General features: G+C 41.8%; 1 protein-coding gene across 1 annotated transcript; it reads right to left on the bottom strand.

Annotated features, from left to right (window-relative positions):
* Nucleotides 1-35049: 35049 nt before the first annotated feature.
* On the bottom strand, nt 35050-68213 carry MINDY4B (MINDY family member 4B). Its single transcript, XM_069473080.1, has 12 exons — nt 68101-68213; nt 67845-67872; nt 66058-66225; nt 58247-58366; nt 57461-57552; nt 55156-55318; nt 54526-54591; nt 49848-49918; nt 48170-48242; nt 47421-47582; nt 37126-37306; nt 35050-35192 (listed from the first exon to the last, which is right to left on the bottom strand). The coding sequence occupies exons 1-12, from the start codon at nt 68211-68213 to the stop codon at nt 35050-35052; spliced, it is 1380 nt and encodes a 459-aa protein (XP_069329181.1).
* Nucleotides 68214-72089: the final 3876 nt, after the last annotated feature.

Here is a 72089-nt window from a genome sequence, read left to right as displayed (position 1 = left end):
AAGTATGGTTTAAGAACGTGTGTGGGTGTCAAGCTGACAAGCGGTAGACTGTTGAGGCTTTGAAATGTGTCAGATTGGCTAGGCTGAAATACGTTGCCTAGACTTCCCTTTGTTTCTGGTTAGGGTGCACCGCAAGGGAGAGCCGTGGGGGACGTGGAGGCTGGAAGTGAAGTGGCAGCCATCTCGTAGTTCACGCGGGTTGTCTTTTATCTGCGGCTCACCTCCTTGGCAAGAGACAGCAGCTGGATCTGCCATTGCTGCACCTTTCCCCAGTTCCTTTAGTTTTTCTCACTCCTGGGCCTGCGCGCGTGTTTAGCTACGTGAAAAAAAGGCCCTGGCTTCTGCACGATACTCAGACTATTAAGGTCAGAGGCAACAAGAACTGACCTAGGCTTATGCTTGTGGGTTCCAGCTTGTTCTTGTTGTCCCCCACCTTACGTGCATCCGCCTTCCCTTCCCCGTTGCCCGTCCAGCATCAAATTGGAAAACGAGAGCCTTGCAGAGACTGACGATCGCTTCCCACAACGGCGGGAGGTCCAACTCCTGTAACGAATCCCATCTTGGTGATCCGGCTTGGAGAGATACCTGACTGATACAGTGAGTTATTAAAAATGAATAGAAATTAATATGCTGTTTTAAAAAATTTATAATAATGCAGTGCAATTTGTAGCTAACATTTTTAGTTATTTTATTGTGGAAGCTAGTTTTTTGATAAATGCGTAGTAGTCCTCCTATAACTGAATGTGGGAACACATAGGAACCCTGGTGTTCTGTCGTGAAGAATAATATATTAGAATTTAGCATAATAATCTGAAATACTTTTTGGACAATATAATTGAACTTTTTCAATTTAATAAAAGAGAAAAGTAAATATGGCTAAAAACTAATTGGTCCAATAGCTAGCATATAATTTTTTTTATTAATAGATAATGGAAAATATTAAATATCTTATAAGATTTTTCTCTAAAATGTTTCATGATAAAATATGTTTTGACTAGACTATTAACAACATACACTAAATCTGAGACTATGTTATGCATAGGTTAATTCCAGTATGTCTTGAAAATCTCATTGATCAATCTGGAAAATATTCTTGTCACATTTAAAAGAATTGGTATCACTAACCTCTATTGCTATGGCTGCTCAAGTTTGCTTTTCTTTCCAGCTAATGACAAATTCTAGGGATAAGTATTGAGAATAGCAGAAAATATTTGCTTGTGTCTAAATACAGGAAGGAAATGTTATTTTTAGCATTCAGAATTTCTAATTGGTGTTCTCTTTGCTATTATGAGATTTTCCCTTGGATAATTCATCCTTTGAAAATAAATGGGTTGATTAAAAAAATGAACAAGAGATATGAACAAAGAGTTCACAGAAAAGGAATTGCAAATAGCTTATAATCATAAAGAAAATGTCTAGTTTCATTCAAAATACGATGAATGCAAGGTAAAACTATGCTGAGAGAAGCTGAACTTGGGGAGAAGTAGGAGGAGAGACCTGGGGTTTGCGAAGGGTTGGTAGGTGCTGCAGACTGATTACACCTGAGCTTCTGAGCCAAGCCAGGGATTGGCGTGGGGGTGGGGGACAATGGCCTCAAAGTGGCTATGAACATTAAAAAGGACTCCAAGCATTAGTGATGTGGGAGATAAAACAGCCACTCCTCTAAGGTGGCTAAAAATAAAACTCAAGTCAAGAAAAAATAAATAAATAAAAACTACTCAGATATAAAACTGACAAAATTTCAATAGTTTGATAACTCTGTTTTCAAGACTGTGGGGAAACTGAAACTCTCTTCCATTACTGGTGGGAATGCAAAATAGTACAACCCCTATGGAGGAGATTTGACAAAGATCTAGCAATATTACACATATATTTACCTACTACCTGGCCAGGCCAAAGCATAGGACGGCAATTGATGCCCTTTTCAAAGGAACCAGAGTGCAGAGGGAGGAGGAAATCCAGTCCCAGGCTCACCAAGCCTAGCAGCCTGGCAAGCAGGGGGCCTCGTGAAACTTATATGCTGGGGGAGTTTTCTGCAATTTGTCTATAGGCCCCATATGTGCTCCTGGAGGCCCTGGCCCCAGGTGTCCTTGCCTAGCATTCTTCCGCCCATCATCTTCCCAGTATCAGGGCTTTTGGCCTCTGCTGATAGGAACCCAGACTCATCTGCAGTTTTGGGCCCCACGGGCTTTGGATGATTGTGGAAGTGGGAAGTCTTCTCATACAGACTATTCAGTCATGTTCAGAAGGCAGTGAATCTTGGAGTCTCAGGGAAACACAGAAAGTAATATAATTTTCATCTTATTCTCTTTTTTCTTCTTTAAATTCTTAAGCCCTCCCTGGCAAACTTAGATGTTTTAGCATCTTGGAAATTATACATAGATCCATTTAACAATTTAGATATAAAACCTTGTTTTAGAAATATTTTCCTGACTTTAAAAATAACACATGGCTGGGCGAAGTGGCTCACACCTGTAATCCTAGCACTTTGGGAGGCGGAGGCAGGAGGATCACTTGAGGTCAGGAGTTTGAGACCAACCTCAGCAAGAGTGAGACCCTGTCTGTACTAAAAATAGAAAGAAATTAGCCAGGCAAGTGAAATTAGAAAAAATTAGCCGTGCATGGTGGCACATGCCTATAATGCCAGCTACTCAGGAGGCTGAGGCAGGAGGATTGCTTGAGCCCAGGAGTTTGAGGTTGCTGTGAGCTAGGCTGATGCCACGGCACTGTAGCCCTAGCAACAGAGTGAAACTCTGTCTCAAAAAAAAAAAAAAAAAAAAATGTTCATTATAAGAAAAGAACTTCGAAATTTTGTGAATACAGACAAAATAATTCTACCACTCAGAATAAGTTTCATTAACACTTTAGTGTTTTCTGTCTATCTGTTTGTATGCGTAGATATCTATGTAACTATATTTGACAATTGGGGTCACAATCTGTACTGACAGTTTTTCTTTTTGTCATTAAATCTTTGAAAACATTTTTTGTTTTTTAAATGGTTGAAGAGTGCCATTCAATTAAAGTTTTGACAATAATAGGAAAGGCACTGTGTTAGGCTTTGGACGTACAGTGTGTGTATGTGTGTTTGTGTGTGTGTGTGTGTGTGTGTGTGTGAGACTTGGTGTATGCATGATTATATTTGCCAGCTTGTTCCTAGAGGTAAAGAGACAATAGATATTGTCTCTGCCCTCTCAGACTTTCCAATCTAGTGGAAGAGATAATTCATGTACATAATTAACTTCAATATGGTGGCAATGTGTAATAAATCATGAATTCCTTGGAGATAACTCTGAGATGGAATGAATCTCCATGCATATTCAGGGCATTTTCCTGTGCTAGTAGCTGACACTGAAGAACTATAATAATAATCTTGAAGCTTCCCCCAATGTGCAAATGAACAATTTCTACTTTTCAAATGCAGAAATCATTGAAAGGTTTGGTAAGCTCATGACAAAGCAATATTGAAATCAATCGAATTTGTCTCATTTTCACTGTTCCCCACCTCTGAAAGGTCACACTGCCAATGCTCTGTTTTGTCAGAGGCAATTAGAGTCCTGGGTAGCTAGGCTCCCGGGCTCTGGAATGTTCTGAGGGTGAGGAATAGATGAGATGTTCAAAGAAGAGGTTTTGCTTCTCCCTTCTTGGTGTGCCATGGGAAAACACTAATTTAGAATAATTAGAGCTAAGTAATGGAGAAGTGGTAATGGGACGTTAGCCATCCATGTGACACAACAGGAGATTGCCCCTGTTAATGAGGAGACGAAGACCCAGTCTCTAGTAATTCAGAAACTTAACTGTGAATCCCCATATGAAAAGTTACACTTTCAGATAGGATGGGACTGGGAGTTTGGAAATGAACCTGCAGTGGGTAAATGTACCCTCTTTGGAGGGCAGAGAATTCCCAGGTTGTGTGTGTCTCCTGGTGTATTTCGTGTAATTTTCTTCTTCTGTGCCTGATCATCCTTATTTTTAAAAGGTATAATCCAAAGAGAATTTGGGGCAGATGGGTGCATTTTTATTGAATGTCCACATAGTAAGAAGGCTTCTTGCCATTCAGTATCATGTGGTTATGGCTCCATTTTTCAGTAGATAGCACTGTTCCTCCACTAGCCTGAGCATCAAAGCCTCTTTCCTTTAGGTTCCTCACTATGCCTGAATGCTGGTGTCCCTCCAAAAGTCATATGTTGGAATTTAACCCTCAAGGTGATAGAATTAAGAGATGGGGCCTTTGGGAGGTGATTAGCTCATGAATGGGATTTGTGCCCTTACTTTTTGTAAGGCCTTTTTGGCCTGAGAAAGTGAGTTCATCCCCTTTTTTTCCTTCTGCCACGTGAGGACAGAGTTCACTCCTTTCTGCCATGTGGGGATGCAGGGAGAAGGTGTCATCTTAGAAGCAGAAAGTGAGCCCCAACCAGACACCACATCTATTCTCACCTTGATCTTGGAATTTCTTACCTTCAAAACTGTGACAAATACATTTCTATTATTTACAAATTACCCAGTCTAAGGTATTTTGTTACAGCAGCAGGAATAGACTGAAACAGTCCTGCAGAGAGATTTAGATTGAGTGGGTGAGATCTCTGCTTCTACTTCTCCAGCCAATAATGTCAGATCCAAAGACTCATCAAGGCCCAGGCCTCCAAGGAGTAGATGAGGACTCCTGCTTGGTGCTAGGGCTTCTCTGCACAAGACAGGGATTTAAATTCAGGCCCTTATTGAGTACCCAAGGGTCTGCCACTAGAGATGAGCGGAAGGCTGTCTCTTTGAGGTCCTACTTAGAACTCCACAAAAGAAACCCAACTACATTCTCATCTCTGTCAAGATGCATCATTACATCACAATCCAGTATCTTTAGGGTTTATTCTTAGACCATTCTTACCTGACATCCAAATCCAGCCTTGTCTTCATGGCCAGCCCTCTTCTCCATTTCATCCTCCCAGATCCTGTTGGCTTCAGACAGCTTTGCTATATCTTCGGGGTACTTTCCTCTCTGGCCTCAGACATACCCTCTGCTGTGCAGGTCCCATGTCTTGCCCGTTGAATCAGAGTTCTTCAGAATGATTGCTGGTGTTTATTCTCCCTTTGACCACAGAGCTCCCTTAGGAGCTGGTGACCTTAGGAGAGTTTCCAGATCCAGATCCAGCCCCTTCCCAGCCCGTGGGCCCAGAATGTGGGAACAGCTAGAGGGGCTGCTTCCAACACTTCCCCATCCCTCCAGGGACTATATAATAGCTACTTATGATCTGCCATTCAATTAACAGGATGTACATTTTTGGATACTAAGAGACAAAGACAGGCCAAAAGGTTTCACATATCAAATATAATGTTTCAAGAATGTTCAGGTATGGCTGGGCACGGTGGCTCACGCCTGTAATCCTAGCACTCTGGGAGGCCGAGGCGGGTGGATTGTTTGAGTTCAGGAGTTTGAGACCAGCCTGAGCAAGAGCGAGACCCCATCTCTACTAAAAATAGAAAGAAATCATATGGACAGCTAAAAATATATATAGAAAAATGAGCCGGGCATGGTGGTGCATGCCTGTAGTCCCAGCTACTCGGGAGGCTGAGGCAGGAGGATCACTTGAGCCCAGGAGTTTGAGGTTGCTGTGCGCTAGGCTGACGCCACGGCACTCACTCTAGCCTGGGCAACAAAGCAAGACTCTGTCTCAAATAAAATTAAAAAAAAAAAAAAAAGAATGTTCGGGTATTACCAGCCCCGTTTCCAGTCCCTGCTTGAAGATGAGACTCTTCAATGGTCTGAAGGGGTGAGGCCATGAAGGCTGGTTTTGCTTTTCTGGTGATTGGGACAGAACATGACCAGGGGATTACATATGCCTTTGTAGCTGAGGCTCTGCAGACCTGACTGGTTGGTTACCTTTCCAGAAAATGGAGGTGGTATTCTTAGTGCTTTTTATTGTCTTTCCTAGAGGAGCTTTCAGAAATCTGGTGAGTTTGCTCATACTCGCTACCCATGGAGAAATCCCATTAACTCTAGGTTCATGGTGATTTTATTTTACTTTATTTGAAAAGGAAAGCCCTCCCCCCATCTTCCAGCAAGGATTTGTTCTCTATTCTCCGTCAGTGCAAATAGGCAGATATTTTACAATATCTTATTTGCAAACCTTATTTGGTATTATTTAAGAAAAAGGGTCACAATTGTATTGGTACACCCCCCACACTGTTTCTGAAAGAAGGAAAATTGTGACATGGTGAGGGCTGGTCAGGCTGCTCTCTCTTGCCTCACTGTCTATGCATATGTTGTTACTTCTTGCTTTTTACAACTGGTTGACTCCTTTACCTGGTTTAGAAATCGCCTCCTTCAGGGAGCCTTCCCTGAACTTCTCCCCTGTGTACTCCCATAGCACCTAGAGTTAATTCTGTCATAGCACTTGTCATACCCTAGTGTGTTTGTATAATTTTTTTATAGTCTCTCTCCTTGCCAGGCTAACACCTTCTTATAGGTAGGGGCTATATCTTGTATCTCTATATCCCTACCTTTGTTCGTAGGACATAGGAAATGCCTGGTATATAGTAAGACAGTCAATAAAATTTTTCTTGAATAGGCAATGAATGCATAATGTGTATCTTTTTCTCACCTAACAGTCTGGGCAGAAGCTGTCCAGCACTGAGACAGCAGCACCAGGGTGAAAGGCCCCAGGTTCCTTTTGTTTCTTTTTCTCACCATCCTGAAGGTGTTGTTCTTGTCCACATGGTTTTAGATGGACCGTCATCACAATGTCCAGCCACATTCAAGCCAGTGGGAAGGGAGAAAAGAACAAGGAGAGCACTCACCCTTCCCTGTAAGGACCCAACTTGGCGCTTGCACTACTCACTCTGCTCACATAACATTGGTCAGAACTGAGTTGCTTGGCAATACCTTGCTGCACGAGAGCCTGATAAATGTATTCTGGGAGCCCATGTGCCCAGTTAAAAACTTTCAGTACTACGATAGTACTATAGAAGATGGGAAATGAATATTTGGGCATAACTATCAATTTCTTCCGCAGTGAATGAGAATTTAAAAATCACTATAGAGTCTATCTTGGATTTGTGCTATGTCAAGTAAAATCAACATGTGGAGTGTTGAATATTGAGTTTATTAAGTAGTAATTTATTTTACGGAATTTAAAGACTTTATATTAAGAATTATCTGGCTGGAATAATCTGTCAGTGTGTGTTATTAAGTGAATCATTTTGGTGGAACAATGGGACAGTGGTTTGTCAGAGAAGGCTTCCTGGAAAAGGAGGCATTTGATCTGATTTTTTAAGTGTGTGTAGGAGTTAGCCAGAAATGGTGGACAGAGGCATGTCAGGAACATTTTAATTTCTTTGACTAAAGGAGAAAGAAAGGAGCAGAGTTTCAGAATGAGAGGTTTTTCCGCTGTGCAGAAGTTCCCAGGGACTAGGAAAGCAAGGGAAAGACAGGACTGAGGCAAGAGCCCTGGTATAAAGATGGTTCTGCAGTGTTCAGTGGGCAAATTGAAAAAGCTAGATGTGCAGGAAACTCCATTGAGGTCTAACCCTCCAGAGCCTGCAATACCCAGCATGCCCTGGGTTTGGGCACCATCTTGATTTCATAACACAAAAACTTTTTTCCCTCTAATGGATACATCTCCTATTTTATAGTGAATGTTTATGAGGAAAGGGGAGTTGTTTTGTAGCAACATTTCTGATGCTCATCTCTTCTGTGATACAAGGGAAATCTGTTTAGAGTTTGGTGAATTCTTGATTTTAATTTCAAGATTCTTCTACAGGTGTATATAATCTATTAATGTGTAAGTTTATTTCTAAATCAAAATGAAAAACAAAATTTGACTTTTAAAAACAGTTCAATTGCTTTTAAATGTTAAGCTAGATTAATTTCTCCTCTCAAATTCTTGTCTGTTGAATGACTTCTTTTATAACTGATGAAAAAAAGCAACACACTGAAAAGGAGAGTTTCATAATTATATAGATCATAAAATATAATTTTCCACTCCTGAGAGACTCCCTGATGAGCAAATCTATACCCAGAAATTACAAGTGGGAAAGTTTCATTAAATGTATTCCCAAGTATTTTTTAATTATAGCAAAAGGATTTTGGTTAGAATCCTTCTGTCTTGGAGCATGTGAAGGGTACAGAATATGAGAAAACACTGTGATGTTCATTGTGTTAAACTGTCTTGTGAATTTTAACTTCTCTTTCCAGAGAGTGCAAAAGAAGAGGGTAGAGATGAGGGAGGGGAGCATTAGGCAAAATCTAGAGATGGTAAACCGCTTGAGCCCAATTAGAAAACTATCTTGTTGCAAACATCTGTAGCAAATACATGCTCCTTATTTTCATGGTCAGTCTTGATTTCACAGTATGTTTCTCAATAAAGATTACACACGAAGGTTTGTTCTTAACCTCCACAGCATACTCAAGGATTATGACACTCCCATCAGTAACGTGGCTCATTGTGATGGTGAATCTGATTCAAGGCTCTGGAGAAACATGCTACAGAGGGATGAATGTCTATGGGGTACCTGTATAGCTGATCAAGTTTCAGGTGGTTTTGAATATAGCATTCCATGTGCCTCCCCAACTCGAACTGAAAATTACTGCACGTTCATAATTACTCTCTAGTAAAGAATGGCTACAAGGCTGGGCGCGGTGACTTATGCCTGTAATTCTAACACTCTGGGAGGCTGAGGCGGGCGGATCATTTGAGCTCAGGAATTCGGGACCAGCCTGAGCAAGAGTGAGAGCCCCATCTCTACTAAAAATAGAAGGAAATTAGCTGGACAACTAAAAATATATAGAAAAAATCAGCCGGGCATGGTGGCTCATGCCTGTAGTCCCAGCTACTTGGCAGGCTGAGGCAGGAGGATCGCTTGAGCCCAGGAGTTTGAGGTTGCTGTAAGCTAAGCTGACGCCACGGCACTCTAGCCCAGGCAACAGAGTGAGACTCTGTCTCAAAAAAAAAAAAAAAAAAAAAAAAAAAAGGCTACAAAAGAGTATGGTTTTTGTTTAGAAAAATAAAAACCCAGCATATACACATGTAAGAAGGCCTATAGTGCAAAATAATGATGATGTTTTTTCCTGGGTTCTGTGATTGTCAGAGTTTTTCTTCCTTTCTTCCCCCTCTCCCTCTTCTTCCTTCCTTCTTCCCTTTCTTTCTTCTTTTTTTCTTATTTGCATTTCTCATTTTCCTCTATGAAACAAACTAACATGACTTGTTTGTCTAATTTTTAAAAGTAAGGCAAGTTTAAAAACTCTCACGTATTATTTCTTTGTAAGAAATCCAATGTTCCTGATATTTCTTTCTCTGATCCACACATGCCCGTCACTTCTTAGTCTTCAAACTGTTGGTGAGTTTACATGCTATATCACTGGGAGTGTTTTCTCCCATCTCCTCTCAATAAAATCACGGGCTCTTATGTTGCTCAAGAAGTTTCCTCAGGAAACCTTCCCAGATGAATCCCGCGTACTATAATTTTTCTGTGCTTTCCTGATATGTTAATTGGCATGATTTGACTTTGTTTCTTGTGTCTAAACTATTTTCTGTGCATTTTCTGATCTCAACAGCTGGATAGCTGCAACTTTTCTGAGGTCAAGAACCACAACTTCTCTTTCCTTGGTTTCTGACCCTTCTTGCCATTATAATGCCCAACATTCAAACCCTATATAACTCTGATTGGGAAAGAGCAGGCCTAGCAAACTTGAGGGAGGTGGGGTCATTTCACACACCTGCTGTGGGTTAGATTTGCTTTGAGGTGGAAGCACCGGTACTGTTTCTGAATTTTAAAATGAATCCAGCTGGTAAGATCACAGAATCTTGACAAAGATGGCTGGGCTCATCCTTGAACCTTGTCAACATGGATGATATTTTTATATGATCATTATGCATTAAGTGATTATTGAGGTGACTCTGAGGTTGAACTGGTGTTTCCATGTGGCAATGGGATCTGGATCTTTGACTAGCCATGAATTTCTTCTTTTCGTGCACTCCTTCCTAAAGTGCTGAATGCCTGCATGTGGTTTGGAATGAATCCACTAACTCCTTGAATGTTGCCTTGCACAGTGGATCCCAATCATTTGTATGCCACCACGGTTCAGACATGGTTTTCTTAGTAATTACTAAGAATTCCCTCTTCACCAATCCTTACACCTCTCTGCTAATCTTATCTACCACTTACATTATTCTGTGACTATTTTGTGATCTCCCTCCAGCAGGTACCTTTTATGCCCCATTTCAGCCCCTGCCTCCAGTTCCAGGGGCTGCAGTGGTGACCAGCTACGCATGGGCCACAACCAACCTCACGCAGGCACCATCTGGCAGCGCCCTGCTTTCCGCCTGTGCCTCAGACCTCTCGCCTTCTATTCTGGGACTTCTCTGTTGATGCTGGGGCACAGGAAGCTGTGGAGCCTCGCTTGGGGCCCACACGTACACTCCTGGAACTATGGGGCAAGTAATACCCCGTGAAGTGGATCTTTATCTGGAGACGGGAGCTGGTGGATGACTTCTTCCCCCTTTCTCTCCTGGACGAATGGTCCTGAGGCGGATTGTAAATGGCTCCTCAGAGGAGGGCTCTGAGGTCAGTCAGGTGCACTCCAGCTGCTGCGCCCTCCTTCCATACCTCCCGCCCCCGTCCCTCACCGCTGCCCCATGGAGTGGCACTTTCTAATAAAGGGGAAATGTCTAAGCCTTTGCTCTCAGATTCCACTTTCTGGAGAATATCCTGTTTCCTCAAATCCCATTTCCCGTTCCATCAGCAACAGAATCCATTCTTTGCTGTGTTATCTCTGTGAAAAAGGTGAGGTAGGCAATAGCCTCCCACACGAGTACTTTTTTTTCCTTTCCCTGAAGTAGGTTTTAACTTCTGCACAGACTTAGAGGTGTAGGACATTCTCAGAAAGCCATTCAAGCGCACATTTCAATTTAGATCTCACTGATCCCATGTTAGCATGTAGAGTTATCGAAGTCTGTGTCTGAGTGGTTCCTGCCCTTGCCTCTGTCTCTCACGGAGGAGCCTGTTATTGGCCTGGGGGAGCCGCAGGCATCGGGCATTCCTCAGGGCTCTCAGGAGGTGGAGACATCTCTCTCTAGGGTCAAGCTGATGCGAGGAGAAAAGCCCCTCCCCCACCTCATCCACACCAAAAAATTCCCCTTGAGAGGCTCAGCAGGGAAAACCAGCACAAAAGTCACCTTGACTGTAGAGTGCCTACTCTAAATAATAATCAGAGGAAATCTTACCTATTACTTGTTTGACCAATCTTGATTTTGCTTTTTACTTTTTTAATTGTAAAAACAAAACATTAAAGAAATTTAAGAAAAAGATACAAGATCAGCTCCAGTCACACTCACCTAGAGTTCCAGGGACTTGCTGGGAGCAGCTGGTGTCAGTGACCTTCACGGTGCTGCCTGTGTCTAGCAGTTTGGGGTCTTGTCTGTGCCTGCACTTCTCTCCCTGTCCACTGAGCCCGGTGGCGTTCCGTCATCACCTTGCTGAGCCCCAGTGCTGTCTTCCACTGACCCTGGAGCACAGGTGAGGGGCTGCTCTGGGTTCGAGGGTCCACTCGCCTTAAAGGGGAAAGCCTCTGGGTGCAGGAGCAACTCCCTGCCTCGAGGAGGAACTTCAATGTTTTCGATATAATCTTAAGACACATGGGCTTAGGCTTTACTTTTCTTAAATAATTGTAGACAATAAAGCATAAAGAAGAAAATAAATGAGTGATGATGCGCACCGTCTGGGGGATGGACAGGCTTGAAGCTCTGACTGGGGGGGGGGGCCCAAGGGCAATATATGTAACCTAAACTTTTGTACCCCCATAATGTGCTGAAATAAAAAAAATAAAAGAAAATAATCCATAATACCACCATGTAGTGATAGTCATTCTTAACACTTGAATATTTTTTTGTCTATAAATACACATAAAGTGTGTGCATCTCCCTCTTGAATTCTGTTCTACTAGATGCCCCCACCACCTGCCTTATGAGTTGAAAACCTCCAGGGGCGTACTTGAGCTAGAGCAGTTTGACCCTGCTTTTAAACGCCAGGCAGGAGCAGCACCAGAAACTAAGGTGGCTCCTTTGCTGCCCACTGCTTCGTGCTGCATCACAGTGTTGCTCTTGAAGAGCGATTCTGTGCTATGAGCACATGACTTTGGTACCCTCTGGAATATTACTGAGGGGCTTCACACTTTAGCTTCAGGTTCACAGTCATGGATTCCCAAAGCAGGAAATGACTAAAGTAGGACCCAGCTGGGGCATGTAGAGTCCCCTTCCAAGTCCTCAGGGACTTCATTTTGCATCTGAGCTAGTCTAGGCCTCAGAGTGATTTTATATTGTGACCTTGTTGCCCTTTGCTAATACTTTATCTTGCTTGGGATGGAACCATGATTCTCTAACAAATCTCCCTAACTTGAACTTCAGCAGGGATGGGGCATTGCAGTATCTTCTACCCAAAAGGAGCTGGGGCGCTCTATGCTAATCAATCTCATCGCCCCCACAATCCTCCAGTCCCACATACCAGGGAGAGAGGGAGCTTTTACTAAACTTGACAAAAGATAGAGACCATTACACTCTTTTTCTCCAGGGCCATGGATGATCACTTCCCTACATTTCTATTATTAAAAGGACCCCTTAAGCAGTGGTGTGTTGGAAAATGTTTAACAATTGCTTCTCTGAAAAAAAAAATAAGCCCCGATTTACCAATTTCTGTGATCTAAATACTCTTACTTCCTTACTCTTATGGCCATTTTCAAGCTACCGATGTGATGTCACTGAACTGAGAGTTGGGAAGAGATGTGCACAGTTGGCACAACAGGCTCTTGTGAGTGGAACCAGCTCCCGGACACCACTGTCGCAAATGACTGGGCATGATGGAGATCTGCTTAGAGGGGATCTTAGGTCTTTGCCTACCAGGGAATTGCCAGAAGCATTTTCTAAGTAAGTGAATAAATAAAGTATCCCACACTATACACTTAAAAACTGGATCATACTGAAAAGTATATTCTCTGAACATTTCTGAAATAAAGCTTCTGATACCCAGGTTTTTGTACTTAACCAAACACCTTAGAGAACTGAATTAATTCTTTTTGTGTGTTTAAATATTAGGTGAAAAAAACTGTGCCCATCACTTGAGGCCCCTCCTTCCCAACCAACCCCATCATCGTCTCTGCCTGACCTACCTGTCTACCCTCTTCCCTCCCTCCCTTGTGCAGGCAGCACCAGAATCCACTCCCAGATCCCCAAGACTTCGATTTTATTCGTTGTTAAAAGCTATGCGATATTTCAGTGGAGAACCTCTTGTTATTTACTAAGCGTTTAGGTCAGCAGTTGTAATCAATATCTATAGCATTGGTTTCCTGTAGGGATCTCAGTTATATTTTGACACACATTTGCTTTAATATCAAAATTGAAAGTTTTTTCTCAAAAGATTATCTAGAGATTGATTTTTAAACAAAGAAGTACTAAGTTATACTATAATCAACCCCTCCCCCCCTTTCAGTGGCTATTTTGAAAGATGATTGTTGGTAGTGAGCTACTGTTCCCCACATCTCAGTAAGCCTCCTGGCACACAGAGAGCCCCCCTGGGGACCTCCCTGCCATCACCATGTTTCCCTTGTCTTCTGGAGGTTTTGCCCATGGCCTTGTTAACACACGTAATGAGATGTAATTTGGTCAAAACGGGAAACTTATAGGATCTGGGTATTTACTCAACATATTGTTATTCAGTGCTTACAGTGTGCCAGGCACTATGTTAAGTGCTAAGATTTATTAGAAAACAAAACAGACAAAATTCCTGCCCTCGTGGAGTTTATATCTGAGTTAGGAGGGGCAGAAAATGAAGAAACAAATAAATGAATGAGTGCGGCACAAATGAGGGCCCAGGGCCTGCTGTTGCAGCATTCAGTTTTTGCTTCAGGAAACAAAAGTGCCCCGGAGTCTTTCTGTTCTGCTCAGACTCTTGAAGGGTGCTGTTTGGGGCCAGGGAGGCGGCAGAACAGTGCTCAGCTTTGAGGTTACCCTTCCCATCTCCCCTCAAGACTGCCTGAGCGGTTTGGGGACGTTGGCAGGCACCATGGTCTGAGGAGTCTTGGGCGGGCTGGCCTCTTCCACCTCTGTCCTCCTCTCACCCTCCCACCCTGCTTTACCAGGTGAGCGGTTCACCTCGCGTTCATGTAGCATACACAGGTGACAGCGGAGGGAAAGGTGGAAGGAGCCCTGGGTGGAACCAGAATTGGCTTTGTAATTGACTGGACAATAAGACATCAGGCAGCTTGTTTACCTTCTCTGAATCTATTTCCTTACCTAGAAAATGGGCTACGAAATCCACCTTCAGGATCATAGTGATGCTTACAATAGCCGATACATGAGAAAGTGCTATTATATGCAATCTATTTATATTATTTTGATTATGAGCTAAAAATTATGGTGATAGAAGTGAGTCAGTCTGGAAATTTGTCATGTGCTTTCGTTGGGATTCTTTCTCCCCCTGGCTATGTAAACAGGATTTCCATTACAATATTAGATACTAATGCTACTTTCCAGTGGAGATTTAAATCTGTGATTAAAGAAGCATGTTATGTACCTGATGGAAGTATGATACTTTTGTTTAAGTCTTAATGTCCTTGCAGAAGGCTGTTGGGATTTGACCTAATAGTGAGATTGCAGTGGGTGCTTCCCTGTTCCTGGTTGCTGAAAGGAAGGGATGTGAGGCTCCCAGGATGTCATGGCTCAGGCTGAGGTGGGATGAGCAGATGACAGAATGTTCAGGTGCAAGAGCACTGGGAGAAAAACTGCCTCAGTCAATGTGGACAGTGGCCTTTCCACAAGTCTGAACCTCTCTGCCATCTTGCATTAAATTCCACTTTGTGGCATTTAAAAGGAAAGCCACTTCTTGCTGTTCTGAACTGCACTCACAAGATATACCTTGTTGTAACTTAATAGCAAACTTAATTTCTGGTGATTATTTGTCTGGTAACACAATTCTACCATTTCATAGGAAGCCTTTTTGGGTCACATTGAGAATATTTAGTAATGCTCTAAAACTTCAAATTTATGGCAAGGCATTTGCATGTATGAAATTGTCAGGTTTCGGTGTGAAATGTCGATTCTTAGTGCGCTCGTGGCTGAAGAGTGACCAGACACACCAAAGCAAGGCAAGCATGATAAATGAGGTTTATTGGGGCGAGAAAGATAGGATTATAGAGCAAGAGCAAGATATAGGTTTACAGAGCGAGGTACATATGCTATAGGTGATGACTGGACCCATTGTCGCAGCAGAGGGAGAGCGGAGAGCAAAAGGAAGGGTGCAAAAAGGGGTTGGTCATGGTCTCAGTCTTGTTTTATAGTGCCGGGACCAGGACTTCCCTATGGCTCAGACATCACCATGGAACCACTTTGATTGGACAGTTGGGAGTTGCATGGCTATGCATGTGGGCTGTTCTAGGTCAATTTCTGGACCCCATGGTACCTATGCTACTTGGCCTGTGGGCTAGAGAGTCCTCTGCATTCTTTTCCAGCTGGTGTGCTAAGTTGATTGACAGATTCATAGGGTGTTCCCTCCTCCCTCAGGTATGGCAGTTGCTTGGGAGAGGATTAGGGTGGAGCAGAACCAAGATGGGTGCCTGGGGCCCACCCTGTCCTTCTTCCCAGGTGGGGCAATTGCACCAAAGCCACAGCACCTACTTTTGTCCCTAGAATACCCAGAATCCCTTGCTCTCCACGTAACAAAATGATCATTTTTAAAATTTGGTAATTAAAAAATCTTTACAGCTGGGAAGGTGGGCTTGGGAAGGAGAGAGAGAGAGAGAGAGAGAGCAATTGGAAAAGTGTGGTCTAAACAGTTAGGAAATACTATCTGTACTCTTCAATACTGTCTTTAAAGTGTGTGGCCATATTATGTTTAAAAGTATTTGCCATATTCTTAATTATTAAATGTCAACTAAAGTTTAAAACACTTTTTCTTTCTTTAATGATTATTTCGCTATTGTCTGAAGGAGCCTAAAGTCTTGCTGTAGTCCTAATAGGTTTTGGAAATAGCTTGGGGGTTTGTATGAGAAAAGTGAAACACAGAGAAGAAATGTTATTTTCGTCTCATACAAAATGACAAGCCAGACTTAATACAAGAAGTCAGCCTTTCTGACTGAACAGGTATCTATTATGGCTTCCTAGAAAACGTGTGTACAATTAGTAGGCTGTACTCTCTTTCTTCTCAGTTTAGCTCTCTGGGCAGCTTGCCCCTTTCCAGTCTGTTTTGAGATACTTTGAGGGCTTTCTCTCTCTCTCTCTCTCTCTCTCTCTCTCCTCCATTAGCACCACCCTTGCTTTATTCCCTATTCTTTTCATCAAAAATGGAACAGTTTGATTAGATCATCAAATGATACCTTTCTATCAACACTGAAGTGACTCACAGGCAGTTTGTGAAAAGGAGGAACAGAGAAAAATGGCAGAGACTGGATAGTCTTCAGAGTTACTTAGGCAATGGCAGCCTCCATGTAAACAAAACTAACAAAACGTTCTCTGAGGATTTCCCAGGAGAACAGCTGGGAGAAAAACAAAAACAAAAAACAGCCTAGGTGTGGCCTGTAGGTTATCATGACTGTTTTTCATGCAGTTTCTTTGCTTTTTCCTGAAAGGGTTATCACTTGAGGGCAGAACAAGATTGTCATACCCTACATCCTTGGATCTATTAAGTTCTTGAATGACTATTTCATCCTTTCTCTTGTGCTAGCAGCCTCAACCTGAGTATGCAGGGCAAAGTGACCTGGGTCATTGCAAAGAGAAAATATTTTCTATGGTGTACCATTCCTTTTTCAAAATTGAAAACCTCACTCTATGGAAGAGATTCCAAATTGGCTTTTAATTTTACATGGAAATAGCTGGGGCAGCTACAACTTTAAGCAGGGATTACAGTCATGGGCACGTAACAGCTTTTTGTCTTTTCATTACCCTAGAAATTCAGGCTTTGGAGTGGAACACATCTGACGTTATCCTGACCTGGATTCACCATTCAGAAATGACTCAGAGCATGCACACTCGCACACACTCACCTGAGATCGGCATGGCTTGCATTTGGAGGCTGTCCTGTGCTCCACCACCCAGTGGGGAGGGCTGTTTTATTTTCTACAGTGACAGTTGAGTTCACTTAGCCAGCTCATTTGCACACCTCCTTCTTCCCTGTTGTTTTAAATTGCTTAGTTACTTGCTTTTAAGTAGCAGTCCAGCAGGTTGCTCACCTGCCACTTTTGTTTTGCCCATTAGAGTTCCCCGTCTTTCTGCCTGGTCAAGTCTGATTAGTTCTTGAACAATGCCGACTTTTTGGCTGCTGCTGAGGGGTAAACTGCATGCTCCCTGCAGCATATCTCCCGCCATGATGGCCAGCCATTGCAAGCACTAAGGAGGAGGAACGTGGAAGAGTACAGTGAACTTGAGAGTCCTCTGGGAGAGGAAGGGGCCAGCTGAATCTCTCCAGTGGAGTTACAACCTCATGCAGAACAAACACTAGTCAGAGGTGAAAGAACTTGGTCAGGTTGGGGAGTGTCTGATTCCAGGGTGTGAAACAGGCCAAGAACGAGTTTGTTTTTGGAACTGTGTTGGTTACGTTGAGTAGTAGAAATAAGTGATGAAATTTTCACCACCCCTTCCCCCTTCCATGACAGACACAGTTACACATCTCAAAACACACTGATTAGAGAAAGAGCCATTTTGTCTCTGCAAATCTATTATTGACATCACTCTCTGTCACCATTGTAAATGGACTTATTTGGTCTCAAATCCCACTGGGAAATAGCAGAGCAGTGGGTTTTGTAAGGTGGGAACAAGAAAATAGAACGATTTTTAAAAAACTTGATTGGTTAACATCAGGTTACTTTTTTGTAGAGGTTGGAGCAGAGGGGACTTCCTTATGCTGGAATCTCCTGTTTTCAGGGGGGAAAAAAAAAAAACTGGTCTCTTTTGGGATCTATCTGCATCCTTAAAATTTCAGTTTGATTATGTGGCACTTGGTGTGAATGACTCCATTTGGGTTTGGTCTGGTCTGCTGGGGCCTAGTACAGGGTCAGTCCTAAAACAACGGCCTGTCATAATTTTGTTTAACAATTCCCCACTTTTGGTCAGGCTCTCATCTAGGTGATGGTGTCACCAAAACTGAGGGCATTAGCAGTACTCTCAGTTACCATAATTTTGAGTTTCCAGTCTCAGCACACCATTCATAGGTGTGGTACCCTCACGATCACACTTTTTTTTTTTTTCAGTTTTTATCATTCTAGTCAAAGGCAGACCATTTGACATTCCACAAATGGCTGCATGTAAACATTTAAAACTTTTGAGAGAATACAGTGCACCAGGGACACTATTGTGACTATCAGGAGGATAATTTCAGGAGTTCGGAGTATGTTCCTTAGCCAGAGTCCTCATGAACCAAACCAATTAAAATTGAATAGGCCAAAGTGTGAGTCAGATGAGGAGTCTACCCGTTTAAACCAATCAGCCTGTTCATTAATCTCCTGCAACTCAGTCTCTATAATACCCAATGTATTCATCCATGTGCAAAAAGAAGTGTCAGCAACTGCATGGACTCCTCCCTATTCAGCCGCTAGGTAATCTAGAGAAATTCTATTATCCAGTACAATTTTAGCAACAGACTTTAAAGAAAGTCTACTGTGCAAACATGGCCTTTGCAGTAGAGTCTGCTATAAAGCCTATTTTGAGGGATAAATTTCTAATCATTGCCTCATTTACATTTACTCCAAGCCATGGAAAAAAGAAGCTAACAAATCATGTCCAATTTAGAATGGTTAATGCCTCCTGGTAATGTTCTTTATGACCTATGATGTAGGTTAAGATGAGTAGACCAATGTCCTGTTTTTGACTGATTGTGGAGCAACAAAGCTACTGTTAAAATTCCTATCCCACACTGGCCCTTCATCTTCCACCCATCAAGGCATGAGGTTGCGCGTGCGTAAGGTTGGTCAGGAAATTCTCCATAAATAAAAGTATAGCTCTTGGGCATACAAGGCCCCTTCTCCAGTTCTATTGTTCATGGATACATTATTTTTGGAATGGTGGAATTAGCAGTTTCTAGTCAAGGATCTGAGGCAGTGGTGTTACAGGTTTAACACATTAACTACCATGTGAGTTGTATTTAACTCACACTAGTTTTGAGCCTGGGGCCTCGTGAAGCATATGTAACTCACATGTCTCTCTACCTTGGGAGCTGTGTGGTACATAGGCAACTCATGGAGCCATCTTATAGCATACATGTTACATGATGGGTGGCCCCCTGGGCAAAACCCTGCAGTTGGTTGGTGAAAATCTTATTTGTTGATGTTCTTATTGTTATAATTAATATCAACAATCTAATTGCATATAACTCATGTACAGAAAACAATAAAAAATAACAAATTTTTCATTAAATTAGAAAGGATCATTTAGTTTTCATTGTTTTTATTCTATCATAATAAAACACTGTGACCCCAAGGAAAATTTTTTTTTCTAGTGTGGCAGTCAATGTGTTAAAGAGTGCTATAATACCCTGACATTATAAGTCAGTTTGTAAGAAACTTCTTTTGGGCTTTTGGTGCAAACCTGTCTTGTGATATACTTGTTGGTTCTGTGTTTTGTATCTCATTACTGGGTTAAATTAAAACAGAAAATGAGAACAAGTCAGTCTAGAAATCTTGCCACTAGTACAGTTTGAACAATAGTTATGTTAGGGGTGTTGCTAAAGTTGCCCACTGGGGGAATGGAAGGATCCCTTAGGTCATGTGCTTGGTGTGGCAGATCTAACACTCAGTCAAGTTACTCACAGAAGCTACTGATTGTGAAATTTTAATTAACAGCATTATCCTGCTGAGAAAAAGAGGTAGCCAAAAGCAAGGAAAAATTAAGAGAAGAGTTTCATGATGGCAGAGAAGTTTTCATCCTTAGTTTGGGAAAACTGTTCATGCCTAGGATGCCATCAGCTTCTGGAGAGAAACTTCCCTGGTTACTTTACCTTAAGGTCTCCAACGATGTACAGTTCCAAGAATCTGGAGGGGCCCTTCTGAGTTGTGAGGTTATGGACCCAAAGTTCAAGGTACCGAAGTTTTGCTGGAGTATGGATGGTAGGAAGAACTTCATAGGATCCCTTTCTACGAGGTTCAAGGGTAGTCTTTCTCTGATGCTGTTTCCAGAAGATGTAGTCTCCAGCTTCTAGACCAAAAGGGGTTTGATTGTCCTTAGTCAGTGGATCAACAGCTTCCTTTATCTGGTGAAAATATGCTTTTGGCATAAAGCTTTGTAGCATTTAGTCATATCAGATTTTAGGAGAGCCGAAGATACATGAGGTTTTATTATTAGGGACATAGGCCTTTCAGTGACTATTTCATGAGGAGTCAACTTATATTTTTAGCAGAAGTGCATCTGATTGCTATCAATCTGCAATATCTTTGACCAGGGCAATCCAATAGATTCAGTTAGCTTTGCCTAACGTTATTGTAACTGTAATACCTTATTTAACTGTTTCACAACTTGCCCAGTAAAACAAGTACCTCTATTACTGGAGATTTATTCAGGAATGCCCCATGAGGGAAACACATTTTCTAATAATCTTTCAGCTTCTGTTATAGCATCAGCCTCCCTGCATGGGAATGCTTCTATACAACCAGAAAACATACGTTGAAAATGGCAATTGAATGACATCTCTCTATAAAGGTTCAAGTGGGCCATCAGGTAGTAGAAACGTACCTGAAGTTTTGATTGTCTTCCCAGGCTTATGGGTTTAACAAACCAAACATTGGACATAAACTATTTTGGCAATTTTAGAGCAGTTACCATACCAATGTTCTTTATAATTTGGATAATTTTATCTCTTCTATGATAAGTCATGGAGTACAGAGCTTTTAATAATGGAAGCTTTAAGGACTCAGGAAGAACCAGGGGGCTCTGCGTGAGTCTACGCTTAACATTAGATTTACATCCTTTAAAATATCAATTTTGTTTTTCCAATTCAGGTGCATAGCCCTTTTTATTAAATCCATTATCATAGGTAATTTGACTTGGATCAATCTCATGGAGTTCATTCAAATTGCATATCTTAACAATTTCAGTAGTGGCTGACTTAGCATGAAAATCTGCAAAGTGACCATCAAAGATTTCAAAGGCAAATACAGAAGGTTACGTAGTTGAGAACAAAAAAACTTAGCTCTTTTAATATTAAGAAGTCTCAGTTTTCTTAGGTTAAACAAAGACATAATAGAAGATAACATGAAGCACAGGAAACTATCTTGGTAAAACATGCTATCTTTATTTCCTAGGCCAATTACCTAAAAGGTAAAGAAAAACTTTTCACTATTTCTTATTAAAAGCAGAGGCTAATATTTCAAGAAAACCTTGTTGTTTTAACAGAGAGGACCAAATTCCAGTTTGTGTTAGTGTACTTTTGATATATAGGCTCACTTAAAAAACAAAAACCTTATAATTCCCTTCCAATTTTAGTCATTTTGATCATATATAAAATTTATTTCATGAGATTCATCTTCCATAAACTTTCTATATTTTTATATCCCTTCAGTTATTTGTCCTGTATTTTTTCTCTTTCTCATTTTGGAACAACCAATTTTTCTATTTTTGTACAAAAATTACTCTCCTTTTTTTCCTTAACAAAAATATATTTTTCATGTAAGTTTCATTTACCAAAAAATCTTGCTTTCTTGTTTCCCTTATTATTTCTAGTTTTAATTACCATAATTGATTAGAATTTTTAACCCTTAGTAACCTTAATTTCTAGTGAAGATGTAGGAATTAAGCAATTTTGAGCTGTTTTATATCAGCATTTTTTATAATTTTTTAGAACATATTTTCTCATAACACAATTTTTATGCTTATCAACAGACTCAAATATATTTAGCTTCTCTATACTGAATAAAAACAAGATGCCAAAGTATATAAACTTATGCTTAATAGATGTTTTAGTATTTTAACTTAGAATGAGTCAGATATTTTATGAGTATCTATTACTAATTTATTATGACTTTAAGACTTTAAGTTACTGAAAAAGAATCTTGAAACTACAAATTCATCTGACAACTTTTATCCCATTCCAGCAAGAGGTTGAGTCAAGGACCCTTGCCTTTTCTGTACTGACCTGATCATTGCCCTGAGCAATTGTTAGCTTGGTTGCTTATTATAATTTCTGTCTCCTGAGTTTTAGAATTACTCCAAACTGGGGTAAATAGAGTAGACTGGTTTGGGGCCCTGTAATGTTGAGGGTCTTGCAGGGGTCCCTCTGGTCTGTTCAGCCTTTGGTAGATTTAGCCTTTGTTTTAACCTCACCACTATCTGCTTTACTTATCCCATTTTTAACAACCATCTAATTTTTTTTTAACATAAATTTGCATTTCCTAGGTAAAATAAGGTAGAAAATTTACATCGCAAAAGCACAGAGCTGAGACTTTAGGCCTAAATATTAGTACCATGATTTGCCCAAACCAAGGAAAGAGGGTGTAGGTAAAGGCCCAGTTAAGACAGGATGGCTAAGAAAAAACACCCTGAACAAAGGTAACGCTTGCTGTGCAGTTTGGGTTGTAACAGCATACCCTGCCTGATATTTTCTTTCTGAGTTTTTGGCATAAGCCCCATCAACAGAAAGTATTTACTGAGGATTATCCAGTGGAGTATCTTGTAAATCAACATGAAGGGCCACTGATTCTAATACCACACACACAGTTGTAGTCTTCATCATTGTCCAGCAGAGGTAGTAGAGCAGCAGGGTTAAGTAAGTTGCAGTGTTTTAAATTTGGTTTAGAAGAAGACAAAAATAATAATTTTATAAGATATGAGTCTACTTACTGAAAGATGCAGTTTGACTAAAATTTAATAGACTTTCCATAGCAGGTGGAACTTGCAAGATAAGTTAATTCCCTACTAACTTCCCCTTTTTTATTATCCTCAGAATGAAAAGGTAATTGGGCAAGAAGGTTAATAGACTCAGAATATTGAGTTAAAATGGATATAGAGAAAGAGCAGTTGGGGTTATTCAGTCAGGGTACAGTCCTCTTTCGTCACATCCTTAGCTGTTGTTTAAGCTTTTCTTCTGCCTTTTGCAAAGAATTTTTTAGGAAAGCAAATTTTGATCCATTTAATCCTTTAGATGCCTCACATACCAGTTAAAGAATGCATCCCGTTGTTTTCGTGGGGTTTTTGATGCCTTCTTTTCTGATGGGCCTTGCAAAGAAATAATTTTATCCAAATTAAAACTTTTCCATTGTGGCCATTTTAATTCTGAGTTGTTTCTAGAGAGGTTAACACCTTGTTCCAAAATGCACACATTCTGGGCTTATAATTTTAATACATAAAGTTAGCTGTAGTCCCAGAAGGTAGAATCCCGGACTTTTTGAATTGTGACAATCCAGTTTGATCCTGAACTCAATTTAGTTTCTGTCTAACCCAGTCAGATACTCGCTGAGGCCTCCTACCTGAGTCCAATTCAGTTAATTGTCAAATCCAGTCCAACTCAGGAGCCAGTCCAGTTTTTGCCAGTGATGCACCAGCCACCTCGAACCCCCCAAATTCACACGCCCTCTCACAACATAAAACACTTGATTCAAAAGCCAAAAAAGACTGGGGCTCAATGCAAACAGAGCAGTATCTGATCCAAGAGGAACCCATAACCCTCAGGGCTCTGTGAGGAAGACAGGGGACCTCAGAAGGGGTCAGTGGCACCTCTCTGCATTCCACAAGGGGTCTCAGAAGTCAGGTCCCATCTGCTTCACCAAAACTGTCAAAAGACAAAATTTACACCAAATTTAGTTTAAAGCTCTTAATTAGCTTTTATTCATGATTCTAGAATGAAGTTCTGAATTCAGTCTGAAGCAAAAATTTGCTCAAACAAAGTCAGATAGATGGAAACACACATCTGTGAGCGTCGGAATCTGAGAGAGAATTCACCCACGGTCTCCAGTTGTTGTGAGTGATCGGTGGACGCAGAGGGCCTGGTGGGTACCTCACTTGGTCACTCATTGTTCCTTGGGGTCATTGGAAGCTCTACTCGGGATCTCATTTCTGACACCAATCTGTTAAAGGAAACACTTTAGACAGATTAAATTGAACAGAGTTTAATTGAGCAAGGAACGAGTCACAAACTGGGAAGTCCCCAGAACGAAAATAGGTCAGAGTGATTCTAGGGCCACCGCACGGTCAGATGACATTTATAGACAGAAAAAGAAAAGTGATGTACAGAAACCAGAAGTGAGGTACAGAAACTGCTAGAGTGATTATGGTTCGGCCTTTGCCTTAGTTGAAGGTGATTTGAACAGTTGGCCGCTTGTGATTGGCTGAGACTCAGCCACTTGTTACTAGAGTAGGTTATAGTCTGTTTACACATCAAGTTAGGTTACAGTTCACCATGTATGAAGAAACTTTTAGGCCAAATTTACAATATCTGTGGAGGCAGCTTTAAGCTAAATGTAATTCAATTTAACACAATTCTCCTTTTGATTATAGCCATCCTCGTGGGAGTGAGTTGGTATCTCATGTGTTTTGATTTGCACTTTCCTAATGGCTAATGCTGGACAGTTCTCAGATAGCCTTGGCCAACCCAGCGTCTCCCTCCTCTTCTTGCTTGTAATTCTCAGAATAACTGTTGAATGCCCTGGAAATGCAACATCCTGAATTAGGGAGGAACTGCATGAAATCCCTAAGCTTTGTTCCTGTCCCCACTAGGGAATGTAACATCTTGGGATAGGGAGAAACTGCCTGGGACACTGGGGCCCTGGGCTCTTTTTGTCTCTCCCCTATGAACAGGATGCCCTTCAATGCTTTAGCCCAGTGATTCATATTTTCCTGAAGTATATAAGCCAGCACCCTCCGGCTGCCTTTCAGGGTCCCTCAGCTGTGACGCAAGAGGGACATGCATAATCAGGACTTCATCCACCCTGGGTAGCTTTCCTGAGCCTTGAGGGACTGGTTCTTGATGAATGCCAGGCTTCTTTTGTCCCTTGTTGCCTCTCTGTATATAATAGATCTACTTCATATAACTTGTTGCATCTGAGTGTGTTCTGTCTTACTGAACTTGGGAAAGTGGTAAAACTACAGCGCAGGATGCAGTAGGCAGAAGTGTTTGGACTTGGTTGGTTGGCATAGTGATGATCTCTGCTATCCTCCATGCAGTAGGATTCATCCCTTGGGATTGGTAATTAGTAACCTGTTTCATAGCTAATGATGTTGAAGATCTTTTCATGTACTTATTTAGCCACTTACATATCTTCTTTGGTAAAATGTTAATTCAAATCATTTGCACATTTTAAAATCAGGTTTTTTTAAATTACAGAGTTATGAGTTTTTCATATATTCTGTAAACAAATCTCTTATCATATACATGATTTACAAATATTTTCTGAGTCTGTAGATTGCCTTTTCTTTCTTTCTTTTTTTTTTTTTTTTTTTTTTTTTGAGACAGAGTCTCACTCTGTTGCCCAGGCTAGAGTGCTGTGGTGTCAGCCTAGCTCACAGCAACCTCAAACTCCTGGGCTCAAGCAATCCTCCTGCCTCAGCCTCCTGAATAGCTGGGATTACAGGCATGCACCACCATGCCCGGCTAATATTTTCTATATATATTTTTAGTTGTCCAACTAATTTATTTCTATATATTTTTTAGTAGAAATGGGGTCTCACTCTTGCTCAGGCTGGTCTCGAACTCCCGAGCTCAAACGATCCTCCCGCCTAGGCCTCCCATATTGCTAGGATTACAGGAGTGAGCCACCATGCCTGGCTGTGATTGCCTTTTCTTGATGGCAATTGCTTATGCTTTTGATATTGTATTTAAGAAATCATTGCCTAACTCCAAATCACTAAGATTTACTTTTATATTTTCTTCTAAGAGTTTTATAGTTTCAGCTTTTACATATAAGTCTATGATCCTCTTTGAGTTAAATTTTGTGTATGGTGTGAGGCAGAGGTCTAACTTTATTCTTTTGCATGTGAATATCCAGTTGTCCCAGCACCATCTGTTGAAAACACTATTCTTTCCCCAATTGAGTTATTTTGGCTTCTTTGTCAAAAATCGGCTGATTGTAAATTTTAGGGCTCATTTCTGAGCCCATAATGCCATTCTATCAATCCTCAAGTGCCCTACTTCGGAAAAATCTTTTTATTAACTATGATATACGTATAGAAAAGAGCATAAATTTTAAATGTATAATTTTGATGAATTTTGCAAAGTGAATGCAACTGTTTAGCCAGCACCCAGACTGAGAAATATGACATTACCAGCACCTCACACACCCCTTTATACCTCTCCTAGTCACTGCCCCCAATGGTAAACACCCTGCTAACCTTTATCACCACAAATTCGTTTCCCCTTTTTTTGAATCATATATAAATGGAACCATGTAGCATGTACTATTTCCTGTCTGGCCTTTTCCCCTTAACATTATGTTTGTGAGATCCATCCCTGTTGTTGCATGTAGCAATAGTCCATTCATTCTCACTGCTGTGTAGTATCCTACGGAATTCGAGTTTTTGTTTATCCATTCCACTGTTGATGGGCATTTGGGTTGCTTCAGGTTTTTGGCTTTTGAGAGTAGTGCTGTCATACATATACTTAAACTTGTCTCTTGGAGAGCATAAATATGTTTCAGCAAGGTATGTATACCTAGGAGTGAATTGCTAGGTCACACAGTCTGTGTATGTTCAGCTTTAGTAGATGCTGTCAAACAGTTTTTCACAGTGATTGTATAAATTTACATGTAAATAAGATGCCATTAACAGAGTGAAAAGTTCACAGAGTGAAAGAAGATATTTTCAATACATGTATTTAGATCAGAATAAGCAAAGAGCTCCTACAAATCACAGTGAAAAGCCAAGAGAGTCCAATAGAACAACAGGTACAGGAGCCAAGTAGACACTTTCACAAAGAAGAGAGCAAATGACCAGTAAACATATGAAAAGGTGTGCAACTTTATTAGTCACCAGAGAAATGTAAATTAAAGCCACAATGTGATATACACACCCACCAGCATGATGAAGATGTTAGCAAGAAGGTGGAGCAACTAGAAACTCTAATGCACTCTTTAGGTCGTTTAAATAGGCACCAATAGCCTTTTAAAACTTGCTGATTGATTGACTGATTGATTATAGAGACAGGGTCTTGCTACATTGCCCAGGGTGGTCTTGAACTCCTGGCCTCAAGCTGTCCTTCTTCCTCGGCCTCCCAAAGTGCTGGGATTACAGGCATGAGCCACTGCTCCTGGCCTAAAGTTTGCTAATTTATGACCGTAAGATTATTTTCTCTCTGATCACTATCACAAGATTGTGCAATCCTCCCACTCCCCTCCCCCCCCCACATCAAGTGTTTCATGACAAATATCAGAGTATTAAGTTGTATTCAGATCTAAAATTGTATCCATTTGGAAAATTTTGATGGATTAAGGAACTGGGATAGTGTGGTCACCTAGCCACCGCCTGGTGAGCATGCCCTTTTTCCTACTCTGCAATGCATTTCTTGGAAAATGACAGAGTCTGGTTTTAAGTCCCCAGGTTGTGGTCTTATTTTCCATAGTAGGGACAAGCAATCTTAAAGCAAGTGGGTGTGCAAGCCACTTGGGGCAGCATCACCAACCCAGACTTCAGTGCAGAGCTTCAGACAACTCCATGATTTCCACCTAGCTCTCTCTTTGCATGCACTCCTGTGACTCTGACAGCATTGTTTCTGGTTTGGGATTGGGGTCTCAGCTCCTATAATCAGGCTCTCACTTGCCTGCTGCCTGCTCTCGGCTCTGCCTTAGCTTTAGCTCTACCTAAGCTTCAGCTCTGCCTTGCCAGCATCATCATCATTTCATCATCATTTGTAGGTGACCCCAAAGTACTGGGCACAGGAAATCAAGGCGGGGACCAGGAGTGCTCACGTTGAGGTGTGAGTCAAATGTGTGGTGGGGTGAGAGAGCGGGGAGAGCTTAATCAGGGCATAGAGGTCAAGGCAGGTGACGTGGGGGGTGTCCATCTTGTTAGTAGCACTTGCCTTAGAAAGGAGACAAACTGCGCAGCAGAGAGACAGAAGAGGGACCGAGTTCCAATGACAATGTTGGAATTCCTCAGTCCATCCGTGCGGAAATCCAGGACTATCCCTAGCCTTGTCAATTATGGGAGTCAATAAATTTCCTTTTTATTTAAGCCAATTTGGTTTGGGTTTCTGCTGCCAAAATAAATCTAACCAATTCTATAGGCAAGGCTTGAAATGTCTCAGTGGTTTTCAGAATGATTTCTTGGGGCTTTAAGATTCAAGGAAAGTGCCTGAGACAGCACCATGAGTGGAAAAGGAGATTAGAATGGGCGGAAGCGTGGGCCCCAACTCTGCTGGGGCCACATCGGCTTTGTGTTTGTCAGGTTTGCATATTGGGATTCCACACAGAATTTCACGTGAAAACCAGATTTTTTATCCTAAAAATTTATAAACCACTGGGCGAGATAATTGAGGAACCACAAGAGGAACCACTGGAATGTGATTTTTTCTAGAATAGTCTATCTGATTTACTTGTCCTGTAACATACTTTAATGATAATTTTTCAATACTTAAAGACTTTTCTGATGATATTGGTGGTGATAGTAACTAATGTGATTTTTTGGATATTGTTTTATAAAATATAATATTTTAGTGATCTTTATCATTCAGTGAACCTGTATGACCAATTCATGGGAAAGAGTCATCAAAGTACAAGATACAACAATGAATTTTAATGTAACAGATTGGAAAAGTTCCTTGATATGGTTTTAGTTCTCACATTGCGACTAATCCTTAAGAAATTACCACTTGTGGAGTTTTGGTGTAGTATTAAAGAATAGCCTCAAAGCTATTACATTCCTCCTTCCTTTTTCAACTTGATATCTATGTGAGGCCAATTTTCCTTCATATATTTCAACCTAAACAAGGTATCATAACAGGCTGAGTGCAGAGGCAGATATGAGAATACAGCTATCTCATATTAAGCTGGCCATTAAACAGATCTACTGAAATGTAAAATAATGCCACTCTTTTTATGAATTTTTCTTTGGGAAAAATCATAGTTTTTCATAAAATACTATTTTAAGTTAATACATAATAGGTTTTATTATTTTAGATGAGTTAATAAATATTTAAACTTTTTTTCAGTTTTAATTCCTAATAGGATACATATTAATAGCTATAATTCAGATAATCAAAAGCTCTTTGAGGTCCTTGATAATGTTTAATTACATAAAGGGGTCCTGAGATCAAAAAGTTTGCAAACCACTGGTCTAGTGGGTAGTCAGGTACTCAACACATAAACGTACAAATAAGTATATAATTGTAGACCACGGAGAATGATATGAAGGAAAAGAGCAAGGAACTAAGAGGCATGAACCAGGAGACCTAGTGTAGATGGGGGATGGTGTCAGAGATGCCCCACGGAAGCAGTGGTTTTTAAGCTGAGATCTGAAGAAATAGAAAGGGGTGAAGATCATTGTGGGCAGCGGGAACAGCAGGAAAGAGCCCCTGAGATGGGGACAAGCCTGGGTTGGGGGGATCACGGTGGTGGGAAGGAGAGTGGCCTGAGGTGAGTCTGGCATGAGATGGTGAAGCGAGGGCTAAGTCCTACGGGCTCTTGTGGGCCACCTGAAGATTTTGGCATTTTTGTTCTAAATGCATAGAAATGACCATAATGTGAATTACTCTAATATAATCAGAATCGAGTTTTTAAAAGATAACTGATTGCTGTGTGGAAGAGGGATGGGAAGGGGACAGGGGGAAGGTGAGGAGCAGCTGGACAGCTACTGTACAGTCCCGGTGAGAGACGGTGGTGCCTGCATCGGGGAGGCGGCAGTGCCAGCGGAGCTCGGAGCGGACATTCCTGACGCTGCCCCAGTGGAGTGGAAGAGAGGGGATGACTCCTAGGTCAGAGCAGTCCTGCCCACCATGCAGAGTGACACCAATCCCAAGTTTCACAAAAGTTAAATATCCATTACATCAATTTTATAAATATTTAAGGTGTGTGTGTGTGCGTGCGTGGGCAATTAAATTGCCCACATTTACTTTGATAATTATGTTTGGTAATGAGATTGAAAAAGTCACTCTCATAGCACCACCTTGTGGACAGTAGTGAAAACGGTTTTTTTTTTTGTTTTGTTTTTGTTTTTTTTTTTTAAATTGGGTTCAATCACTGAAACAATTTTAAAAAGATAGAATGTTCTCCAGAAAGTTTACCAGTTACTAGCCACACCAAGTCCCCCTTGGAAGGAGATATGATATGAATACATTTAGTAGAGTTAGAGTTAAACTTGCTGTTCTGAAAATAACTGGTTAAATTCATTCAAACTTGATCCTCTCTGGTTGATTTTAACATAAAGAGTCATTGACTAAAAATACCTTTATTCAGATAGCCTCCGATAGCCAGTACAAATATTTTTGTTTTTATGCCAAAATATGATTCTTCAGTGCATTTACCATTTATTATAATGAGATCAGGGTAAGCATCTTTGTATCAATGAGAAGCCTGATAGAAATGGATTTAATTCTTCACTTAAGCTCCAAGCTCACCTAGAATTGCATGCTCTGAGATTGGGTTTTTCTGCCCTCATCTCGAGTCTAACCTGTTTTTTCCTGTTGTTCTTTCTTTCTTTCTGGTGTCATCTGTTGCCCTCACATTCTGCCCTTTATCTAGTCATTCTATCCCATTCTGTTGCTCTGGGCTTCTCAGGAGACCTCCTGCCATCCAAGACTGGCTTCTCCAGGTATTTTTCCCCAGGTGAAGCAGATTCCTCTCTGCCCGATGGCTGGTGTTAGAATTCCCCAGGGCTCAGTTGTAGGCCCAGTTCTCTTCTTGCTTCGTGCTCTCTTTAGGCAATTTTATCCCAGACCACCATGTTCCTTACCGTCAGTGACTCCCAGATGTATTTATTTCTCTGGTCCAAACCTCTCTTCTTATTTCCAGATCCTTATTTTTAATCCATTAGTCTACCTCTCCACTTGATTGTTGCATGTCCACGTCTGGAGTTGTGATTTCTTCCTCTCCAAATCTGGTGTTCTTTTAATGTTTCCAAATTCAGTGAAGGTACAACCTTCCATCCAGTTACCAAACTGGAAACCTAGGAGTCATTCTTGACTGTTCCTTCTCCCTCCCTGTGCCATGTATTTCAGCCTTCTCTATTTGGCCTACTGAGTGGTATCTCCTGAGAGGTCCATGTCAGTCTACTTTAATTGCCACTGCTCTGTTCTTACCATCGCTTGCCTACACCATTGTTATTGCCACCTAACTCGTCCCTGCATGCACTCTGGACTCTTTCCAATCCGTTTTCCACACTCAAACATTTTTTCCAAATGCAAATCTTACCAGGCCACTTAAAACCTTTGCAACATTTCTCATGCCCTGTGGTCCAGAATGCCTTTCCCTCACCTGTCCCTCCACTGCTCCTCAGCCTCTCTCCAGCCGAGCCCCGTGGGTTTCTCTGCTCCTCGAGTGCATTCACCACAGGGCTTCACACACCACAGGGCTCAACCTGGTTACCTCTGCTCAGCCTTCCCACCTCAGCTTAACCATCTCTTCCTCAGAGATACCTTTTCCTGTTCTTCCAGTCCTTGAAGACTGAAACACCAAAAATCCCTTCCCTCTGAACACTTACCTCAGTTTTCAAGTTTATATTCATTAGAGTGGTTTTTTGATTAATGCCGTCTCCTCAGAAGAGCCCACATTCCATGAGAGAAGAGGGATGCCATGTCTGATTTTGCTGTGTTTTTCCAGCACTCAGCATAGTGCCTGGCACATGGGGGATGTTGAAAAACATTAAATGAATGAGTGAATAAATGCGTGAATGAACGATTATGGCTCTGAGGCCCTGAAAGGGCAGTTACAACAGTCAATAGCAAATTGAGGTCCGGGCGTGACTGAGTATTGCCCATAACCTGGCTAGTGCAGTGTCGGTCCCAGCCAGCTGCTCTTCACGGTTATTTACACTGTGTGAAGTGAAGGGACCTAGTCCTACCTGGTCTTGTGACATTGGTGAGAACATACTAAAAAAAAAAGATTCATGCATCTCCTCTAAGAACAAATAATCATTTGGGGGGAGGTAACAGTCCAAGTCAATATTTGAAAAAGAAAAATATTTGGCATCTCCTCAAGGGCCCATTCCCATTAAAGACACAGTTAATTTAGGTAACTATTCAAAAAAATTAATATCTACATCTTCAAGCAAATAGCTTTCTCCTGCTTTATATTTGAGAAGCTGAAAGGACAATTAAGGTCATTTTTCTCAAAATACAGAAAGGTCAAAGGTAAACTGGTGGCCCTAGAAAATTTCTAGCTACACTTATTTTTTTTAATTTTAATTTCTTTTTTAGAGACAGAGTCTCACTCTGTCTCCCAGGCTGGAGTGCAATGGTGCAATCATAGTTCACTGCAACCTCGAACTCATGGACTTCAATGATCCTCCTGCCTCAACTTCCTGAGTGGCGGGGACTACAGGCATACACCACCACACATGGCTAATTTTCAAAATTTTTTGTAGAGATGGGGTCTCACTATGTTGCCCAGGCTAGTCTCAAACTACTGGCTTCAAACCATCCTCCTGCCTCAGCCTCCCAAAGTGTTGGATTTTGGTTATAAGCCACTGCACCTGGCTACTAGCTACTTTTAAATAACATATCTCCACCTGGAAAAAAAATATTACTGGGTGCCCTGTTTATTTTTATTTATTTATTTTTTTCAAGTCTCCACACATGCCATTGAAAATTAATTAATTAATTAGGGGCCGGGTGTGGTGGCTCATGCCTGTAATCCTAGCACTCTGGGAGGCCGAGGCGGGAGGATCGCTCGAGGTCAGGAGTTTGAGACCAGCCTGAGCAAGACGAGACCCTGTCTCTACTAAAAAAATAGAAAGAAATTATATGGACAGCTAAAATATATATATAGAAAAATTAGCCAGGCATGGTGGCACATTCCTGTAGTCCCAGCTACCTCGGGAGGCTGAGGCAGTAGGATTGCTTAAGCCCAGGAGTTTGAGGTTGCTGTGAGCTAGGCTGATGCCATGGCACTCTAGCCAGGGCAAAAGAGTGAGACTCTGTCTCAAAAAAAAAAAAAAAATTAATTAGAAATGGGGTCTAACTATGTTGCCCAAGCTGATCTTGAATTCCTGGCCTCAAGCAATCCTCCTGCTTGGCCTCTCAAAGTGTTAGGATTACAGGTGTGAGCCACTACACCTGGCCTGGGTGCCCTGTTTATAAGATAAAGTAAAAACTTATTTTCACTGAACATTGACATATAGAGTGATTAATACCTTTATATATCAAATTATTATAATTTTACATATAAAACATAGATAATCTTTCCTCCATTATTTTACTTATAGACTTGTTCTAGGAATAATTTAACACAGATAAATTATAACAACTACATATAAAATAATGGCAAACTAACAAATTATAAACAAATGAAAAATTCAAAGGAAAGATAGGAGTAGGAACAGAAAATGGATACAGGATTGAGGTCATTTTTAAAAATGCCTTTTGTAAAGACCAATACACTGCCAGGCATATACTGCTCATCGTTCACCCAACAGCCTACCTGCACATCTTTCTACAGAACCCTGATTTTGTTCCAATATCAAGTGTCCTGTTCTCAGTCATAGAGGATGAACCATGATTGATGTAAGAGTCATAGATCCCCAAGCTAGACAATTCTTGTTACAAGGAATGTCTTTATTGCTTGAAACTTTTAGTGAGATCTCTTACTTGCAGCTGAGCACTTCCTCATTAATGCACTTGGTATGGTTTCTAATTTGGCTCTAGGTCTTCTAACAGTCAACTCTAAAAGAGACATTTAGCAAGAAATAACTTGGTGTACATAAAACAAACAATCAAACACACAAAAAGGCCTGCACTTCAGGAAAAGCATAATGTGGCTAAGACCAAATAAGACCATGATCTTAGGAATCCACTCATTTGTCCAATGTATTTAAAATCCCAAATGAAAACACCAGTGATAAAGACACTATAATCAGCAGTCTAAGCCAAATTATCTTTTTCTTTTGACATAATTTATTATTCACCTTGTAGTTTCATTTCTACATGCTCCTTAAGTTAACACCTTATTCTTTGAGCCAAATGAAAATGCATTTAATAAATTAATTTGGACAATGAGTGCGGAAAAGTTGTTCTTTGGAAATTAACCTTTGGATTGTGAATATCTAAGCCCCGAGCCTGTGAGTTGTCAGACCAGTGGGGCGGGCAGGGAAAATGCCTAAGTGGTTCTCATATACTTCTTTTAGAAAGAATATGTGTCTACTCTGTGAATCTCTCCAGGAAAAATGTAGGCATTTAACAGGACAGGGAAAGATTATATTCTAAATAAAATTGTTCTCCCCTTTGAACAATGACATAAGAGAGTTTATTTTTATATATAATTTTATTTTATGTAGGAATTGGGCTTTTTCTCATTTTATCTGTTTGTGTATTTATATCCAGCTCATAACGAAAAGGAACAAACACAGCACGTGTAGAAAGAATGTCTCCTGCCTGCTCGCCTTGGCTGCTTGAACCCACATGTCAACTGCCGTAGCTGCCAGTCAACCAGGAATAGCCCCTGCTCCAAGCCCGGAGAAGCCCGCTTGCTATTTTAATGACAAGAACATGCTAACGTGGGCATGTGAAATGTATCCTTGGAAAGGAATGCTGTCCATACCAGGAAGTCTCTGAGAAGGCTTGAGTTCCTGCCATAACTAAAAATCTGCCGCTGCATTACCGATGACTTCATCCCCAAATGAACGCGAGCTGCCTGCTTCCGTAATCCTCATGGAAGGATTATGCCGCTTCCTAATCCTCACGCCAAGAAAAGACTGATTTGGCAAACATGCAGAAAAGAGACTTCATTTTCTGTTTTGAATACAATGAAGAAACCAGTCTATGTGATTGTAGAAAGCCACCAAACAACACTGATAGTAAAGGGTTTACCAGAGAAAAAATGAAAAAACTGCTAATGGTGTTTTTCAGTGTGGCTCACGAATGAGGAACGTAGCAAGGAAATGGTCTGCCCCGACGTTAGACTTTTGCGTCCTAGCAGTTCTGACACCTCAGACTTCATTGCACAGCCTAGTTTTTGCTTTAGAAAAAGGGAGCAGTCCCATTCCAGTTGATGGTAGCCTCTCTCCACTTGGTTCTGATCACCATCTCCACAGGAGAAAACCGTCTTCCTGCTCTGTGTTTATCTTCCTGTTGGGCTCTTTCCCAGTGATGGGCGTGAGTATCTGAGGAAGAAACAGCCGGCATTTAGACCCAAGCCTGCGGATACCGTTCTGGGGGAAGCCAGTCAAGGACAAAAGGGTAGGTGCAGGAGGTGGGCTCCGCGAGCTGTGTTCCCAGAACAGGGTAAGCAGGGGGGTTTGAGCAGATGGTACGTTGAAATGCTCCATACAGGATAAGTCAGTTGTAACCTGGATTGTTGTATATTTTGGGACATGAATGTTGATAAGTTGTGTAATGCACCTTCCAGCACCATCATGTGACACCTAGAACTAGGGGTAGATCATTGGAGGTTGTCAGAAAACGCAGGAAAAGGGAAAGCTCACCACTTCTCAGTGCTTCTAAGTGTACATTTGCATTTTGGGTAGAGGTGAGGCATTCTAGAGGGGTGTTCAAGAACTGGGTTCAGGGTGTGGGTTTGCCTCATACTAGCCAGGTGACATTTGAGAACGTATCTAACATAGGTCACCAAGCCTCATGTATTTAATTAGTAACTATTTATTGGGCACCTCAGTTTCTTCTCTATAAAAACAGAAATCACAGTTCCTGCCTCATATGACTATTGGGAATTTAGTGGGTTAATTAATGTACGTGAGGCTTTCACCACAGTGTCCACAACAGAATGTGTGTGATGTTTGTGTGCTGATAAAGAAATGAAAGAAAAAAGTTAAATAGAAATGACATATTTTAAGAAGCATGTTGTCAATGTCACACCAAATTAAATGAGCTAATATATGTTTCTCATAATTACTGAAAAGGATTAGGGGCTGCACAGATAATATAGTCACTAAGATTCTTTTCCACATGTAGTGATAACAGTGGGAGATTACTTAATGCCAGGTCTGGGATGCTAAATGCAAAGAGTTAGACATCAGCAAGGCCCCATAAATGGAGCCGGGACTACTGGATACAAACTCCCAGTCTGTCTATTTTTAATACCTGTCCAAGGGGCCAATGTTTAAAGACACCTTAAGGTTACTCTTTTTTTCTTCATGAGTTTAAAAAAGTATGGTTGGGGCTGGGTGTGGTGGCTCACACCTGTAATCTTAGCACTTTGGGAGGCCAAGGCAAGGGGATCACTTGAGGCCAGGAGTCGTGATCAGCCTAAGCAACACAAGACCCCATTTCTACAAAAAATACAAAAATTAGCTGGGCATGGTGGTGCACGCCATAGTCCTAGCTACTCAGGAGGCTGAGGCAGGAAGAAGCCTCGAGTCCAGGAGTTTGAGGTTGTAGTGAACGGTGATGACACCACTGCACCCTAGCCAGGTGATAAGAGCAAGACCCTGTCTTAAAACAAAACAAAACAAAACAAAACAAAACAAAACAAAACAAAACAGTATGTTTGTAATTAAAATGACCTGTTTGTTTTGCTGGGCTGGAGGTTTGCTGGGATGGTGCCTTATTCATCGTTGTTTTCCAAGTGTCTAGCCCGGTGTCTGGCACACAGTAGGTCCTCAAAAATGTGTTCTGAACCGATTTGAACAGAAATGTACTATCAGTTTGTTTACTTACATCACTGGATGATCATCTGGTGTTTGGTTGGGGGACAGAATTGGCCAGTTGGAGCCCCTTCTCCTGTTTATTTTTCCAATTCTTTCCTCAGGTATTAAATACCTCATGCTCAAAGATAAAAGGCCCTGGAGAAGGCTTTTTGGAAATTTAATTCTTACCTTTTGTTTTTTCTTTCACCTAGAAGTCTTTTGTTCCTCTGTGTCATTTCTAACCTCCTCCCCCTACTTATGGCAGGTTCAGAATTCCCACATTGCAGTGCTTGGGTTTATGCCCACGGGCTCCATGCATGGGCTTCATGTCAGAAGCTGAGCCTGAGCATTTTCCTGCAGAGCTAGCATGAATACCCATACAGTTGTGCGACGGCAGCAGCATGTCTCTTTGAGTACATTAAAGTACACAGCACTTGGGGTCTGAAATGCTCACCTATTGTAAGATGCACAGGCTTTCTCTGTGAGGGCTGGCCACTGTAAAAGTACAGATCAAAGAGACGCTCCATTTTCCAGTCTGACAAGAGCTGCCTGTTTGTGCAAAAAAGGATGCTGTAATTTCCATTGATGTTGCACAGCCAAATAGGCAATTTGGGAGTCTTCAGCATGCTGCCCACCTGGAAGGAGAGAGGGGAATGCAGACGAATATATAGATTTTGCCACAATGTGACAGATGCTGATACATCATCATGATCAAAAGGCAGCTCTGAGGCTTCTCGTTGCACTTGTAGCTGTGCAGGGCACTGTACCTGGAGTAAGATTTGAAATGAAGGCTTCATCATGAATGAATTTGCATTTATGAATGATCTGGCATAGTGGTGATGCTGTACTTTTTCTCTTAATAAATTATATTTTAAAAAAAATTTTAGTGGCCTCATGGAAGCAGGGGAACAAATTCAGTTTGGTTTTGAGGCAAGGTAAAAAATAGATAGATAAACTGAAATATAAGTGTAGGGGTAGAATAAGAGAACTCCAGTTCTGTCTTTGTCATTGACTAGTGTATCTGCTCCTGTTTCCAAGATAGGGCAATATTTCATTCAGCAGGTGGTGGTCAGACTTCTGGCAACACCAGCCCTTTAGAATATAGGAAAAAAGCTTCTGGAAAATGAGGGGATGCATGCACACATCACACATACACATGTATGTCTACAGCATGACAGTTGTGAGGATGTCCTTAGAGTGTACTGGTTTAATACTACATATAATATGAAGCTTACTATTTCAAGCACCTTATTTGTTTTTTCCAGGCAACTGTCAATTCAGCCTTGAATTCTCATTGCTAGTGAATTAGATTCATGATACCACCACTCTGGGGATCCGTGCAGTAAAAGGGGAGTGGTCCTGTACACTTCAGTAGCCCCTGAAGGGACCATGTTATATTTATGTGCATTTCTGTAACTGATATCCATCATTTTGTTTAAAGAGGCAGAGAAGCACATATTTTTAAAAAAAGATTTCCATCAAAATTCATTCAAAAAATTTTTTTCTCCCTAGGTAAACATTAGCTACATGGAAAAACCCATGATTTCCATGTGATGCCAAGGAGAGTTACTAAGCCCCTCAGCTTGGCCTCTCTTCTGTTTCTTTCCTTCTCAGTCCTTAGAGTTGTACTGTTTGTTCAGGAACAAATTCTGTTTGGTGGAAAATGCAGCTTTGAGAAATTATCACTGTGTTTTGTAAACCCAAGTATTAAAGGCTAATAACTTGACATTTTGATTTCTCAATAGTTCTATTCAAATCTCTTTGTTTTTCTCAGTTTAAATTCTTCAGTTGTGGGTGAGTGGGTGAATCAGAGACACTTTTGTCTGTAAGCATTTTACTTTTAGCTACCATAGAGAAATTATATGACTGTGCTTAAAAGAAATGATTTCAGCTTTGGTTGGTAGTTTAAAAAAGGGTGCAAGACTAGCTCCCCCAATTCAGAACATGCTCATAGTGAATGCAGGATTTACCTAGCTCCTCACACTAGAATTAGTCCCTTGTGGCTGAGCGTACCCTGAGCATCTCACATATCAAACTCGTGGCGAGTCTGCCCACTGGCTGCATCTGAAATCAAACACAAAGGATGTGCCATCAAAGCACCCCACGTATTTAAACTCCAGACATCTACCTCCCAGTTCCAAATAACTTTGTAACCATTCATGAGTTATAAAATAAGCACTTTCTTTCTTAGGCCTTCTTCCTATGGCACCCTTCTGTACTAAGATTATACATAATCAAAATATGACAGGCAGGAGGACATGGAATTATTAAGGTTGAGTAAAACTTGGATAAACTAACTAGGAAACTGAAGGCTATTTGTAATAAAATGTCATTCCATTTGAATCTTGGGATATTCTAGCCAATTTTAAACTAATCAAAGTCCCTGTAAATTATGTCTGAGTGGATGCAATAGAATATAGACATATATGACAATCGTTTCACAGAATATTTTTAATGTAGGCAAAATTCAACTGGCACTCAGATGGACTATGCTGCCAGGTGCTGATACCACACAATGGTTACTTTATGCCACAATGCAACAGCTTTCTTTCTCTTGCTTGCCTTGAGAGATTCTGGTGAAAAAGGAAATGTCATGCTTGACTGTCATGGCACTTGGGGTATTAATTCTAAGAGGTGAGCCTTAAGATTGCAGCTGAGAACACATCTGGATTAATGTGAGTCCTGTAAAAACAAAACAAAGGGCCAGTTGAATCCAGCCAGGTATCATATCCCTCTCTTTTCTTGGCATAGCATATAAGAAGTTTGATTGGAATTTTTCATTTAAAGCATTTGTACTGCTTTTGGATAGACACAATTTACCAGATACCCCCCAAAAGCAAGATTCTAAATATGTTTTATTGGTGAGATTCCACCAATGCTGAATTTATACATGTTGCCATGGTAAAAAAATTAAATTGTGATACAGTGGTTCTATAAATAAAATACCTTTCTCCTTAAGTTCACTCATTGTGTAATAAGCCCAGTAGTTTCAGCATGACATGCAGCAATCAAGCCTTTCATAATGTATATCATTTAAGCCAACGTAAAATTACAAGGACAGGATGGAGGATGGACAAATTCTACACACTAGAGGGCAAGAATTGAGTCCATGTAATTCTTTTTTTATGCCGTCTAGAACAACGGTGCTTAGAATGTGCCTTTGCATAATGAGCTTGATGTTGTAAATCCCAAGGCCCCAGGCTGGTAATCTGAACAGGGGAAAGGTGTTGGAAACGGTGTGCTTTATTTGCTGATTCCTGGTGACGATTCCTGTGCATAACTGTTAATGGCCTGGCTCTCATCTCTGCCACCTGGAATACAGACTTGATGTAACTTCTTTCACTGAGTTTGCAGGTATGTTGTAAAGACAAATTAGTTCATGTTTGCAGGGTGCTACCTCTGTGACTTAGTGGCAGAATGCAGAGGGTAGAGTTTCATTTGTTACTTTTATGGTTAGATTTCTTCCTATCAGACTCTCTAAAGGGAAAAAATGTAAAGATGGAAGAAGGTGCAACTGGGATGGTGGTGTGCACTGCCAAGGCTGCCGTGGGAGTAATTCTGGCAAGACCTAAATGGCTTCTGTCCCTTCTGAAAATCAGAGTTGATTTTTCTTCTCAGTGGCAGGTGTGAAGATAATGTGAACCTCCCAAGGCTTTCCAGATGGTGTTAGACTCAAACTGCTTTATGTTCTCACTTAGGTATTGGAACCTCACACTCAAACCTGTGCATTCAAATAGAAAAGTAACAGAGAAGCTTCAAAATAGTGCCTCATCTTGTAAGTAGCTGGCTGTGTCCTGCAGGAACCGTGAGTCTGGTGGGCTCTGGGGGGTTTGACATGTCATCTAATGAGAACTTCATCTTTTTTTTTTTATTCTCACCCACTGGGCTGTGACATTGGAACTGAAAGATGTGCATTTTTGCAATTTCTGCAATTTTATCACAGAGTAAGAAGAGATTTACTTAGGGAAGACAGAGGCAGCATTACAGGATGGATTTCACCTTGACAGCAGAATCTAGCTGTCAGGCAGCACATTGGTTTTCTTTTGAACTTAGAAATCTTTCTTATATTAAGGTTTTATTATCAGTACATACATATAATCTTCAGATTTATCATACCCATCCTAGGCAGAAGCCACTAAATACCCATAAAGCACTTATATACATAGTTGGCATTTTCAGGGGTCTTGTGTGGAATCACCATGCGTTGGAGCAGGAAAAAAGGGCAGTGGCTTTTGGGATCTTCAGTCCAGTGATACTTACAGCACTGTTCTAGAACCACATTGTGTTCTTTCCTGAGCAAACTTCTACTCTGCAAGGTGTTTCAGTTCTATGCTAGGGTATTATGAAATGCTAGACTTCTGGGTACAGCGCAGCACAATCAGATGGTCTTCTGGTTAGCCTGTCTCTGAGTACCACTGGGCTTGTCCTCCTAGGGGTGAGGATTTCCCTACACCTGACAGATGTGATCTGCAAACCAGGAGGTAAAGGAGGGCAAACACTTTAGAGAGTGCACGCCCCAAGTACCCACAGTTCACAATCAACACAAACTCACAACTGCTTTAACCTAGAAGTCAGCAGATAAACATGGCTTTTTGAGCATTCTAAAACCTAGCTGTAATTTGCGAACATTTAAAGATTATAGTCCAACTCAGGGTACCTATAATTGATATTATACACTAACATAAATCAATATCTATGTATAGATATAATAGATTATAAAAGCATTGATGATATAATTTGGCATTTATATATTTACCAGTTCATCAGAAAACAAACAAAGATGATGATGGCAGGCAGCATGGCACAGTGGCTAGAATGTGATCATTGAATGTAGATAAAACTGGGTTCATAACGCTGGCTCTGACACTTGCCTAGCTGGTGGCTCTGGGCAAGTTGCTACACGTCCTTCAGCCTGGCTTTTCTCATCTCTAAATTGAATGACCAAGCAACAGACATTGGACTTAAAGTAACGCTGATTACAACTTTGAGTGGAAGTGGGGGATTAAATGAAATAAGATATCATTGCACGTGGCTCACAGAGGGCCTGGCACATGATAGATGCTCTATGCACATGATTTTTTTGTTTTTTTTTTGAGACAGAGTCTCATTCTGTTGCCTGGGCTAGAGTGCCATGGCATCAGCCTAGCTCACAGCAACCTCGAACTCCTGGGCTCAAGCAATCCTCCTGCCTCAGCCTCCCAAGTAGCTGGGACTACAGGCATGCGCCACCACGCCCGGGTAATTTTTTCTATATATATATATTTTAGTTGTCCAGCTAATTTCTTTTTATATTTTTTTAGTAGAGACGGGGTCTTGCTCTTGCTCAGGCTGGTCTCGAACTCCTGAGCTCAAACAATCCGCCTGCCTCGGCCTCCCAGAGTGCTAGGATTACAGGCGTGAGCCACCGCGCCCGGCCTCTATGCACATGATTATTAGCACTACAATGAATAAATAAGCTTCATATATACTTCCATTGATTACTATCTGTCAGGAATGGTGAGAAATACACACACATGTGTGTATAAAATTATTTCAATAATATATATGAATTATGGATTGCTTTTATCCCAAAATAATGAACTGATATAGAAAGAATAAAAAAGCACCTTTAGATAAAATCAACTTTATATGCATGAGTCTAACATATTCATACATCTCAGGAGTTCAAGTAAGAAAACTAACTGCCAACCTGTATTTGCTCTTTAATACTATTTTTCTGAAACCAAACTCCAAGTGCATGACAGAGACAACGTAATAAACATCCTCAGGGGTTCAAGCCATTAGTGTGCAATTTCAGGCAATTTTCACTGGGATCAGGATTCATAGGTGTCTCCCTGGGGAGAGAACACCGAGTCCAAGAAAAAAGGATGAAAAGCCACATTAGTCACTTTTCAGAACGATGGGAGCATTGTAGGTTTGATTTCTATGTAGATTTGAAAGCCAGACTGGGCAGTTTCCATCCTTTGCCCTACTTCCAATTCGTGAACACGCTTTTGGATGGGGGTCCTATTGTTCAGTACATTTTGCCTTCTTCCCAGAAGGAAAGCTCTTATTTTTTACTTTGTGCTCCGGCTTCTTGACTGACTTTAAGGTCCCAGCAAATATCCATTTTATCATTGGAGGATATTTTAGGCTTTGCAGGTAATTTTCTTTAGAGCATGATTTAGCAGCTCTATTGGTCTCAGCCGACTTGTGTAGAAAGAAATGTGATCCAGAAAAAATAGTAGCACTGGATCCCTGTGAATTTTTGACTCTCTGGTGCGCGCTCTCTCTCTCTCTCTCTCTCGCTCTGGTGGCATATTCTCTGACGTAGTCCCTTTTCTCAGAGCAACTTAGTAGCTATTTCACAAACACCTGTTTAATGTTTAATTTAAGATAAAGCCTAAAACTTGTTCCCGAAGCCTTGCAAATGTTTAAAAGGAACAGAAAGCTGTCAACCTTTCTGATACTGATTGAAAGAACATACACTTTCTTGCAAGTTCAGTTGAAATAGCTAGTCTTCCAATTCTGTACACCATGGATTTAATCAGCTACACCTAAAGAAGTTTCTTTTTTCCTTCCTCTAGAGCAGTGGTTCTCAACTAGGGGCAATTTTGCCCCCCAGGGAACATTTGAAAATGTCTGGAGACATTTTTGATTGTCACATTGAGCAGCAGTCCCTCTGGCATCTGGTGGGTAGAGGCCTACAGCGCACACAACAGCCCTACGATAAAGAATTACCCAGTCCAAAATGTCAGTAGTGCTGAGGTTGTAAAGCCCTACTTTGAAACAGAGGTTTCTGATCCTTGCTGCACATTAGAACTACCTGTGGACTTTAAAAATTTTAGATGGCTAGGTGCTCCCCAGACCAAATAAAATAGTCTTTGGTCAGAACCGGCTATATAATTTGTGGGGCCTAGTCCAAAAAGAAAATGCAGGGGCCCTTGTTCAAAAATTATTAACAATTTCAAGACAGTGACACCAGACACCGGAGCAGAAAACCAAGTGTGGAGGCTTCTAAGTCTGGGCCCTGTTTGATTGCATGGGTCCCACACTCACGAAGCTAACACTGTTCTGGGAGTGACCTGAGCATTGCTAGTGTTAAAAGTGCTCCAGGTGATTTCAATGTGCAGCCACGGTTGACGTCACTGCTCTCTAGTATTTAGTGCCTATTTCCTTCCTATGGTAATCAGTGTATGTGTTGATGTGTCCATGTGTAGCCAAGTATGACTCATCTTTGTATTCGGTCACGGAGCCTCACAATTAGTAGATGCCAAATGAACACAGCTGAATAAAGTACTATAATGTTATTCCTTCTTACCTTCTATTATAAAGTCTTGCATATCTGGTGGAAACAACCCAAATGCCCATCAATACATGATTAGATTAGTAAGCTGTGGCATATGTATACCATGGAATATTACTCAGCTATAAGAAATAACGAAGATACGACATCTCTATGGTTCTCCTGGAGAGAGTTGGAACCCATTATATTAAGTGAAGTATCCCAAGAATGGAAAAACAAGCATCACATGTACTCACCAGAAAATTGGTTTCCCTGATCATCACCTAAATACACATCTGGGAACGATACCAATCGGATATCAGACTGAGGTGGGGGGTGGGGAGGGGATGGGTGTATGCCTACACAATGAGTGCATTGTGCACCTTTGGGGAATGGTCACGCTTGAAGGTGCTGACTCGGGGAGGGACATATACCTACATGATGGGTGCAACGTGCACTATCTGGGGATCAGGCACGCCTGGAGCTTTGACTTGGGGGGACAGGCGGTACATGGGCAACGTATGTAACCTGAAATTCTGTATCCCCCATAATAAGATGAAATAAAAAAAATAAATAAAGTCTTGCGTATCTATAGGACATTTTGGCTATCCAACAAGCTTCAACATTCATGGTTTCTTTTGCTCTTCACATCAGTCCTGTGGTTGCAGGGCAGGTGTATGTGGGTGCACCTACTTTGTAGGTGAGGAAACAGGTTCAGAGAGGGCAAAACTGGTCCAAGACACACCGCTGTGAGTGGCAGGGCAATGTCACCAACCCAGTCTGCCGGTTTCCAGCCAGGGCTATTTCGCATATGCTACGGGAACTTCATCACCTTTAGGCCGGGTTTCCAAATGGGTATGTGTGCCCGTGGGTGGCGTGTGGCATGAAAGTGGGTGGCACAGGGAGTGAACTTTGAAAAACAAATGCTTATTTATTATTTAAATATCTATTAGCAAAAGAGCAGTTAGCACATCAAGCCCATGGTTTATATTACTGCTGCAGAAAAGGTTAGAACCAAATTTTAAATGAGTTGATTTAAAGAAAAACATTAAGCAAGTAATAGCAGAGGTGGCACAGAGACATGACAAAGCTTATGAATTACCTACTCAAATAAATCCTTCCAGGTTATAACAAGGATCTAGTGAAATACTATTGTGAAAGAGCTTTTGTGGTAACAGACAAAACACTAAAATTACTTTTGTCATTTTTGTGCCCCTACCCCTTGAAACTTACTCCATTTTTCTCCAAACTGAGTCTTGGCATATTACTGGGCTCTGATAGATATAGATGCTACCAGCAGTCCCCAACCATTTTGGCGCCAGGAACCAGTTTCATGAAAGACAATTTTTCCATGGACTGGGGGAGAGAGGTGTGGGAGGGATGGCGAATGATGGGGAGTGGCTGTACATAGAGACTAAACTTTGCTTGCTAGCCTGCCGCTCACCTCCTGCTGTGCAGCCCGGTTCCTAACTGGCCACGGCCCAAGGATCGGGGACCACAGTGCTAGACCATGGATACCAAGTAACCATGTATGGTTGAAAGAAAAGAAAATTACATAAAATGAAATCTATAAATCTCCTAAGTATTTCTGGCTTAGTTTTCCTTTTCATTACATAAACCAAATTATAAGATAAATTTCCAAATTATACGGAAAAAGGGATTAGGAATTTTACAACGATAACCAGTCCGTTCTTTGTTCAGGGTGTACTCAAAGCACAGGCTTTCACATCCACACAATGGGACACCTGCATCCATTAAATATAATAAAGGTCATACACTCATGGACATACAAAGATATTTGTGTTAAATGAGAAGAGTAGGTTTCAGAAGAGCAGAATAAGACATATTGTTGTACGAAAAAGAGAAGCAAGTATTTCTGAAAGGATTGACCCCAGGGTAATGGGATTGGGTATATTTCTTTTACATTTACCTTATCTATCACTTCTCACTTTTCTATGAGGGACCAAGATTACAAACTCAAGTAATAAGCAAACATTAAAACACATTTGTATGCAAAATATGCCAATTCTGCTAGAGTTAGACACTGTATTCCTGAGGCCATCAGGCACATGATAGGTATGCATTGCATGGCCCTGACTTCATGGATAGCACACAGTAGGAGGAAAGGCAGATGAAGATACGGATATGAAAGTGCCTCGTAAGGTGTGAAGTCCTGTACTCACAGAAGGCATTTCAAGCGGGAAGCAGCAGAGCCAGAGGATAGACCAGGTGCTGAGCAGTGAGGCCTTGTCTGCTGCTGCTGGTTGGGAGAGGCTGGGGATGGGAGGCCTGGGGGTTCTACGTCCCCCATCCTATTGAATTATATCCTTACTGGTTTCAAGGCCACTCTGGAGAGGTGTTACTTTTTACAGAATCTGCCTCACCTTTCCTAGGTTTTAGGATGCAAATTTTTTGTGAAAAATATCACAGAAGCACATTTGACTTGTGGTTTGGGGTGGGAATATTTGCTTTCTCACTCTCTCTCCTGGTTGTTTTTGCAGAATCACATCTTACTTAATTCTCTGGCTGTCCTTTTCAACAGGACATTTTACTTTCTGGTTGTCAGAGGTTGTAAATCCCCTGAGCTGGAAAGCTTTTTGACAGACGTTTCAAAAGTAGGGCCCCCCCCCTGGCCGGGCGCGGTGGCTCACGCCTGTAATCCTAGCACTCTGGGAGGCCGAGGCGGGTGGATTGCTCAAGGTCAGGAGTTCGAGACCAGCCTGAGCGAGACCCCGTCTCTACTAAAAAAATAGAACGACATTATATGGACAACTAAAAATCTATATAGAAAAAAATTAGCCGGGCATAGTGGCGCATGCCTGTAGTCCCAGCTACTCGGGAGGCTGAGGCAGTAGGATCGCTTAAGCCGAGGAGTCTGAGGTTGCTGTGAGCTAAGCTGACGCCACGGCACTCACTCTAGCCTGGGCAACAAAGTGAGACTCTGTCTCAAAAAAAAAAAAAAAAAAAAAAAAAAAAGTAGGGCCCCAGCTTTTTTATTTAGTGGTTTTTTTTTTAAATAAAGCTTTGGGCAATATGTAGAATATATGCACTCATTTGCATAAATAAAGGATTGGGAGGACACCCATCAACTGCTGGAAGTACTTATTTCTGAGAAGGTGGTCTGTGGCTGTGTGCGGACAAAAGAGAACTTTCCCCTTTTCTCTACATTTCAAATACTGGGTTTATTTTGTTTTTTTCTCATGTTCCACTGTATGCCATCAAATGTTGTTGTAAAAATTTATGTATGCATTACTTGTATTAGCTATACCCTACATACATAAAAGTATGTAATATAAAATATGAACAGAGTAGACAGATATTTCCATTTAGACCCTGAATGTCTCTGTGCGTGGTGGCAAGGAGGTGTACAGGAAGGCAATGAAGGAAAAAGTAGGTTCAAGTTTGAATTATCTTAATTTAGAGACTTGAAAAATGCTAACATATTGACATTCTGGTGGTGTGGTGAAGGACTGGAGCACACTCACCTGGGAGAGTCTGTCGTCTTCCGAGGTGTCCTTGCCCCACTGCAAATAGCCGACGTCACTGCGGGTGAGGACGCCGTGTAATGTTTCCTGAGACCTGCCTTTCTCACAGCCGTTGAAGACGTGGGGACTTGCTCTTCCAGTTAAAATCATGTTCAGAACTGCCTAGATGGCGTATTTTACAAATATGTATGGTTTAGTTAGCAATGAAACAAGGACTTAATTTTTTTTCTTTTAAAAATTGCTACTTTTACTGAAAAGAATGAAATCACACAATATATAATTCTGGGAAAATGTATGTCCCAAACATTTGGTAGAGTTAAAGCAATAGTTCACTGACTTTTTTTCTTGAACCTTACCCCAAAGTTCCCTCTGTGCCCCACTCTGATCTTACTGACCTTGCTCCCTTTACACTTCTTTTAATGTTGGTTTCCATGGTTGTGATTTAAGAAGCATGAAGCTAAGATGTTTTTATAGCTTTCATAACTTCTTTTTCAGTTATTAAGGATTCCTGGTGGGCCTTATCAAGGTATTTTCTAATGTTTCTAGAATCGCAGGGACGTGGCTCTCAGAGGTAAACTAGGGAGGACAGTTACAGAAGTCGAAAGGTGGATATTCTGATTAGCTCAGGTTCATCTTCTTAGTCTTTCAAAGATAACTTAATCACTCTTTGCTTAAGGGAAGAATATGCTTAATTAGAAAACAAGCCTGATTCTGACTCTACAATAGAAAGGCAAAGTCTTCCAACCCACCTGCCTGCACAGGAAGCCTCCAGCATTTGGTTGTAACAGATGTGTGGTGGTGACGTCTAGGTCCTCTTGAAGCCTGTAGAATGGGAGAAGCCATCAGAGGCGATGACTGCCCTGGAAGCCTGCAGCCTCTCCTCCCTCCATCCCTGACACAAAGCAGCAGTACGTGGGCCCCCCTAGTCGCTGTCCCTCATACGGGCCTTGCACATTTCCGTCTCTCACGGGGAAAGTCTCTAGGAGGTAGTTAGGAAGCCGTGGATGCAGGTGGGGGAAGAGCCTGATGAGTGGTAGGGAGCAGGGAGAAGATACCGATGTCTCATACATTACAATCCCCATGTGTGTGCTCTGGGTGGATGCTGGGCTCAGTAGAGAACCTGTTTGCTCTAGGGACAAGGAACGCTTAGCCCAGGGTGGTGACACACAACCACACCGGAGAATGCTAGCCCAAGGCAGGGCTGAAGAGATGGAAAACACCAGCGTGGCTGTTGAGCTCATTTCTTGGCTACAGAAGGGCAGCCTCTGCTGTTGGCCCGGGGCTGGGGTCTTACCCTTGACAATATAGGGTCAAAGGTGAATGTGGCTGCTGTTGTCACCTAGCGGAAAGTGCTGAGTACTGCTGTGTGAGCTGTATATATTCTTAAATGAATATATTCACAGGACTGGAGGTCATGGCCTTCTGTGAACGAGACTTAAAGACTTGGGTCAAGCATGGTGAGTGCCTTGGTGGCATCAGATATAAATCAGGGCAGTGTTTCCCCAAGGACGGTATGATTTCAGGTGGCATAAGATATGCCATTTTACATTTTACAGTTTTAATAGTGATGCATTTATTTTAATGTTTTATCTTTAGCATAGCACATTATATATTATAAAGGATATTAATGTTTAGGACAAGGTTGATATTTAAATGTGTGCTGATTTAAAGAAAACTGTTAAGCAAATAGTAACAGACCATAACAATGTGATGGTGGTATATAAATGACAAGGTTCAGGAACACTGCTTCAGGGCTTGTGATTCTTTCCTGCTGGGATTTCCCTCTCTTTCTCAGACTCTCAAAAGCTTATCTTTCAGGGCCCAGAAGGAAGTCCATTTCTTTCCTGCAGCCTTCCCTGACTACCATACCTGCCGGGGACCCTCCTTCCTCTGGAGTCCACTAAGACTCATTGTCTTCACACCTCATTGGACATGTCAGGCACCACCCCGGACTCGCCCAGCCTCTGTGTGTTCACCTCTTGTCCTTCCCAGACTGGAGCCTGCAGGAGGTCAGGCCCATATCTTCTCTTATTTGTACTTTCCACAGAACAGAATTTTGCATATCATAGAGACAAAGTAAATATTTGAGGATATATTTTATCGTGAATCTAAATAATAAAATATATTTAATTATGAAACTTTTACAAATAAGTTTAGTGTCATCTGCCAATATTTACAACCACAAGAAGGAACCTGCTACTGTTCTATACAAACAGATTCAAACTTGACTAATGATATCCGCTTGCCCATTAAGATGGCCAAACCAACTACAGGAAAGGACCTGGCAACAGGAGAGTATCCACTAGGAAAAAAAATTGTACTCATGTTTCCAATAGGAGGATGGCAATATTTTCCAACACAGGAATACATTGTTTATGTGATTCCAGTCCTATAGGACATACCTGTGCAAACGTTTGTAGAACTTACCTTTCAAATGTTCTCGAGAAGATCAGGCTGTACAGAAATAGGATGACACCATGGCTTCCTTCCCCTTTGAACTATTTGGGAAACAAAAGAAAGGCACATTTGCCTAAAAGCAACACACATGTGTATAACCGTGGGTATGAATTCAAGAATTTACAGCCTGAGTTTTTTTTCTCCCCTAGCTGCCAAAAGAATAGAGCTCTCTCTGCTTTCCTGTGTCTTCCTACTCTCATATTCCCCTTCTTTGCTTCATGCCTGCCAATGGCACTGTCATTCTCTTGGTCTTCAATTTTATCCTTCTTTCCTGTGCTTCTACCATGGGATTGTCTTCAAATCCTGCCTAAGGTGTGGTATCTTTCCTAGCCCACCTCAGTGCTGCTCTTGCCTGGCCTCCCCCTTATCCAGCCTTTCCTCACAGAGTATGCCTCCTCTTTGTCCCATTCACTTCAGGGGGAGCAGAGAGACCTTGTAGAAATAGCTTTGGAATTATACAACCTAGGTTCAAAACCAGTTCTACTACTTACTAACTCCTACTTACTAACTTCTCTGAGTTTCAATCTCATCGGCAATCATAGATAAAAATAACCTTTTCCCCAGGTTTGTTGCACAAGGTGAATGAAATAATTAATGCACAGTACCTTCCTGGGTTCTTGGAACATGCTAGCAAAATTAATATTTGTCCCTCTCTAAGGCATTTCTCCCCTGTCTCTTTCCTTGGCCAGGTTTCTTTTCTTCTTAGAACTTTCTGTAGGTGCCCTGTGATCTCTAAGATCAAACCTAAACTACCTAACAAACATTCGGGGCCTCTCATTAGTTGGCTTTATTTTAGCTTTATGTCAATACTCTACCTGCTGAAAAGCAGAGTAGCCTCCCTGGCTGGCTTCCCAGGTGCACGGGGTTAAAATCTCTTTCTCTCTCTTTTTTTAAAGGCATCGTATCAGGAAGATTTTTGCTAAAATGCATATGCTTTTACCTTTATGGATTAATTTGCCCATTTTGCTATCTGTGACCTGGCAGGGGGCAGGACTCTTAGGCAGGAGAACAAATTCCAGTGCCATAGGAGCTAGACAGGAACCACAATGAGTGTACTGCAAGGGTACGAGAGAAATGGGGAGAGCTGGCGCCCAATGCAAACTGCACAGCATGTGTGTAATGGTTTCCTATGGCTGCTATAACCAAGTACCACAAACTTGGTGGCTTAAAACAACATGAATATGTTATCTTACAGTTCTGGAGGTTAGAAGTCCAACATGGATCTCACTGTGCTAAAATCAAAGTGCCCACAACCTTGTGTTCCTTCTGGAAGCTTTAGGGATGATTCTGTTTCCTTACCTTTTCCAGCTTCTAGAAGCTGTCCCCAGTCCCTTTGGCTAGTGGCCCCACATCACATAGCCTTTCTCCCTCTGCTTCCCTAGTCCCTTCTCTTTCTCTGTCTCTCCTGCCTCCCTCTTTCCCTTATAAAGACCCTCATGATTAATTGGGCCCATCTGGGTAGTCCTGGATAATCGCTCCATCTCAGGATCTTTAACTTCTTCACATCTGCAGAGTCCCCTTAACCAGTGAGGTGACATACAGTAGTCCCGCCGTAGCCACAGGGGATAAGTTCCCTGACCCCCAGTGGACGCCTGAAATCATGGATAGCACTGAATCCTATATCTGCTATATTTTTCTATACATACATACCTATGATAAAGTCTAATTTATAAATTGGGCATGGTAAGAGATTAACAGCAGTAACTAATAATAAAATAGAATGATTATAACAATATGCCAGCATTATTATTCTTGTGCTTTAGGGCCATTATTAAGAAAAATAAGGGTTACTGGAACAAAAACATTGTGATACCCCAACAGTCAATCTGATATCTGAGAAGGCTACTGAATCGTGGGTGGGTAGTGTATATTGTTTATTACGGGAATTTTCCATTTAATGTTTTCAGACTGTGGTTGACCTTGGGTAACTGAAATGGCAGAAAGCAAAACTGCAGGTAAAGGAAGGACTACAGTATTCATAGGTTTCTGGGATTAGGATGTGGACAGCGTTCAGCCTATCAAAACCTGTCTAATGGGGGTAGCTGCCTCCTGTGTCAGCTAGTTGAGGATATGCAAGCATATAGACCTGTATGGCCAGAGGTACAAGCCCCAAATCCAGGTTTTTATATGAAATTTCCTGATTGTTTTTGATATTCTTTGATTCAAATTTTTAAAAAACAACACTGTATGGGGTAATGCTGCAGATTGTATATGATAGGTATATTTGTTTCTAAAGCTGCCATAAAAAATTACTAGAAATTTGAATTACTTAAAACAATAGGAATTTATTCCCTCACAGTTTTGGAGACTAGAAGTCTGAAATCAAGGTGTCAGAGCAAGGGGACACTCTCTCTGAAGGCCCTATGGGAGGATCTTTCCTTGCATCTTCCTGGCAATCCTTGGTGTTCCTTGGCTTGTATCACTCCAGTCTCTGCCTCCATGATCACATGGTGTTCTCCCCGTGTGTCTGTGTCTGTGTCCAAATTTTTCCTCTTCTTATAAAGATACCAGTTTTCAGATTAGGGCCCACTCTAATCCAGCATGACCTAATCTTAACTTGATTACATCTGCAAAGACCCTATTTTCAAATAAGATCATAGTCACAGGTACTGGGTGTTAGGACTTCAGCTATCTTTTTGTGCGGACATAATTCAACCTATAACAAAATGTCTACTGCCCACATATAGCCCTTAGACTTCTAGCCTGATATCTCTAACCTAATGGAGTGGGACACAGGACTGATGCATTTTGATAGTCAGGGGGGGTTTGGTAAAGTTCTTAATGGGGTGCCCATCCAAACGGACAGCCCTTGCTGGGGGGATGCCCTCAAGAGGAATATATATCCCATCAAGTTCCTCCTCACTTGTGAAATGGTGGCAACCCTCCCCCAGTGTGGCCAAGGCGGTGCTCTGCTCTTGTGCCCAGGCCGCCTGCACTATGGAGTCCGCTTCTGCGTAAGGCCTTGATTAGTTATTCCAGCTCGACTCTTAGTCTTTGGAAAAGCCTGTGTATGGCTTCAGCTCTGATCCTCTGATCTCAATCGTGGCTACATTTAAGAATTTCTTTATGGATGTGGAGGGTCCTTCCTATTGAATTAGACTCTCCCACGTTTGAATTGAGGAGATGGAAGACAGAGAGGGAGGGGTTGCCCCTTTTTGCTGAAAGGGTCATTTCTTAAATGGATATGCTATATCGGTATAATCCCGTTCAATATTTCCTGCCCACAATAAGGAGTTCCTAAGCAGCCTTCTAGCTTAGCATTTCATGTCAAGTACTTAAAATCTATCATACAGGTTTTATTAGTTTCATATAAAAATGTAACAAATTACCATAAATTTAATAGCTTACATAATACAAATTTATTATCTTGCAGTTCTGGGGGTCAGAAGTCTGAAATGGGTCTTAATGGGCTAAAATCAAGATGCCAATAGGACAGCTTTCCTTCTAGAGATGCTAGAGGAGAATGTGTTTCCTTGTCCTTTCCAATTTCTAGAGGCCCTGCCCACATTCCGTGAGTCATGGCCCTCTTCTATCATCAAAGCTAGCAAAGGCAGATGGCAGTCTTCTCACATCACATAGCTCTGACTTCTTCTGCCTGCCTTTTCCACATTTAAGAACATGATTACCTTGGCCCACCTGGGCAATACAGGGTCGTCTCCTTATTTTAAAGTCAACTGATGAGCAACCTTAATTCTCCTTTGCCACGTAATGTAACATATTTACAAGTTCTGGGGATGACTTTGGACATCTTTGGTGGGACCATTCCTCTGCCTGTCATGCAGGTTAACAACCAAGCTTTGAGCTGGGGGCGGGGTGGGGGGGGAGCTAGGCCTGGAGTAACTGGTTTAACCCAGATTATGTAACTAGTGTGTGGTTGAGAACCCATGCCCAAGTTTTTTGCCTCTATTGCCTTTGGAAAAAAATGTAACAGTGAGTTTCATCCATCACATTTCCCCTCTCCATACAGTCTACAGTTGACAGCTTCATGGTTATCTGTCTAATTGTCCTCTGCTTCCATGTTGTAGATTTCTGCTTCTTCAGAAAAATCAGCTTTTATTTCTTTTTCCACTGAGGAATCTTAAAAAAGCACTTTCCCTTTTCCATCATCCCTGCCCCCTACTCTGTCCCCTCCCCACACTGGGGGTAAGGAAGAATTGTTGCAGTGGAGAACATTGTGTGAGATGTGCTGACAGAAGAAGGGAAACAGGACCCCTTTTTAAGGCCAAAAGCCATCCACCTGGAACCAGTGTGAATGGTCACTTTAGCAACTTAGACGAGGACCTTAGTTTTTTTTTTTTTTTTTGGTTACTATTTTTGTTTTTCATCCACTAGATGAGATGAGACTGCTTTAACCTTCTCTTTTGCCACAAAGGAAATACTGTTCTATGCCCTCTAAAGTATTATTCTCTGGGTTTTATTAACCAAGGAAATAGAGGCATTTGTGAGTGGGCCTGTGTGTGATCTGCCTCTTTCTAGGTTGTAAGGAGGGAGAAGCAGGCTTCTCATTCTCTCCTCCTGCCCTTTCTTAGCCTTCAAAATGACCTGGTTTTCCTAACAAGCATCGTTAGAAATACACTTTATAAAAGAAAAAAGATCCTTGTAAGATCATTTCAACATAAAGGAATTATCTTAACACTTAAGCACTTACACATTGTAAATGATCATAGATGAATTTCTCAGTGGCTTCTTTCTCTAAAAATTCAAACAGCTGGAGCTATAAATCAGGCACAGAAGATAAAAATGAAAAGGAAGATGAAAGTTACATCTAAGAGATGTCAATTCACTGTTATTATCTCACGGGTTTTTTTTGTTTTTTTTTGTTTCATTACAAAATCACATTACTGAAAACTGACATATTATCTTACACAAGGCCATGCAAAACATACACGGTGAAGTCGGCTGGCCACCGGCAACACTTTTACATTTCTCAGTTTTAAATCAATATGATATTTTGAGCAGTAAAACCACAAAGAGATTTTTTTTCTAATATGTAGAATTTAGCTATCTTTAAGACAGTGGCTATACAAATGCAGTTTATGATTATTTCAGGTATGGAATATGCTTGATCATGGTGAATTCTGGAAGGAGTAATTCACAGCAGGACTGTCCATTTTAGCTGCTTGGATCACTTGAGCTCTTGGGACTTCCCTCACTGGAAGGTGACTCTGGTCACATCGGGATCATCGATGGGGCGCTACCTCCATTCCCATGGTGAGTCCAGCGCATGCTTAGGCCTCACTGGCCTTTTGTCTGGCAGGGTGGGGAGGAGTGCACTCACCCGCTCAGTGAAATCATCCACGGAGTAGTCAGTAGAGGCAACGTAAGTGTCCTCAGTGACAAGGCAGATGGTGGCCTTCTGAGCGGCTCCTGCAGCCCACAGGATGCCAGTGAGCGCCGTGGCCAGGGCTCGCTCCTGCTCCCGCTTGCTTATTTCACACAAACTGCAGTGGGGGGTGGGGGGTAGGAAACCATCAGAATGGACAGTCACCTGGCTGTGTGCTGGGGCATCCAATTGCATGTTCCCTTCTGAATACTGGGGACTTTATCTGGTTCCTTCATCAACCTACAATGTGAGAGTGTCACAGGAGGGCCTTGTCTTCTCTGCCGTGATTGCAACTGGAATCCTCACTGCAAGCTATGGTTTCTCTTGGTGATATCAGCCAGTCCCACCCTGTGCACTGTGACCTCTCTTGAGCTCTAACACCGTCCTTCCTCCTGAACTCCAGCAGGGATCAGTCTGGATTCTTCCATAAAACAAGCTCTTCTCAAGCTCAACCTCAAATATCTTTTGCAGTTTTGTCTTCAGGCTTCCATTTTGCAAACCCTCTTCCCCAGATGGACCAGTCCTCTGAACATACGTTCCACATTCCCCCTCCATGCCTTTTCTCATGCACTTGTCCCTTTAGCGGACACCTCTGTCCTTTCCACCTAATCATGTCCTACTCATCATTCGAGGCCTACTTCAGATCACCCTTATTAATCTGGAGCTTACACTTGCCTGGCACTCGCAGTACTTCACACCTGTTGCCTACCTGTCCCCACAGCAACCCTGTGGGGTAGGTGCTAGCGTCATTCCATTTTAGGGGTGAGGAGAGTAAGACAGGAGAGGTGAAGTAGTTTGCCCCTGGTCGTTTATCCATAAGGTGACACTGCAGTGATTGGAGCCTGGGCTGTCTGTCTCCGACTCCTGCTCTCAGCCATCCCCCACCCCCACCCCTCTGCACTGAGCATGCCCTGGGGCTGCCCAGCCTTCCAGGAGGAGCCAGGTTTTCCACAGGAGACCTTTACTCTGCTTATCTTCTAAATACTTAACATTGGCGCTCTTGCCTTTATAAAGAAACATGATAAAGGTTTATAATGAACCTAACAACAATTTATACAATCCATCGACCTCTATGGGGATACACAAATGAGTAACAAGGAGGCTGGGACTCCAAACTGTTTTGCAAGATCTAAAGGAGGAGGTCTATAGCAGCGGTTACTCTTTCACATTTATTTCATATTTGCCACAGGCCAGCTACAGTGCTGTGCTAAGTGCTTTGAATTTATGTAGCAAATGTTGTATGTGTGCCGTTTGGATTCCCTGGGATCTATTTTACTCAGATGGTGGACTCGTCCCCTACCTGCTTTGGGTACGGCGGCTAGTGGCTCCCACTTTTCAACTTTCTCCAAGGGATTGGAGTCACCTTGCTGAGAAGTGCTGGGGGTTATGCCCGTTCCCTGAGGATGGCCAATGCCTGCCTGGGGCGGGAGGTACAGAAGCCCTGATCCCTCATCGGCAGGTGCGGCAGGCTCTGCAGTGCAGTCTACACGCCTGAGCTCCCCATGGCCCCAGGCTGGCGTCGCTGGAAACCGCATTCTTCCTTGGCTGCTTCTCCTTCCCTGTCCTGCTTCCCTCGCTCCCTGATAGATTTCTCCTGAGGGCACTCCCTTAATAAATCACTTGCATAAAGAATCCCCATCGTGGGCTCTGCTTCTAGGGAACCTGGTAATTCATGATCTTAGAATATATTATACATTTAGTTCCTGTTTTGGGTGATAACATCTCCTACCTCAGGGTAGATATATTTTTATTTCCTCAAATATCTAGCATTAGGCTTTGCACATGATAGGGGTTTATGAACTTCTAAGAATAAAGTAAATTTGAATAAATCTGAACTGATTTTTTAATTTAGGCAACTACCAAACGTACCTGGTCAGCCTGGTTAAATAGGAGGATTGATCCTTCATTTATTGGATTTTTAATCGCCTCTTTTGTTCTTTCTTAGCATTGTTAGGTTAGAGCTTCCCATCACATATGGACAAGTAAGACTACCTGAGACCCGGTGCTTAATTCCACCTGACAGGGTGGTCTGCAGTAGATCATAAAACCTGTCACCATTATCCCTGCAACTGAACATTGAGAGTGACTCCAGAAGAGCCCTCTCCAGTGGCAAAATCTAGCTTCTCTGGGACAGACGGAGCCATTTCTACCTTAGGAGGCAGGCTTCCTTCCTGAGGCAACTTGAATTTTTCAGTTGTGATTATTTAGCATATAAAGGTTCCAGTGAAACTCTTCCAAGTACTCCTCACAGTCCTCTTACCTGCGAAAGTTACAGTCTTTAACCTTCCTGGTAAACAGCAAGTATTTGATGATGAATCCTTGTACAGCCATCTGAATGCTTCGGGCACCTCCCTGAAATGGGGAGGGTGAACAGTGAGGTGTGAAGGCCGGGGGCAGGGCTGCACAGTCGTAAGGGAACCACTCAGACCAATAATATTATACAAAAGAGGACTCTTAGAAACGGATGTTGTATCTATCTTCTGTGCAGCCTTTTCCTTCCTGGTAACCCCAGGGCTTAGTGAAGGGACACTCTATGCCACCTCTCCCTGCCTTAGTTTCTTTTTAGAGCCCCGCAGACTGGTGTCTGGGATGGATGTCATCCTCCATCCTGCCTCCCCTGTCCCCCTGCTTCATAGCAGACTTTTAGATTGGTAGGAGGTAAGGAACTAGTTGGCTCGCCCTTGAAATTTAGATGTGACTAATGATCAATGACATGAATTATTGATATTTCAAATAAGCCAGAAAGAAGTTCCTCCTGCCTTTTAAATCATCAGTGATGCTTAGAACATGGAGAAAAGAGGAAAAGAGGCAGGAAAACTAGAATTCAGAGCAGGATGGGATGAAAAAGGAATTTAGGATTTTGTTTCAACTCAGTATGTTGTAGTTTTAAACAGTTTGTTATCATTTAAAGTTAAACTTTAAATTAGAAATGTGTTTCTACATATCATTATAATGAAAACATGCATTCACATGGATGTGGACAGGAAGGAAGCTCAGATAAGGAACATGGGGTTAAGATTTTTTAAAATTACAAATTGGCTATTACCTTTCCCACTTCCAAGGCGAAAGCCAGGTCAGAAAAAGGATCATGTAACCTGAAATAGGCCTTTCTCCAGTTATAGCTGAAGACGTGGACTGTATTTCCAAAGAGGACCTGTCGTAGTTTCTGAAAAGAGGGGAAAGAAATGATTCAACCAAAGATAATTCTTCCTAGACATACTCGTCTTGGTGGCATCAAGGAGGTGGGCCTTGTCCCTTCTGCATTCAGGTTCACATATTTCTCTAGCCCCCAGTCTTAATCGTGTGCGGTCCTAGGCAGAAGATTCACGTTGGGTTCTCTTAGGATGTTTTATCCTGAAGGCTCAGTGTGTTAGCCCCATACCTTGTTGTCCCTGTTTGATCTCTGTCCCTTGTGCCTGGATTTCCATTATCTGCCAGGTCCCTGTAGTCCACCATAGGCTGCTCCTGTTCCCATGCCTTCTCCCCATATCCACGACTCTGCAACCCCTGCTTCTCCCACCTTTGGGTTTTTCCCTCTTGCCCCAGAAAAAAAGAATGGACAGGACCTCATGTTTCTAGCCTGAGTGCAGTAGTGGTTTACAGGATGTTAAACAAGCATTCTCTGTTCTCTTGCACCAGGACCTTTGAAGGGTTTTTTGGATACTCTACAGCACATTGAAATTCTACAGGGTCCTTTAGAGCTTCCCAGGAAAATGAGAACAGGTCTTTATAAACCAAACACATGAAAAGAACAAAAGGGAATCCATGCATAATCAAACACTTATTAATCATTTAGCTTGTGCTAAGCCTGTGGGGAATATAGGTATGTAAAAAAAAAAAACAAAAAAAAAACTATGTACAAGATGGAGTGTGTGACACATTCCATAAGACAAGTATAAAATGTCATGAGAAAACAGAGAGAATAAAGAGGACCCCTGATTGAAGTGCTCAGAAAGGCTTCATGGAAGAGGCAGCACTTGACCAGGCTGGTGATTGGCATCCAGATTTACTGAGCATTTTCTATGCTCCAGGCTCTGGGAGGCGAGTTACAGTCACTACTTTAATTCTGTGAAGTAGGTACTGCTGTTATCCTCCTTTTATCCAGATATGAGATTGGAAGCACAGAAAGATTAAGGTATTCGCCCAGCTAGTAGAAACAGAGCTGGGGTTTGCAGCCATTCTCTTAATATTTCTGCTGTAATCCCGTATGTGCTATTTTATGATTTCTATCATTTTTGTGTACCAATCATTATCTAGTTAATATTTTTCATTAGCTTAGGCCACATTTTGTAACTTAGAAAATATTTATTTTAAAAAGACACTTTACATCACTTCCTTAAATGACTTGCCGTACATGATAAAAAAAATAATGAAGATAAAACAGTGTCATGAATTATAGCTAGAAACTATTGCCTGTGGAAGCTCTGACTGAGCTCTGTACTCTTCATAGTTTAAAAGAAAGTAAGAAGTATTAAAGAGGTGTGGACATGTCCGCCCTTTACTGAGTCTTTCTCCCTGACCTATTAGGTAGACAAGCAGACATCTTTCTCTCCAGGTAACTCAATGATACGTAATATGTCACTTGATGCCATATCCCTGAGAGCACCCCATGTTCCAGCAGAGGCACACATCCCACACTCTGGGACAAATAACACAATAGCCTATTGCCTGTAATAGTGGGGAGCCCAGACAAAGGGAAAGGTCTGGTGTCCTGGAATGGGGAGTTAGTAGTTCAGTGTGACTGGAACAGCGTGTGTGTGTTTGGGGGCCAAAGGGCAGGAAGGAAAGTAGAAGCCAAGACTGGAAAGTGCCTTGGGCCTGATCCTGGAGGGCTTTGAATATCATATTCAGGCTTTTGGAGCCAGTTAAAGAGAGTGAACAAATGGAGCGTGGAGCCCAGTTGGTCCAGAGACTGGTACTTCTTCCCAATTGTGCACGGAGCAGGCCCCAAGGGCAGGTCCTAATGGTTTCCAAAAAGGAAAGGCCCAGGAGAGGCATGCATCTGGAATGCTCTTCTGCATGTTGGCTCAGGGTCTGGTTTATAGTTAGAGTTCAATTCTTGGCCATTTCTACTCCCACCCTCAAAAGAAAAGGTTTTCTCCACAGAGAAATAGAGGCAGGTGCATTTCAGTGTAAGCAAGGGCCTAGTAATGCATTTGAAGAAAAGCTCTCTGTACTGTGTGTCTCAGGGCAACAGCACATTGAGGAGAGGCGGCAAACAGGTATGGCAGTTGCTCTTGGAAGACACAGACTCAGTGTGTACCATGGCCAAAGAGGGTCATCAGCCCAGCATATCTGCTGGAGAGGCAGTGAAAACTAACAAAGTGTTTCCCTGGTGCTGAGATTGCAAAGCACAGAAAAAGGACTGACCACTCCCAACTCAAGGGGTGAGAAGCCCCAGCTCTACTCCTTATTGATCCTGCGAACTTGGACAAATGTCCAAGCCTCTCTAAGACTTTATTTGCTTATCCAGAAATGGGGATAACCCTTGCCTGGTCCACATCGTGGGCTATTACTGAAAGAGAAGTATGGAAAAGGGCTTTGGGAACCATAAGTACTGAGTAAATGTAGTGTTATTACCTTTGTGAAAACACAGCTTGTCTGTGCAGGAACATCTTGTGCAGTATGGAAGAAAGTCCCAACACAGATGGAAAAAGACCAGAGACTGGCAGCAATAAGGGAGGAAAAGCTGTGTATAAATGTGGAAGATTAAGACCGTTGAGACTAAGCAGGCTTAGAATTCAAATTCAATTTAAAAAAACTCTGCAAGCCAAACCACACTCCTGTTTCTGTTGTCAGTCAACACCTTCAACTTAGAGAGCTTCACCCCTCAGCTGCACCTGTGGGAGGCCTAGGAACGGGGGGCTGCAGGTGTCTCCAGCCAGATCCCATTGGCCAGTGTGACAACAAAGATGATCCTTCTTACCCTGTATCACACTTATTTTTGTATCAAATATGATCTGTATTAAGATTAACCGGACACATATTTAATGATATCCCTAGGTTGTTGTGCTGCTTGGTAACTAGATGCAAATGGTAAATGGTCCTAATAAATGACTGCAGTGATTATTATTATTTAACACAATCAAGCATGGTTTATAGCATTTCTTTTTTCACTTTACTAGTTTTCCAGTATTTGTAATGCATTCCTCTCTTTCCCAGCACTGTTTCATGTGATCGCTGTCACAGTGATAACGGTGATGATCCTCCTTCACACAGACATGCACACTCACACATTGCACACACACACACACACACACACACACACACAGACATCCTCAGTCATTCTTTCCAAGAGGTTTAATGTTCTTTCCCTGACGGCCTTGGACCTTGTCCCTGGGCTTAGGATTTCCCTGTGACCACCTGTCCCTGCCCAGTCTTCTCCCACCCCCTCCCCCTAACTTGAGGTGGAATAATCCTCTTTGAAGCTGCTTCCTTAAATCTCTTTTTGCCTCATGAATCACTAGACTGTCATGGAATCAGAGATTTTAGAATTAGCCAGTCTTAAGGAGTCATTTTTATGCGAAACCGTATAATAGAGTGGTAGACTCTTGGCGCTACGGTGTTCACCATCGATTTCTCAGCATCTGGTGCAGTGCCTGGTGTGTGTGTAATAGGCTCACAATAAGTATCTGTTGAATTAAAAAAAAATCTAATTCAGTCTGTTCATTTTATAGTTAAAGGACTTGAGGTCCAGAGTAGTTAAGTGGCATGTCCAGGGTCACGTATATACTAAATTGCAGTTCTGGGACCCAAATGCAAGGCTTTCAGCTTGTACCCGCCAGGGTCCCGGCAGGAAACAGATGGCACTCTCAAGTCAGGATAATGAATTTGAGGAATGTTTAAGACAGGGACGACTTATAAAGATGTGGGCTGGGTGTGGGGACACCATAGTGGCTAATGCAGTGTCCCAGGGTTGGCAACAGTGGGGAGTCATTATGATCCCTAGACCTGGAAGAGCAGAGGAAGGAGTCCTGAACCAGGAAGGAGAGAGCCCTGGGGAGGGGACTTCCATGAGAGGAGAGGGACTCAGCCAGCCATGAACGGCCTGACTTCCTTCCCTCTCCTTCCTCCAGTCTCCTTCAGGGCTCCCCAAATTCAACAGGAAGCTAGAGGAGGAGGGTACCCTATTGATGGAGTCCCTACAGGTCAGCCCCTGAGCTGAAAGCAGGATGGAGAAGGGTGGATAGTGCATCTGGAGGGGTACATGGAAGAGAGCCCCTACTCCAACCAGAGATGCCTCTAGGGACTGTCCAGAGGCGATGAATTAACTAACATCTATTAAGGCTCATTGCTGAGCTCATGGGTGGGACACTAGGCTATGTCTACTGCTCCCCAAAAGCACCCCCTGCTTGTTATCCCTCTGTTAGAGTTTTATTCATTTGTGTCTGCCTAGAATGTTTTGGTTTCCTGGTATTACATTTTTATTATGATAGTGCTTGGTGGCATTTCAGCTATGCCAGGGGTTTATTTATTGGCTACTGATAAAAGAGGCTACAGGAATATGTTCCAGGCTGAGTCCCAGAGAAAGGCCTGGGAGTGGAGGAGGATGGGGAACTGCCACTGGAGGGAAGGAAGGCCCTTGGGTGGCCTGGCAGAAGGCTCAGAGGGGATGCTCACCTTTTCTACGATTTCACCTGGGCCAGCAGCCTCAGCCAGAGTTCAGTCTACCACACATGCTATAAGATGTCAGGTTGCGGGAAGAAAAAATGCTGTAATATTGGAAAGAGGGCAAGAAAAGGTGAGGAAAATGAAGGTATGTAGGGTGCTTTACCCAACCCTTACTTTCTGAGCAGGTTCCCAGCAAAGAGGCAGCATATGCCCATGTCAGGAAATACCATGCATCCCTACTCCAGAGAGGAAAAAAAGAATGATGACAAAAGGCTTTCTCAAGTCAGTATTAGGATTCAATAGCTCTGACAATTTGCCAGGCGGCTGCACTGCTGAAAGGTTGATGAGAATTGGTCAAGCTTCCAAATTGCCTCCCTGGGACAAACCCTCCCTGGAACAAACGTATTTAGACTCCCAAGGCTCATCAGCCTGAAATCCCAGGATGTGTTTAATTAATGCTACTACTATTTAAAGGACATACTATTATCTGGCCCATATAATGGGAATAAATGCAAAATTCATTTTTAAAAAATTCAATTTTCCCTACTTCTGGGACTTTCTTAACACCTTATCAACTTTGTTTCAGGCTACAGTGGTCCGAATCCTTTGTCTCCCAGCCTTTTCCAAAGGGAGAGAATTACCCAGGAGATGTCACTGGGGAGGTCTCCAATTGCATCACGTTTGTGTTTGTAGACAAGAGGGGGCATTCGGACCCAGACTCTCCTTCCTCCCCAATACAGAGAGAGACCAGAAGACTTCGTAAACGTCTATGAATGCTTGTACTATTTGTTAGATTTGTGTGTGCTTTCAAAAATAGATGGTGCAGAAACCAGAGAGTACAAAAAGTTTTGCTGGGAAGACTCCCATCCCTCCTATCCATGTCTCCCCTGCACCTGCACCCCTCACTGTTGTGTCGTAGGAAGACTTCTGGAATTTATTTCTTTGTTTGCAGGCAAATGCCAATATAGAATCAGAATTTTCTCTCTTTTTCACATAAAAGATAGCCTATTTTGCAGATACATGTAAATTTTAAAATGACGTTCTCCATAGAAATTCATTACAGAGGCCACAATACATTTTTATTAGAGATTCCTCATTAAAAACATTATCTTGTAAAGTGAAATGCAGATAGTTGCTCTAGCTTCTGGTCTACACCTACAGTAAAGGCAGCATAATCACTGAGGCCTGAGGGTGCTAACAGGATTACATATTACCCGTCTGTATTGCTTGAAAGGAGAGTGATTAGGTATATAAGGTGTATAGGTATTTTTTTTTCATCTTATTGTTATGGGGGATACAGAATTGCAGGTTACATACGTTGCCCATGTACCGCATTTCCCCCTAAGTCAGAGCTCCAGGCGTGTCTGTTCCCCAGATAGTGCGCGTTATTTAAGACACAAGTTAAGGCTCCATCTAGGGGATTCAAGGCCAACGAGCCGAGTGCAGTGTCTTAGAAGGGCTCTGCTGGCCTGCCAGTCTTCCTGTGACATCAGGCATTTGAGCAAAGAGGGAAGGAAGGTAGGTTAAGTGAATAGATTTTCAACAACAGGAAAGAACAAGTGAGGCCTCCCAGGACGTCTGAACTGCAAGTGTGATGGTGGAGAAAGTTGCTCTGTGAAGCCAGATCCAGAAAGGGACCTGGGGGCCGGAGTCCCTACATCTGCTTACGTCTTGTCCAGGGAGCTTAAAGAAAGGTTATATTGAGCGTTGGAAATACCGCAGCTGGGGTCACCAGCCTTCGTGCTCAAAGTGCAGATGGAGACTTGGTATGAAGGTTTTGTGTGGCTTCCCTGGAAGGGGTTTTAGTCCCCACTTATCCTCTCAGCTGGGATCTTATGTGCAGTGAACAAACTGTGCAACTGTGTGTACATGGCAGGCCTGATTGCAGGGCAAATATTGTCGATCTTTGCCCAGATGAGTAGGCTGCTCCCAGGTTGTTTCTGAAAACATGCCCAGGTGTGTGGAGGCATGTCCTCAGGAAGGAAGGGCTTCTTGCAACTCTTGTTCATAGGGCCCTGAGGAGAGGTCTCTGCTTGAGCTTCTGGAACGTAGTGTGGAGGTTGGGGGGATGGGGTGAATGTGGGGAAATTGCCTGGAGAAGCCCCAAGTTTCATTATGATTTAAAGGGTTACTTTGGGGCACAGTCCCAGAGGTGGGACCCCTTATCCTATCTGGTACTTTCGCCTTGACTTGGCCCCTGCCTCAGCTTCCCCAGTTTGCAGTCTCATCTTTTTGACCATGACAGCTGGTATTTTGGACATTTGCCAAGGCATTGCCTCCAGGTCTGGCCTATATCAGTGGTCCCCAACCTTTTTGGCACTAGGGACAGGTTTCATGGAAGACAAATGGAGGTGGGGAGAGGTAAAGCTCAGGTGGTGATGCCATCAATGGGGAGCAGCTGTAGGTAGAGATGAAGCTTCGCTCCCTCACCTTCCCGCTGCTCACCTCCTGCTGTGCTCTGCCCTGTCCACCCTCCCCCCCGCCCCCACACTCTGTGCATTTTCATGGAAGACAATTTTTCCATGGATGGTGTGGTGGGGGGGAGGGTGGCAGCATCGGAGCTCTGTGGCCCGGTCCCTAACAGTCCACGGCCCGGGGGTTAGGGACTGATGGCCTGTCTCACTAGAGCTACCTCTGGTTTTGCCTCCTGGCAGGATCTCTGCCTCAGCCTGGTCAAGTCCTGCATTGAGCAAATGGTCGCTGGGGCCAGTAACTTACAGATCCACTTGGATCCTCAAATGTCAGGTTCTTTTCGAATCTGCATATTAGTTGGCAGCCTCCCAAAACGTTTCCTTCCTGAGATCAGCTCCTTGCCCAGGGCAGGGCCTGGCACCGTTCCCCCACCTCTGTCCCTCCTGCCCACACGCAGGCAGGGGCCTTTCTTGCACGTGGACATCGCTTTACATATTGGCAGCCGTCCATGGTCTGCGGCTTAGAGGGTCTGTCCTATCTTACCTTATAGTGTGAATTATTTAACCCACTTTCTCCCTCAAATTTACCTGTCGGATTGAGGAAGTATGGAAAGAGAGACACTCAGAGTTTGGGAGGAAAGAACTGCACCATCACCAGTGTCCTTGAAAAATACTATAAATAAGTCATTTTAATTATATTCTTCTTTTACCAATAACAACTGTCTGTGGTCTTATCTTCAATAATACTCTCACATGACAGCAGATAAGATTCCCCAGCCTGTTGTTTTGGGAAGATTATGTTTCGTTTCATGTTTAATTGACAAGCTATACTTACCGCGGCCATTGCTAGGGAGATAGGAGAGCTGCCCAATTTTGAAGAGATGATGAAGGGTTTGGGAATAGAACAAAGGCTACTTGATGGCAAATGTCCTTGTCCTTTAGGCTGAGGTATTCCTGTTCCAGCTTCCGTTTCATCAGCAGATATATGGCTGCCTTCACGATTCTGTGTAAAATACCACCCGCCAGAAACAAAGCAAACAGAGCTGGTGATGACCTTGTTTTAAATTTTGCCTTTCTCTCTGAAATACCAGCATTCAGAAAATGTTGTCTCACTTTTAAAGATGTCTAAAAATTGTGATAAATAGCAATATAAGAGGCAGAAAAATCCATGTCTGTGTCAAAGGGGTTTCTCATAAGTTTTATGTGACTTGGAGAGGTTAAGTGTAACTATGGAAACATAATTAATGCTATCAAGACCTTGACTTGAAATTTTGTTTAGAGAAGAATGTAAATGTCACTGTCTCTTGTTTTGAGGAGACATTTCATAAACATTGAATCAATCTTTCTAGTCTATACAGGTATTTCTCATTATCTTGTTAACTGGTCAATAGATGAAGTTAGGTTATCTCTTTTTAATTCTTTCAGGTTCCTATTCTCCAATAAGTGAGGATAATAATTTTTTTCTTTAAAAAATTAACCTTCCACCTTTTAAAAAATCTATTTTTACTTTTCTTGACTGATTCTCATGACATTTCAATATTACTTGGCATCAACTCTTCTTCCAATTTTCTTAGCCAAACGAATCTGCCCTAATGGTAGCTGAAATATAAAGGAAACTGCCTGAGTAGTTTTTCTGTATTCCTAGAAGCAAAGATGCATTCTTATCTGAGAAACTCAGCATCCAAATCACAGACTACTGATAGGATAAGACGCATTTTGTAAATCAAATGGAAAATCTTTACATTTGTGCCAATGGGTCTCCCCCACCTTGTGTAAAGCATAACTTGACATTTTTTTTCCTTTCAAAGATTGTTTTATCTTTTGAATGTTCTATCCCCTGAAATGGTAGCTATCTTCATTTGATACTTCCAGAACTGAAATAGAAGCATTTATCTCTTTGATTCTAATTTAGACTATGGTTAAGAGAGTTTTAGTACAAATAATGCTTTAGATTACAGGTTACTTGCAGCAAGATGCTTTAGCATTTTAGTTAAAATATTAATAATTCAAGTGCTTGATCACATATACTAGTGCCAGGAAAATCACCTTAATATATTGTGCCGTGTTTGCTCAGTGATTGAGATAATATGTGAAATACTAAGTTCATTACCTTCTAACCTTCAGTCTACATGAAGCACAAACATCTTTCATCTTATATTGTATATTAGATTTTAAAATATCTTTTTAACACCTGAATTCAGTCATTTTTCCCTTATTTGAAAATGATGAAGGAAGACAATTTTTCAAAAGCTGTATAAAGATGATAACTATTTTCAAAACTGCTTTTCTTCAGGGGCATTGAAACACTTGGTTGTCAGAATCTAATGCTATTTCACAAGTACAGGAACTCTAGATTTTAATATCACATTTTTTCTAAGATAATAACATGATGCTCTTAATGATAAAAAGTAGCTCTTAAAAGTAGAAGGGGAAATTTGTATAAAAAAAAGAAAGCACAAGAAAAAAATCTTCAACAGGCTTTCTAGTTTTATGTTTTCAGGCATTAAATGCCAGTGCCTGAGTGACATTATGCACAGAGAATAAATGCAGATTATGCTGTTAATGTGATTGTTTGAAGAAGCAACTAGAAGAAAACACTTTGGCTTTGAGAAAAGTAATTACCTGAGGATTTGTATTATTGGTTCCCAGCCTATAAATGAAAGAGAAAACATCAATTAAATTACTCTGCTCAAACCTCGCATCCGAAAACCTCCCCAAACTTCAGCCTTGCCAGGGAAGTCTCTGCCTACAAATATACCTGAAGCATTTTAAAGGTAAACCTATAATGGAAGCTTCTCATGCAGCAAGCATTAAAGTTGATTACTTGAACACCGAAAATCTCCGTTTCTAGAGAAATGAGAAAATGACAACATCTTACCTGTGATAACTAAAGATTTGCCTCCATTTGTCAAGAAATGAAATTTTCCTAGTTATCTCCTCCAAATCCAGTTCTTGGGAGCTTTGTTCTTGGCCTGAAACTTCCGTGTCCATTTGGATAACGGGAGGAATTGGAAAGAGGAAGTGGTGAAGTTGGAAAAGAGAGGTCTGTTTGTAGAGAAGCAAGCAAGGTGGCTGACAGGGATGGCTGGATGAAGTTGCTACTCCTACTTTTGACCAGCAAAGAGATCACTCCACACAATTGCTGCTCTGAGCTCACTGTAAGCTCCTGCTATCCGATCACAATTAAATTTTCATGAGAGTTGAAATACTTTGTGTGTTTTTGTTCACTGTATAGGCATCATGAATGTTTAATCCAAGACACAGATTTATAAACAAAGGGATTGCAATTACTTATCTGTATCACAGTATCTGAGATAATTTAATTGGGGAGAGATAGCATGATGGTGGTGGCATGTGATAGTTCCTTATGCTGTGATGCCTTCTCAGATGTGTTTGTGGAACAGAAATACATAGCCAGAGTGGGTAAGTGCCATCCTGCTGACATTGAAGAACTTTATCAACTACTGTTTGATAATATATAGGGCAAGGAAGACACTGGTCAATGGGTGTTTGATGTAGAGTTTGGTACACAGAAATCTTGCATGTTGAAGAAGAACTGGTCTGATTTGTTTCAGGGAGAAATCCAAATATTCTGTCTCTTCCTACTGGCTGAACGAGTTATAGCGGCAGTGATTGGCATACTAAAGGATGTTGATGGTTGTGATGGTTAATTTTATGTGTCAGCTTGGCTAGGCTATGGTACCCATCTAAACTCTAACCTAGATATTGCTGTGAAGGCATTTTTTAAAAGACGTGATTAACATTTACATCAGTAGACTTTGAGTAAAGCAGATCACCCTTCATAATGTGGGTGGACCTCATCCAATCGGTTGAAGTCCTTAATAGAAATGATTAGCATTCCCCCAGGAAGGATTTCTGTCTTCAGGTAGCCTTTGGACTTGGGACTGCACCATCAACTCTTTCCTGAGTCTCCAGCCTGCTGGCCTGCCCTGCAGATTCCAGACTTGCCAGCCTCATAATTGCATGCACGTGTGTGTGTGTGTGTGTATGTGTGTATGTGTATGTCTCCTGTTGGTTCTGTTTCTCAGAGAAACCCTGATTAATTAATGGTGTTTATCAGAAACAAATACTGGTTACTAATAAAAGTTTTCTTGCCTCTTCTAACTCAGTTGAATATCAGAATTGGACCTCTTCAGCAGGAGGTCATTTTCTCTATAAACATTCCTGATCATGAGTTATATAAAATCCTGAGAATGCTAAGAGGTCAAGGCAAAGAGGCTGTCTGGATTTGTCATGTCAGGGCTGATGGGATTGGTTATTTATAATATTGCAAAGACCTTGAAATATAGCAGGGAACTAAATAAACCAAAAGGGAATTTAGGTGTCCACAGTTTTGCTTGAGCATGCTCTACCACCAGTTTCCTAAGCTAATCTTTGGTGGTTCAATCATTTCATATTCACAGGTCCCATAAATGTCCTTCAGAATTAGTATTATTATTATAAACATAACAGGCATAAATAAATCCTTTCTTATTTCCCTTCTCTAACCATAAACCCTGCCTTTTTTTTAAAAAAAAAAAAAAGCATTACTTTTTTCTTCTTTATAGTTTTAATGGTGGCGTATTTAATATTTATTGGGCACCCTTGGTGTAGCAAAATATAAAGTACATGATTCTTGTTCTCAAATAATAAAATAATGAAAAATATTCTGGAATTTCCTATTTAGAAAGTCATGTTAAAAAATAAATTCTGGATTTGCCATTTAAATTATTTAACAATCCAAAACCAGGAAAGAGGAACAGCTAAGAAAACTATTTTTCTTTTTTTTTTTTTTTTTTCAAATTTATCTCCAGATTTATTGCAATTCTTATAAAAGTCTCAGCAAGACTCCTTGTAGATACAGTTCACTTTACTCCAAAATTCCTATGGAAACATAAAGATGAAAACTATTTTTCTTAAGAATCACTATTAAATCTGTGTATTTTGGGGCATGTCTATGCCCTAATTTATAGATAATTCTGTAAAGGTAGAAGCATAAATCCCAATAATTAGACAATTTACCACTAAACCATTCTGTTGGTAGTATGTCAACAGCATATTTTGAGTATTCCCTACATACCAGGCACTTGGAGATCCCAAGGTGAACCAGACATGGTTCCTGCTCTTTCTAGTGGAGGAACAAACACTCAGAGGGGAAATGCTGTGAGCACAGTGGATTGGGGACTTGGGAGACCTGGGGACAGGCAGGAGAATGTGTGGTTAGGAGCATGGTCTCGGGGGCCAAATTGCTTAGTTTTGAATCATGGCTCTACCTCTTACTGGCTGTATGGTCTTGGACAGGTTAATCTCCTCATGCCTCAGTTGCTTCATCTGTGAAATGAGGATAATTTTATATATTGATCATATTGAGACTTCTATGAACATGGTATATCACTCTATTTATTTAGACTTTATTTATCTCCCCATTGTTTATTTAGGCTTAATGCCCAGAGGTGGAATGACTGAATCAGATGATGTAGTCACTTTAAAGACTTTTGATACATATTGACAAGTTTCATCATTGCTTGTGATCATCCCTTGCCAAGCCCCTCTTATTACTTTAATCCCCAGCTTGGAATTCATGGTCCCACTCTTTTCAATATAGAGAGTGCTGCCTGAACTTCACCACCTTTCTCTCCCTTTTCAGTAGATGCTGACAAGGGGCATACAGATGGAAAGGGTTGGTCTCCAGGATACAACAAGAGTTAAGAATGTGATTCAGCCACATCCAGAGGAAATCTCTGCTCTCTTGGGCATTTCATCAAAAGACTTAGAGTAGGAGGCCTGGGTATAAGAAGTAGGGTAGAAGGAAAAGATGGGATTGGGGGATCCTGGGCCAGGTCTGGAGGGATGGGGCCAGGAGGGGAAAAGAAATATGTGCAATCTGAGATTTTCCTCTTCTACATTTTTATGCCCTTGCCCGCACCCCACAGCATATGAGTTTACCTAAATCTCTTGTCCCAAGACTGCCTCTGATGCAGCAAAGGATTAGGGCTGAATGTGGGATCTCAGGTAGCAATGGGTCCGTAGCAGCAAAAGAAAAGAGAAAGCACATATTGGGGGCCATGGGGTGGGAGGAGAGTTTTTGCAGCTATGCAATGGGGCAATGGGGGGCAGTGGAAGGTCCAAAATCATTCCCCTATGAAGGAAATGCACTATGTAAGTGCAGAGATCTGCGCCGGAGTCTATTTGCTTTCTTTGTTGATAAATTAAAAAAAAATAATACTAATGATATCACGAGAAAAGCTAGTATGTATACCAAACTTAGAAATTAGTATATAAAAATTCAATGTCATTAACGTAGTCTCCCAGAAAGCTATGTCTGATCTTTGCAATCATTTATTCAATTCAGCATTATAGTCAAATTCGAAAACCTTAGGCTTGCAAGCGTTTTGACTAGCTTGCAAAATTATCCCCAACCTTTCTTCTTGCTGTTTTCATGTGATGAGTCATAAACAGAAATCTGGAAGGAGAATTTTAGAGGCTTTTGATTTTTTTTTAAACAAAATCTTGTTAGTGTTTAATTAACCTTATCCCTGGAAAGCTCTTCCTTAGGATTAAGTTAAATCCTTTATGCTTTAATTATCATTCATTTTCTTTAGTTCTACTTTCTGTGGAGATGGAAATTTCCTGATTATATTCCTTCCCTAAAAGAATTCTGCCAATCCACTGGAAACTAGAAGATGGCTGATGTATTCTTTTGTTGTTTGGTGGTGTGCTGGGGAGGAGGAAAGTGGGGTCAGGCCCAGGGTCAAAGCCTAGCCCCTCCTCCATGACTGTGTAGCTTGGAGAAGCTGTTCAGTGTCTCTGAGCTTCCCTTCCACACTCCTTTGACTTATCTCATGGAATCATAATGAATATGACTTA

Source organism: Eulemur rufifrons, chromosome 7 (assembly GCF_041146395.1).
Source record: "Eulemur rufifrons isolate Redbay chromosome 7, OSU_ERuf_1, whole genome shotgun sequence".
NCBI lineage: Eukaryota > Metazoa > Chordata > Mammalia > Primates > Lemuridae > Eulemur > Eulemur rufifrons.
This window is presented reverse-complemented; position numbering and strand designations above follow the sequence as displayed.

Excerpts from the sequence above, each read along its gene's own strand:
- MINDY4B (XM_069473080.1), bottom strand. The coding sequence starts at position 68,213 with ATGGACACGGAAGTTTCAGGCCAAGAACAAAGCTCCCAAGAACTGGAT. Across the intron at positions 66,226-67,844 it reads CCAATAATACAAATCCTCAG|AATCGTGAAGGCAGCCATAT; the intron begins GTAATTACTTTT and ends TATTTTACACAG. Across the intron at positions 49,919-54,525 it reads TCTATGATCATTTACAATGT|TTCAAAGGGGAAGGAAGCCA; the intron begins GTAAGTGCTTAA and ends TTTCCCAAATAG.